Source organism: Polypterus senegalus, chromosome 10 (assembly GCF_016835505.1).
Source record: "Polypterus senegalus isolate Bchr_013 chromosome 10, ASM1683550v1, whole genome shotgun sequence".
NCBI lineage: Eukaryota > Metazoa > Chordata > Cladistia > Polypteriformes > Polypteridae > Polypterus > Polypterus senegalus.
Window position 1 is genome coordinate 7,237,197 of NC_053163.1, and position 72,089 is coordinate 7,309,285.

The 72,089-nt window shown below is 38.8% G+C and overlaps 2 protein-coding genes across 2 annotated transcripts; one reads left to right on the plus strand and one right to left on the minus strand.

Moving 5' to 3' along the window:
* Window positions 1-8,602: 8,602 nt before the first annotated feature.
* LOC120536645 (interferon-induced very large GTPase 1-like) lies at window positions 8,603-15,948 on the plus strand. Its single transcript, XM_039765072.1, has one exon. It carries the CDS (start codon window positions 8,646-8,648, stop codon window positions 14,379-14,381), a length of 5,736 nt encoding a protein of 1,911 aa, XP_039621006.1. The 5' UTR covers window positions 8,603-8,645; the 3' UTR covers window positions 14,382-15,948.
* A 29,425-nt stretch (window positions 15,949-45,373) lies between these two features.
* LOC120536646 (interferon-induced very large GTPase 1-like) lies at window positions 45,374-49,483 on the minus strand. The gene is made up of 2 exons (XM_039765073.1): window positions 45,628-49,483; window positions 45,374-45,512 (listed from the first exon to the last, which is right to left on the minus strand). Exon 1 carries the CDS (start codon window positions 49,465-49,467, stop codon window positions 46,204-46,206), a length of 3,264 nt encoding a protein of 1,087 aa, XP_039621007.1. The 5' UTR covers window positions 49,468-49,483; the 3' UTR covers window positions 45,374-45,512; window positions 45,628-46,203.
* Window positions 49,484-72,089: the final 22,606 nt, after the last annotated feature.

The following is a 72,089-nucleotide window of genomic DNA, read 5'->3' on the forward strand; positions in this document are numbered from 1 at the left end:
TCTGTCCAAACGCTACAGCAAATAGGGTGGCACGGTACTTAATGGCTTCTGATTTAAAACCAAACAGGCAACTTAAGACCAATAGAAGTCTGGTGCAACACAATGGTTTCACAGCTGCCACCAATACCATTTGTTAAGGTGAAGCTTGCCATCCAGGTAGTTGGCCTCCATGCGGTGGTTGATTGAGAGAGTCCTGCAAAAAATCACTTACCAAACTGGCTTTAGGCATTTCCACCAACCATTTTGTAAAATCACAAAGACTCACTTCTAAAAAGGGTTCTTAACTATCAAACCATTGCTTTTCTTATCAGTGATATAACACTAATATCTAAGTTACAAATAAAGACATACAAAACATTTATCAACTTATATACAAAATTTCACAGCACAACACTCCACCCCTGATAAATGTTTTGTACAATGTCTTTATAATATAATTAAACAGTCTTATTTGTTTGAGGAGTTTCTTATACGCATAGCTGGGAAAATCAATAGCAGTATTTAATACACACCTAGAGGAATTTATTTTATAATTTTAAATTCAGTTCAATCTTTCAGCTGCTCACATTAATATTCCGCTCTCATTCCTTATGTCAGCTCATGAACAAATAGTTGCCCTTACAAAACCTATTTGTTTGGCTTTATCTGAGATGTGTTGGGTGATTTCATGTTAGCAGTTTGTTTTTTTTTTTCTGCATCAGAAGACGGTTCTTTTTTCAATATCTGATGCAGTGGTGGAATTCAGTATAAGGGTTGGGGACTTTTTTTGTCTTTTTAAATTTTGTGACCATCATCATTTGCATGTTTCCATTTTTATTTAAAATCAATAAAAAAGTTAACAAAAAATATTTTTAGAATTCATTTCACTCCCCTTCCCCGATCACAGGAAGCCTAAGGCTTCCCTGAAACCCTCACCTATATAAGCAATGGGTGGCTAGACTTAAGATCATGTACCACCCTGCTGATACCTGTTAGCTTAGGAAAGCTGGAAGCTATTTCACCATTTTCTCTGTTGTCCTTCCACCAACCGACTACATTGTGCATCCTTGCCACTAGGGATCCTTTGTAACATTAATTACAATTAGTGTCCCATTCTGGGTGCAATAAGACATTTTAGAAACACAGCCCACTTTCACTGCATATTTGACGATACAAATAATCTCTTATGATCCACAAAAATATCAGAAGGGTAACAGTATTAATCAGCGATATCTCCAAAATATTTATGAAACGGGAACTGCATAGTTTGCATTTGTATGCAGTTTAATGGGACTGGCACCAAAATTCCTTTTGCTGGTGAGTTTACATTTGTGAAAGCAAAGATCAAAGAAAAATGTTTTTTGGGATTTTAAAGGTTTTTGGGTGGTTTTTGTTCTTTTCTGCAGCTACATAGTGTAAGCATTCAATACCATATAGATAGTATCAACTTTATTCATGCTGCTAGTTCATGTGACATACTTTATGTTTTCCCCATAAACACTGAAATACATCATTATGCATATTATTGCATTATGCATACAATAAAAAGGTCTCATTATGTAGGAAGTCATCCCCTTGTACTTATATAGGAACTGCCTTTTCTATTTCATATTGTGACTGAGAATGAGTCCATGGATTTTATTTTCACTAGAGATATTACTTAAATACTAAATGATAGACAGAAACATTTGATTATCAGCTACTACTGAACTGTTCAAAAAACACCAGCAATGCAGTCTTTTTTAAATGCATATGCATATAATGCGCAAAACTCTTATTGTGATAACTCATGTCTGTCTGTCCTCATGACACAACTCAGACTGGCCCAAGGTGAGAATGCAGCAAGTGCTATGCCTTCCACTAATATCAAGGACAGGTTAGGATTACAGTTTTCTGAATGCTGATTATAACATGAGCTGGTATATTCACACAAAAGACTGAGCATGCAATACTGTTGGTCCTGAAAAGATGATTTTGCTTCCATGTATCTTCACACTAGGACTGCAGTCTTTAAGATTACTGTCACTTTTTGTTTTTCCATCATACAATAAATTCTTTCTTTCCAAGTTCTTACTTATTAGTATAGTTGTAACATATTACATGTGTTTTAACTAATATTAATAACTAGAAGAATTTATTTCAGTACCTTTTCTCCTTTCATAGGTTAAAATTGATGCTAATATTATACTAATAGCAGTCATTTTTTATTAATAGACATTTTTCAGTTGCTAATTATTAGGCACTACTCTATTAGGCATACTTTCACAAATGATGTTTAAGAAATTGAACAAAAGATAGTCAAAGACCCTCCACCAGTAACACACATCAGTCAATGCCATTTCACATCACTTGAATTGCAGTCTCCTGTGCATGAATGCTATTGAGCCACTAAAAGTCTCAGTGAGCTCTGAATTTATGCGATCATAAAGTGCTGTTAAAAAGGACGTATTTAATGCTACAGTATCTACTAACACAAGGAACTGTATTCTATTATTGCAGTATATTTTTAATTATGACTCATTGTAACAAAAATATTTGCTAAACAAAAACATAAAAATTGACTGTCAATCCTTTAGCGTGTATCTGGACGAGGCTGCCCTCAGAGCCAGTATGCTACAGAAGGTGCTGATGAGCTTTGGAAATCCTGCACGATTTGTTTCCAGCTGGTCAGATCTTGTGCTATCGCCTTGGCCTCCGTTAGGCTGAGTCAGTGTTGTTTGTCAGCTATAAATTTGTACGATTTTTCCATCCATTATCCATCCATTGTCCAACCCACTATATCCTAACTACAGGGTCACGGGTGTCTACTGGAGCCAATCCCCACCAACACAGGGCACAAGGCAGGAAACAAACCCTTGGCAGGGTGCCAGCCATTCGCAGTGTAACAATTTTTATATTATAAATGTTTATTATCATTGTTTATAACATTGAGTCAGTTAAAACTTTCACATTAGTTAACCTTAGTCACCAAGCACAGCTGAAAGTCATGCCATGCATACATTTTTAAACTCAACCTATAGACCACTAGAAAGTTAAGTCGCACTCTTCTTATTATAAACACAGAAAAAAAGCTAATAAGATTCTAGCGTAACGAATACATAAAAAAAATTTTCACTTACACTTTAAATTAATTTTATTATACTTATAGAAACAAGTAATATACAGTATTTAGCCATCCATCCATTACCCAACCCGCTATATCCTAACACAGGGTCACGGGGTTTGCTGGAGCCAATCCCAGTCAACACAGGAAACAAACCCTGGGCAGGGTGCCAGCCCACACACGGGACCATTTAGAATCACCAATACACCTAACCTGCATGTCTTTGGGAGGAAACCCACGCAGACACGGGGAGAACATGCAAACTCCACACAGGGAGGACCCGGGAAGCGAACACGGGTCTCCTAACTGCAAGGCAGCAGCACTACCACTGCGTCACCATGCCGCCATACAGTATATAAGGACTACTAAAGATACTCTACACACCAGAAAGTAAAGAAATTGAGACTATAACTAGAGATTTGTTTTAACGTAAGTTCCACAGCCTCTGATAATAAGTACAGACAAGCTGGATAGACCTTTATGGTTCTAAAGGTCCTGGGTGCTGTTAGATTGATACAGAGTGGAAAATGCACATGAAATCAGTAGAAATTTAGAAAAAAAATATAAATAAAATAAAAAGCCCCTTGTAAAACTTGACTAATTAATGCTATCTGTGTTCATTGAAGCTAAACCAGCTTTGTACCTAAAATACTATGCCAGGCGTTAATTAATGTTCTCAAAAATAAAAACCTTTTCTAAAATGTGTTTCCCTCATGCAAATTTATTCTTGGAACAGCAATGTTAATATTTTGTCCAAAAACATCAGAAACATTCTTCCAGATTTAACTGGTCTGTTGTAACCAGGAGCATCAGCAAGCCCAAAATCCCAACGCAAACACACACAGAATCACGGGTTCAAATACAGGTGTGTATATTACACCACTATACTCAAAAGTAACACAAAGCACAGATCTCACCACTGCACTGCCCTTCTCCAGTGGAGTGTTGCTTCTCTATCTCCCAGCTCTGACTTGCCTGGATAAGGGAGTGCGGTTCCTTTAATTATGGACCTGGGAGTTCTTCTGTTGCCAGGGCAATTGCCCGATGGAAGTACTTCTGGGTCACATGGAAGCCCAATACAATAGTGAGCTTGTCTCCCTGTAGTGCTGTCAGGTGGCACCCAGTGACCCAATGCTGGGAGATGTAGTCCTGCTGGCTTCCCACTTGGGACCGAAATTCAGAGCTGCTGCCATCTAGCGTTCTGGGGGAGGGAAAAGCCCCCGTGACAACTTCAGTCTCAGTGGGCTGTTCATGTACCCCTTCTGGTCCTTCTTTCTGAGTTTCATCCACTTCTCCTCCTCAACAAGGATGCCTGTCTGCCTACTAGGAGCCTCCCGTCCTGTTAAGGAATTATCCCCTATTCTGGCCGGGGTGCCCATTCAGCCCATGTGGCATCTACACTGGATTTGCCTGACAATTAATGTAAAACCTTTTTTTTGCTCCTTTTGTTCTTGCCTTAATTTTTTCTGTGGATCTGTCTTTAATCATTGATTTTTTTTTAAATACAAATAATCTTTCTAGTGTTTGTCCTAATATTTTCCTCTCTTCCATTCCTGGACATCTTTGCATTTTGAGTTTTAAATTTCTTTGACCCATGTTGGAGCCTGTATGCCTTTTGGGTGTGGGTCTGGGGTGCTTGTAGTTGATGCCTATTAGGTGAATTCAGACCTTTGCAAAATGCTGGTCTAGTTTTTATGTATTTTTCTTGGAAGGTTCTTCTTTTTCTACTGTCAGCTGCTCCCATTAGGGGTCGCCACAGCGGATCATGTTCTTCCATATCTTTCTGTCCTTTGCATCTTGTTTTGTCACACCCATCCCCTGCATGTCCTCTCTCACCACATCCATAAACCTTCTCTTAGGCCTTCCTCTTTTCCTCTTCCCTGGCAGCTCCATCTTTAACATCCTTCTCCCAATATACTCAGCATCTCTCCTCTGCACATGTCCAAACCAACGCCATCTCGCCTCTCTGACTTTGAATCCCAACCGTCCAACTTGAGCTGACCCCCTAATGTCCTCATTTCTAATCCTGTCCATCCTCGTCACACCCAATACAAATCTTAGCATCTTTAACTCTGCCACCTCCAGCTCTGTCTCCTGTGCCACCGTCTCTAGCCCATATAACACAGCTGGTCTCACTACAATCCTGTAGTACTTCCCTGTCACTCTTGCTGATACCCGTCTGTCACAAATCACTCCTGACATTCTTCTCCATCCATTCCATCCTGCCTGCAATCTCTTCTTCACTTTTCTTCCACAATCCCCATTATTCTGTACTGTTGATCCCAAGTATTTAAACTCATCCACCTTCGCCAACTCTACTCCTTGCATCCTCACCATTCCACTGACCTCCCTCTCATTTACACACATCTATTCTGTCTTGGCGGTCCTACTGACCTTCATTCCTCTTCTTTCTGGAGCAGATCTCCATCTCTCCAGGGTCTCTTCAACCTGCTTCCTACTCTTACTAGAGATCATAATGTCATCAACAAACATCACAGTCCATGGGGACTCCTGTCTAATCTCATCTGTCAACCTGTCCATCACCATTGCAAATAAGAAAGGGGCTCAGAGCCGATCCCTGATGTAATTCCACCTCCACTTTGAATGTATCCGTCACTCCTACCGCAGACCTCACCACAGTAACACTTCCTTCGTACATATCCTGTACAACTCTTACGTACTTCTCTGCTACTCCTGACTTCCTCATACAATACCACAGCTCCTCTCCAGTCGCCCTGTCATTTGCATTCTCCACATCCACAAAGATGCAATGCAACTCCTTCTGGCCTTCTCTCTACTTCTTCATCAACATCCTCAGAGTAAGCATCACATCTGTGGTGCTCTTTCTTGGCATGAAACCATCCTGCTGCTCACTAATCATCACATCACTTCTTAACTGAGCTTATGCTTCTCTTTCCCATAATTTCATGCTGTGGCTCATCAATGTTATCCCCCTGTAGTTACTGCAGTCCTGCACATCCCCCTTATTCTTAAATATCGGCCCACCAGTCCACTTCTTCTCCACTCCTCATCCATCCTCTCACTTTCCAAGGTTCCATTAAAAAATCTGCTTAAAAACTCCACTGCCATCTCTCCTAAACACCTCCATGCTTCCACAGGTATGTCATCTGGACCAACAGCCTTTCCATTCTTCATCCTCTTCATAGCTGTCCTTACATCATTCATGCTAATCCATTGCACTTCCTGATTCACTATCTCCAAATCATCCAACCTCTTCTCTGTCTCATTCTCTTCATTCATCAGCAACTCAAAGTACTCTTTACATCTGCTCAACACTCTCTCCTTGCTTGTGAGTATGTTTTCATCTTTATCCTTTATCACCCTAACCTGCTGCTCATCTTTCCCAGCTCGGCCCCTCTGTGTAGCCCACTTGTCCTTTTCTCCCTCCTTAGTGTCCAACCTCTCATACAACTCATCATACACCTTTTCTTTAGCCTTTGCCACCTCTCTCTTCTCCTTGTGCCTTATCTCCTTGTACTCTTGCCTACTTTCTGCATCTCTCTGACTATCCCACTTCTTCTTTGCCTCCTCTTCCTCTTTATACTCTCCTGTACTTCCCCATTCCACCACTAGGTTTCCTTTTTCCTACTTCCTCTCTCCAGATGTCACACCAAGCACCCTTCTTGCTGTCACCCTTACTACTTCTGCTGTAGTTACCCAGCTGTCTCATAACTCTTCACTTCATGTCCACTGAAATCCACTCCAATCACCACTTTCTGACCGTTTGGTACACTGCTTCACCACTTCATCCAACTCACTCCAAAAATCTTCTTTCTCCTCCATTGCACACCGAATTTACGCCTCCAATTTCCAGCTTCATCATCATCACTCTGTCTGACACTCTTTTCACCCCTAAAACACTTTTGACATTCTGTTCCTCCACAATAACTCCTACCCCATTTCTCCTCCCTTCCACACCATGATAGAACAATTTGAATCCACCTCTGATCCACCTGGCCTTACTCCCCTTCCATTTAGTCTCATCACACACAATCTATCAACCTTCCTTCTCTCCATCATATCTGCTAACTCTCTCCCCTTACCAGTCATATTGCCAACATTCAAAGTTCCTACCCTCAGTTCCAGTCTCTTTACCTTCCTCCTCTCCCCCCTCTTCTTCTCCTCTTCTTCTTCAGCCAACAGTAGCCCAATTTCCGCCAGCACCCTGTTGGCGGTCATTGTTATCCCGGGGCTCGACCGATCGGGTTTGGAGATTTGTATTGTTGTCCGCATTTTGATTTGGCAAAATTTTACACCAGATGCCCTGCCTGATGTAACCCTCCCTATTTATTCAGGCTTGGGACCGGCAGGAAGAAACACACTGGTTTGTGCATTCCCTGTGGCTGGAAGCTTACATATTTCAGGTAATTTTTAGATTTTAATTTTAAATTAATAAATGAATGCATACATTTGTTAATGATACTAAAAAGCAATTTATTTTTTAGCCCACAGGCTTTAAGAAGAACCTACCATGTCATTCAAACCACAGAGCACACATCAGTTGGTGTCCATTTCCCAGTCTGGGGCCTACAGTGATTCTGAGGTAAAAAATGTATGTTATTGTGGACCTGCACTTTGTGGAATTCTCCTGTCAAATAATCCATCAGACCTGCAAATGAAGCGATCAGAAATGATATGTGATCATGGAATGTTCATACATCAAATTAACAAAACATGGGAAATTAAGAAAACATTTGAATCCTATAGTAAGGAACAAATATACAAGAGTATGGTGGAGACTATGAAGGCTACTTTAGATGACTGTGGTATATATGTGGATGAAGAGCTAGGACCTTATTCAGCTGGAAGAGATCTAAGAGAAGACAACAAGCCTTTCTTATGCTTGTGGAAGAGATATGAAGTAGCACTTGAAACATGCACCTTCACATGGAGAGATCTTCAACTTTCAGGTGCTCTAATATGTGAATTAAAGAAGTTGGAGTCACTTGGTACAGATGAGGAGGAGAAGAACAAACAGTGCAAGGCAATACTGGAAAAGTACGGCTCTCATATCAGCACAAGCAACACATTTGGAGGAATTTACTGGGTTCGAGTAGAAAGTTCAGACTTCACTGAAGGGCCCAAAGAAACAAGAGAGCAGCTGATAAGAAAAATCACTGAAGTCCAACATGATGTTCACCCATTCACAGACATATCAGAAATGAAAAGTCTGCTTCAGAGTGAGTATGGAGAAAGTCACTTAGAAAACACCTCAATCTCCATTCAGACAGTTGGAGGTCCAGCTGATTGTTACACATTTGAAAAATGGAGAAGAGGGCTGTTGGAGGCAAAAGACACATGGAAGGTTATTGATCGAGGAGCTTTACATCAGGTAGTACCATTGTGGAAGATAATGACATTAAACCATAAAGTAGATTTTCAAAGTTGTGCCTCAGTAGCAAAGGTGATCAAAAGCTACTGGGAAACTGAAACTGGTTTGCTGGATTCCAGCCATGAATTACAAAATTTACTGGAGGCTGAAGAAATCTTGCAGAGTTTATCCGAAAAAGAAGAAATTTGGAGTGAAACAGAATCCCTTACGATGATGACATGCATTAAATATGTCACAGAATGTACAAAAGTGCACTTTAAGGTTCTTGTAAGTCAAAGTGTCTCAGAATTTGTATGGGAAAAACTCTTCCTTTATAACAGAAACATTCAGACATGGCTGGTGAAGATGGCGAACTTTCTAAATTCTCCAGACACCTCACACCCAGTGGTCAGAGTTCTGCTGCAGCAAGTAACAGATTTCCTTGGTGAACATGAAATTCGGGAGTTGGAAGGTCTTAAATCTCTTAAAGGCTTTCTTCCCACCATTAAAAAACATGAAGAGATATTAAGTATTCAAAGTGTAAAAGACCACTTGTCTCAGATGAAAACTTATGCGACACTTGAGGACCCCCTAACAGACGCAGCACAAGAGATATTTAATTACAAAGTTCGCTGTTCACTCCTGAATCTTAAGGACATTGTAGCAAAAACTGGAGAACAATACCATCAGAGCCTGGTGACTCTCCTCTTCTACGAATACATTAGAAAAGGTGATGTTTGGCTGAAAATAACTGACTGGGAAGCGATTATAGATAAAGTTAATGAATTAGAGCGCCATATTAATAATCTGAAGAGCATGGACAAAGACGAAGGGGAGGCCTCTGTGTTCTTAATGGCTCTTAAAAAGGTAGATGGATTGCTAAATACTAAAGAACAAGAGGCCACAGAGCTTATAGACATTATTAAGGATGAAATGGGATCTGATTTATGTCCAGCACTTCAGGAAATTCTGAAACAAGGTGGAGAACCAAAGTTAAACCTACAGCAGATGAGAGACGAACTGAATTTAATCATAAACAAATGTGTTAAAGACAAAGAAATGCAGCAAAAAAATATTAATAAAATTAAACAATTAGCATGCAAAAGTCCCAACTCCACAGTGCAATTACAACAATTGGAGAGCCAGCCATTGAAAACAAATGAAATTATTGAATTACTTGGGCTTGATAAATTCTGCAAGGTGAAACAAAATGTAAGACAAATTAAGAAGGTCCACAATTTAGAAATACTTTATAGCAGTCCACCAGAACTTGTCAACATACCCGGGTACTTCATTGGAAGGCTGATGATGTTGCATTCAAACACCATGAACCTGAAGTGTTTAAAACCACAAACACATCCTGAGGTAACTAAAAAGGAATCGGTGACAGAGGATGAGAATGAAAACTGGTTTGGTGACGCGAATGACGACAAACTCAACATAAATCCTCTTGACGTAGTCGTGGCCGTGTTTATGTGCTCAGATCTCTTTGTTCAACAAGAACTTGTGGTGAAAATGTCTCTGTGCCAGTTTGCAATCCCATTACTGTTGCCAACCACAAATAAAACTAGTACCTTCCTCCTTTGGACATTGAGTGCTGTAAAGAAGAAATGGAAAAGAAAGTCCACAGAGAATGAAAGTTGTGTTACTGACAAGAGGCTTGCTACATATCCAATGGCCCATGTCACATTTATCCGACTGGGAGATCTTCAGCGTTCAAAATCGGCCTTCTTTAATGGTCTTCTTGGTGCCTCTGAATTCCAGAGCAATTTTTTCATCCACTCAGACATGGAGTGTAGAGATGTTCGACGGAAAATTTCCAATGGCCTCATTGAGCTCACTTGGCACTTGCCACATGAGAAGGAACATCTTGATGTTTTCAGTACACCATGTTGTATATTAAATCTGCGGGGAGATGCAAAGTTATTCTCCAAACATGTTGCATTTCTTGCTGAAGTTTCTTCAGTAATTTGTCTTTTTGTAGACAACATCGGTGATGAAGAGGAGAAACTGATCTGTGCTCTTCAAAAATCAAAAGGAAAAGTGTTCCTACTGGTAAATCCAACAAACAGCAATCTGCTGGAAAATAGCAGAAGACTGAGCCACTTGAAATCCACCCTGAATATTACAAAGGATCAGGTTTTGATTCGTACCAAGAAAAATGATAGTGAATTCATATCAGTGGTCCGCTCAGCGATATCTAATGTCCTGACTTCAGAACCGCATACAATGTCTTTGGAAAAAATGGCAGAGGATGCTAAAAGGTGTGGATTTAACATCGATGAAGACTATGCACCATGCCAGACTGGAAAGGATAAAGCAAATGTTGTTCTTAGAAACCTAAAACAGAAAACCTGTGATGAATCCCAACAGAAAAAGAGCCCAATTGAAGGTGAGAAAGCAGAAGATAACACTTGTGAATTTAACCAAGAAGGAATTCCTAAATTTAAAAAGAAAACATTTCCATTCCAAGGTGAATCCTGGCGTGAGTATTCTGAAACAGACAAAGAGAGTTGGCGGTTAAAGAACATTGGTCAGAAAACGTTGTGTGAATACACAAAGGAGTTAAATCAGAAAAAGATGAAAATACGGCAGAAGCAAATGGAAAAGGACATTTCAGTTCCTGTTGAGAAATTTATCGAGGCGCTTATGATGAGCACCAGTGAAGAAAGGCTCTTCTTCTTGCATTGGATGAAGCTGTATTTGGATTCTCTTTCTGCAGATGTGTTACCTGAGATTCAAACACAGCTGGTGAAATGTAAAGATGAAAACAAAAAGAAGGCACTGCTAGAGAAGTTCTCCAACAGCTCAGTGGGGCTGGAGCACTTTCTGCGTGAAATTGGCCAGATGTATGAGGCTGTAATCATGTGTGACTCCACCTTGAAAGCAGACTTGTCCAGTTTACCCAGAGTGGCTGCAGAGATTCTGCTGGATGGTGTCCCAATTGAGCTCATTGATGGCAATGTCTCAAATATTCCACTGAGGTGGGTGTCAGACATTTTAGCTGAAGTTCAGAACAAAACACACCCAGACACTCACATATATGTGCTGTCAGTACTGGGGGTGCAAAGCTCTGGGAAATCCACCCTCCTCAACACCCTGTTTGGGCTTCAGTTTGCAGTCGGCGCCGGAAGGTGCACACGGGGGGCCTTCATGCAGCTCATCCACTTGGATGACAACGTTAAAGAAGAACTGGGATGTGATTACATTTTGGTGATGGACACGGAGGGGCTGAGGGCCCCAGAGTTACTAAACTCAAGAGACATCTATGAGCATGACAACGAGATGGCGACACTCATCACTGGATTAAGTGACATCACACTGGTGACACTGAGCTCTGAGAACATTGCAGAGATGCAGGACATTCTGCAGATAGTCATCCATGCGATGATAAGAATGAGGGAAACTGGAAAGAAGCCCAACATTTATTTTATTCACAACAATGTCTCTGATGTCTCTGCAGGTGTCCAGAACATGTTTGGCAATAGAAAGCTTCTGGAGCAACTTGACATTGTCACAAGAGCCGCTGCAAAACAGGAAAATAAAGAAAAAACCTACTCAAGATTTAGTGACGTGATTCAGTACGATCCGAGTAAAATAAGTATATACATACCTGGACTATGGCGTGGCGTCCCACCAATGGCAGCTGTCAGTAATGGCTACAGTGAGAAACTCTATGAGTTGAAAGCTGTACTTCTAGAGTGTATGAAGGAGAAGAAGGTAGCCTACAGTCCAATGAGTATAACAAACTACATCAAGTCCATGGAAGATGTGTCCTATGCTGTCAAGTCAGAAGACTTCATATTCAGTTTTCAGAACAGCCTGGCAGCAGAAGCATTTGCTAAACTCTCTAACCAGTACAACGACTGGAAATGGGAAATCCAGAAGAGCTTCATGGAGTGGAGAGAAGGAGCAGAGATGAGAATTAAAAGCTGTGAAGAGCCGGACTCTCTAGAGCCACAATTATCAAAAGAGGCTGGAGACCTGGCCAAGGCGAAGGAGGAACTGTACCTTCAAAAACTGACTTATTATTATAAACGTGATGTGGAAAACAAACAATACATAGAAAGAGACAAACAATACTTTGAGGTAAATATCAAGGGTCTCTGTAAGCAGTATATGAACACTGCACTTATGGGGTGCAAAACTTTAATGAAAACCTGCAAGAGAGTCAATATGATAATGAGAAGATATAAAGAACAGATCAAGGAAAGAGTTAACAATCTCGTGAAGGAATGCAAAGAAGGGAAAAGCAAAGTTTTGGAGGCAGAACTTCATAAAGAATTTGAGAAGATGTGGAAGGAAACTTTGGGGTCATTGGAGAGACTTGTGATTGAAGTGGACATCAGACATGACATGGAAGAGAGCCTCCTGCAGTCAGACCCTACCAGGAGCAAAGACATCAAAGAAAAGCTGCGGCGCAGAGGACTTCATGAGTGGGGAAACAAAGAGTTTATAGCTCATGATAAACCTCCAAAAGATGAAAATGATTTTAAATGTCAAGTGAATTTATTTAAGCCAATGAAAGGAATAACAAGAATGGCTGGAGGCTTCATAGAGTACACCAAATCAGTATTTAAAAGAGGAGCTCATGAAAACGAAACTCAAAGGACAGCAGATATGGTAATAAGCACATGTGTAAAGTATATTAATAAACTTGTGAGCAGAGATGCAGATTATGATCCAAGCTTATGCATGGGAGTAATCAAAGAAATAGAAAGACAGATGAAGACACTGGGGGATGAGAAAAGGGAGATTATTGATCATCTGCAAGTGGACATCAAACTTCACGTCTGCGGCTCAGCAGTCCAAAGATTCCAGGAAATGCATGACAGATTTATCAGTAAAATTGATCCACGGAGTAGACTGGAGGAGAGGAAGCAAACTTACTGGGAGATGTTCAGTGACCTGTACCACGAAAGAGATAAGAGCCAAAGGGCAGCAAAGAGGTTTTGTGACTTGTGTTTAAAAGTGTCACTCATTAGAGGAATTGAGAGCCAATTATCAAAGAGAATCGTCAGTGACATGAGAGAGACGTGGGCCCCTGTGAAGCTGACAAACATCCCCTACTTCCAGTTAGCTCTGCTCATCAGTTTACATGAGTCGGGGAACTTTGAAGACTACAAGGAGTACATCAGAAATTATGATGGCTATGCACAGAGATGGCTCTTAAAACAGGTGCTGGAATATTGTAAAACTGAGGTGGACGGCAAAATGAGATTACATTCAATGGAGGAGGAAATTATGTGCAACATGATGGGAAAAGTGAAGGTAACATTAAAAGATGTAAAAGAAAGTGAGAACAAAACAGCTAAAGATTTTCTAACACATTTTATGAAAGCAATTGAAACGAGGCAGGTATGGATTATTAAAGAAAACTTGGATGTGATTAATTTAAAAAATATTAAGCAGTTTGAAGTGGAGCTATCAGAGGCAATTAATGAATTAGAAAAAGAGCTAAAAAATCAAATCACACGTTTTGATGTTGAATGTAAATTGAAGAATCTGTCCAGTCCACCTCATGAGCAGCTGTTTGAATTGCTAAAAGGCTGTGGAGAGAAATGTCCATATTGTGGGACTCCTTGTGAGCTCGATGGGGAAAATCACCAGCACTACTCGAGATACCACAGGGCATTCGGCGTCAGCAATGCTTCACCAAATCAGCTGAAATCTAAATCAGTAATTAGAAACATATTGTGGTGGAGTTTTGACCTGAGAAGAATGAACTGTGTGTGCCAAAATTATCAAGCCAGACAACACAACACAGAAATAAACTACTGGGGTGAACTTTACCAAGATGACACCTCACTTTACTGGCAGTTTGTTCTCAATAAGTATAAGGAGGATTTTGCAACATTTTACAAGACCACCCCTGTTCGATTCAGAAGAACATTTAATCTGAACTGGGAAGATGTGAAGAGTGACCTAGAAAACAAATACAGAATCAGTCTTGAAGATCTGAGGTAATGTGTGAAGAACAGAATGGAATTATTGTTCTAAATGCAGAGCAGATTGATCAAGGTAGTAACATCAGTCAAAGTACATTTACAAGATAAAAGGAAATAGTTCACCAAATACCACCAGTTTACGTATTCTCTAAATATCACATTCAGAAAGGCAAGGAAATCTGGGAATTCAGCTTCAGACATGTGAGAAAGCCATTTAGTACAAAATAAAATAATGTGAAGTCATATAAAAAGGTTGACTCTTAACACATCACTTGTCCTCTTTTTATTATTTATGTAACTTCTATTTTCTGTAATGTTGCACATTTTGGAGTGAATGTTCCTGGTCCAGAGTTTTATAGATGCTGTTCTGTGCTCAATGCTGGCAGTATGTCAAAACTTACAAGGAAACATCTGCTGTTCAGATGACAACGACAAGGACCAATGTCAAGTGTCCCACGTCTTCATGTCAGCCTTTACTAACTCCTGGGTTTAAACTTCACTGCTAAAAAGAGATCAAACCTAGAACTTGTTGCAGGCCTCCCTGAATTTACCATATGTGATTTATGGTAGTTCCTTAGATCAGATGTAACTGACTTTATAAAGTTTATCTGAAAATGCAGAAAGGTGAAATCAAACAGAATCCTTTACCACCAGGAAATGCATTACATGAATGACTGAATGCAGTAAACGAGTGTACTTGAAGATCGTTGTAAGTGAAAGTGTCTCAGACATTGAATAGTAAAAAGACTTCCTCTGTCACAGAAACATTCAACTGAACTTTCCAAACTAACAAGACACCTCACATGTAGCAGACACAGTTCTGTCACAGCATGTATTTGTGTTTCCCTGGAAAATATGGAATTTGAGAAATGGAAGGTTCGATGTCTCTCTGGGCTGTGAGGTCCGAATAGGATACGCCGGAGAGGTGTCAGCTTTAAAAGAAGGTGTTGAGAATTTTGATCAAGGATCAATGTGCCTCATTATTAGTTTTAGTATCTCAGCTATGAAAAGCCCAGGCCTGAAAGAGCTTTAAAAGGACACCATTTATTACTTGCCTGCCTTTCACTTGCTTTGTTTTGAACTTCTGTGAGTCAAGGTCGCTGTGTTCTCTGAAGAAGCAAGCAGGCAGGTTTTGTTTTGGGAATGCAAGTGCTGAGCTTCTCACTAACAGAAGACGAAACAAACTTCATTCAGGGCCTTTGCCCGTGTGAGTAAAGGGCGAGATCTCAAGATAATGCATAAAATATAAAAGAACTCAAATGGCATTTAGAAGTATTAGGGCTCTTCAATACCTTAGGCAATAAAGTTACAATAAAATGCATTACAATATCAAGTTAGTCTGAGCTATATAGGAGCTTAAGAGTTGATTACTGAAGGTTAGGGATCCTTCCCTGCACATAGATGTCCGTGAAGTAAGCAGCAGCTTGGCCCTGTCAGACAAGTGTGCTGCTGCGTGTTACGAGATATCTGCACTGCTATCTGCATTTGTGGGCTTTTATATTACCACACATATATGTTTTAGGGTGGCACGATGGCGCAGTGGTAGCGATGCTGTCTCGCAGCATGGAGACCTGGGTTTGATTCCCAGGTCCTCCCTGTGTGGAGTTTGCATGTTCTCCCTGTGTCTGCGTGGGTTTCCTCCCACAGTCCACAGACATGCAGGTTAGGTGGATTGGCGATCCTAAATTGTCCCACGTGCATGCTTGGTGTATGTGTGCCCTTCAGTGGGCTGGCGCCCTGCCCAGAGTTTGTTCCTGCCTTGCACCCCGTGTTTGCTGGGATTGGCTCCAGCAGACTCCCGTGACCCTGTGTTCTGTTTCAGCGGGTTGGAAAATGGATGGATACATTTTTTTGATTTGCATTTAAGTTTATATGCCAATGCTTCTTTGTATATCCTAATGATAATAAATAAAGCTACAGTACAACACATTAATTAGCTAAAAGAGTCAGTTGTTAAAGGTTTGTCTTTTTTTCTTCTTTCAAGTATGAAGCACCGTGTCAGGTCTGTCTGCAGCTTGGCCCTTAACAGTGAAGCTGCATGCTGCTGCTTACTGGCAGAGTTGTCTATTATTTTAACCTTGATGTTAGTGCAACAAGTAACCATTGTGGTAAGGTGAGGTCCACGGCTCATTGCCTTTTAAAATTTATAATCGCCGCACTAGTGGCTCAAGGACGAGGCGTCATAGTGTTGCTGGAACAGTTCGCGGGTGCAATGCGGTGCAGGCATTTCCGCACTTATGTGCACAGGTGAGGAATCGTTCGTGTCTGCAACTGATGCCCGGAGCCGTTAATCGACACACCTGCCATGTCCCTGTGTATAAATGCAGAAGCGCAAGTGCGAAAAAGGAAAAAAAATAAGGAGAGAAATGATGGAAGGAGGTTAAAAAAAGAGTATGAAGAGCAGTCTCATTGAGGACGATTCGGCCACTTAGAGGGGAAAGGCAGCACGAACAGGGGCCCTGCGAAGAAGCGTAGGTTGTGGCACTCTAGGGGCTGGTTCACCCCACTGGACAATGACATGGAGTGGGGTGAGCATGGCGGATGATTCATTTTAATTTAAAACCAGCTTCATATTTTCTTCTGATAGATCGCTCCATCGTAGATAAGGGATGGTCTTACGATAAGGGTGTATGAGGGTGTGAGATACAAATAACACAAATCAGTGCAAACGTCACTTCAGAACAGTTTGGGTATTACTGTGTGGTCATGTAGGCACAATACATATAAAAAAAAAGGCAGTGTGCCCCATGGTTACTCTCTCAGGTGGGCATTAGCATAGCGTAATCTCTTGGACTAATAGAGTGAGTTTTCCGCATTCAACTTATACGACCGACATTATAAAATACCTGAAATTATACAATAAAATCAAGTCCTGACTTATCTGCGGGAGAACTTATCCGCGAATATATACAGTATTTTATGTTTTGCAATGCACTACGACTGATAGCAAAACACATTAATATTAAACAGAGGTAAGAGCATACACTATATTGGAATATGTTGTAATGTGCTCACTTCAGTAAAATTCTTACAGTTTTGAGAATATGAATATGAATATGTCCACATCCTCACAACAACACACCTGCTTCCCGCACTTGTTCATGTTCAGATCTCAGCAATACAACACAAGCTAAACAGCATTGACATTTGTGGCAAACAGCATCATTGCTCACTAGGCTTATGTGGCATTGAGTTTTCTTTGTCACTGATTTGTCTTTAGAAGAAAAATAGAGGAATTAAAAAAACATAGAAAAACAAACAAAAAGAGCATTACAGCCACCTAGTGGTGCAGCCAGGGGTCATCACACAACAGGTTTATTTGACTTGAACAGATTTCCATGGCTTTTAATCTGACAGGTTTATTGATCACAATCATAATTTGAATAAACTTTTAATTCACTTTTTACTTTGCTGAAACAAAACAAAAACTTCAATAGGCCAGTGTAACTTAAATAACATACTTCAAAAAGTAAAAGAAAAGAAAAGCATTAATAAGGCTGAATCAAATAGTTGGCTGTCATATTAAATAAACAGCCTTGTTTTGGCTTAATACACAACCATCTCTCTACGAAACTAGCCTTGCTGAAGCCAGATGTATAATAAATACATGTAGAGATAACCATGAGTGAATTGTGCTTAAAACTGGGTGGGAAAATTTGGGTGGCTCACTGAGTGTCACATTTCTAAACCAATCCAATGCCTCACGAAGGCAGTCCTCAAAGTAGGGGTGATTTCAAACCCCAAAGATTAGCAGTGCTTTAATTATTCTGGTCAGACAAAGATTAAGCTTCTGATTACAACAAACAATGTGCAGTCGAAAAGTCTCCTAAAAATCCTATCAGACATGCTGTATAAACATGTGTCACATGTGCAGTGGGCACAGTGCACTTTTAAAAAAGGGAAAACCTTTCTGTAGTATCAGATGATATATTGGCATTCAAAGATATTAATGGATAAATGGTAAATGTGAATGATATCTTGCTGCAGGAGCTGTGTGTGCTCCCTGTTGTTCAGTTACAACAATTGTGTAGGAGACAATGTAAGCTTGAAATAATAGGCAGCTACAGTGGTGTGAAAAACTATTTGCCCCCTTCCTGATTTCTTATTCTTTTGCATGTTTGTCACACAAAATGTTTCTGATCATCAAACACATTTAACCATTAGTCAAATATAACACAAGTAAACACAAAATGCAGTTTTTAAATGATGGTTTTTATTATTTAGGGAGAAAAAAAAATCCAAACCTACATGGCCCTGTGTGAAAAGTAATTGCCCCCTGAACCTAATAACTGGTTGGGCCACCCTTAGCAGCAATAACTGCAGTCAAGCGTTTGCGATAACTTGCAATGAGTCTTTTACAGCGCTCTGGAGGAATTTTGGCCCACTCATCTTTGCAGAATTGTTGTAATTCAGCTTTATTTGAGGGTTTTCTAGCATGAACTGCCTTTTTAAGGTCATGCCATAGCATCTCAATTGGATTCAGGTCAGGACTTTGACTAGGCCACTCCAAAGTCTTCATTTTGTTTTTCTTCAGCCATTCAGAGGTGGATTTGCTGGTGTGTTTTGGGTCATTGTCCTGTTGCAGCACCCAAGATCGCTTCAGCTTGAGTTGACGAACAGATGGCCGGACATTCTACTTCAGGATTTTTTGGTAGACAGTAGAATTCATGGTTCCATCTATCACAGCAAGCCTTCCAGGTCCTGAAGCAGCAAAACAACCCCAGACCATCACACTACCACCACCATATTTTACTGTTGGTATGATGTTCTATTTCTGAAATGCTGTGTTCCTTTTACGCCAGATGTAACGGACATTTGCCTTCCAAAAGTTCAACTTTTGTCTCATCAGTCCACAAGGTATTTTCCCAAAAGTCTTGGCAATCATTGAGATGTTTCTTAGCAAAATTGAGATGAGCCCTAATGTTCTTTTGCTTAACAGTGGTTTGCGTCTTGGAAATCTGCCATGCAGGCCGTTTTTGCCCAGTCTCTTTCTTATGGTGGAGTCGTGAACACTGACCTTAATTGAGGCAAGTGAGGCCTGCAGTTCTTTAGACGTTGTCCTGGGGTCTTTTGTGACCTCTTGGATGAGTCGTCTCTGTGCTCTTGGGGTAATTTTGGTCGGCCGGCCACTCCTGGGAAGGTTCACCACTGTTCCATGTTTTTGCCATTTGTGGATAATGGCTCTCACTGTGGTTCGCTGGAGTCCCAAAGCTTTAGAAATGGCTTTATAACCTTTACCAGACTGATAGATCTCAATTACTTCTGTTCTCATTTGTTCCTGAATTTCTTGGGATCTTGGCATGATGTCTAGCTTTTGAGGTGCTTTTGGTCTACTTCTCTGTGTCAGGCAGCTCCTATTGAAGTGATTTCTTGATTGAAACAGGTGTGGCAGTAATCAGGCCTGGGGGTGGCTACGGAAATTGAACTCAGGTGTGATACACCACAGTTAGGTGATTTTTAACAAGGGGCAATTACTTTTTCACACAGGGCCATGTAGGTTTGGATTTTTTTTCTCACTAAATAATAAAAACCATCATTTAAAAACTGCATTTTGTGTTTACTTGTGTTATATTTGACTAATGGTTAAATGTGTTTGATGATCAGAAACATTTTGTGTGACAAACATGCAAAAGAATAAGAAATCGGGAAGGGGGCAAATAGTTTTTCACACCACTGTATATTTGTGAAAGTGTGAACTGCAAAATATGTGTTTGAAGTAAACGGTGTGTCACACTCCATTAAAAGGACTGCCATTAAAAGAGCTGCAAAAACAGAACCACAGGAGATGAAGATTTCAGTGCTCAAAACACCTGAATCACCAAATCTATTTAAAGACACCGGTAGGCTGCACAACACCTGCCTTTTGACTGCATGGCTAAATGAGTAACTAAAGGAAGTTAACATTACCGTCCAATTGGAAATGCAGACATGCCACATTAACCACTGTGTTTTAACATGTTGTATATCCATAGAGCACAATTCTTATTTAAACTCGATTTGCTGTTGCTATGTCACATAGTGAAGCAATAATGACAGAAAGATATCGTAGTGGAAAGAGGGACTTCTCAAATGTGTGGGGCTAAGCAGCTGCTGTGTGTGTCTGTCGGTCTCCACTATCACAGCGTTCTTTACAACATGTACATTAAATATTAAGCTTCAGTTATCTTGTGCTGCTGAGCTCCAGAAAAGATAACAGCAAGTTTAGTTTTTTTTTATTTTCACTGAGCATCACGTTTTTTGTTCAGTATGTTTTGTTTTCTCTATGATACCCTGGCAGTGGTTGTAAAACACATGGACTGGAGGAACTGTGGTGTGTGTGTGTGTATTTTAGGAAGAAGCCCTGTGGTGGAGTCTTTGCAGCATAGGATTTTGCTCGATATTCACGACACACTTTTTAATGGGTTGTCTGCAGATGCGTATTTTCGTTTGAGAATCACGTCTGGCCCCGCGTGACTACTATGCAGCAAACATGTAAGATGTAAGAAAATTCTGGCACTACCTAACATTCAGATGATTTTATTGACTTGGTTAGCTGGTTTGAAAGTTGGAACATTTTAAAATTTTCTAGTCACTTAATCGAAGAGTTTGTTAGCAAAATTGTGTTTATTACATAGTTTTGTAATCACATTTAGAGAAAATAACAGTAATAAAAGAATGTATTTACATGTATTAGTAGTGCACTTAAACATGTTTTTAATACCATTTTAGAATATCAGGCTACTGACATTTCTTTCATAGACAGTAGACTCCATCTCAGGTGATGTAAAGATTCATATGCTGATGTTAGTTTGTAGCAGGGCTACATAACAATAAGTATTTATTTTTTTTTGTCTGTGCTGAGTGTGTTTTGTTTTCATCGTCCCTTTTGCAATGCTATATGTGTGAATCAGTAAATGTTGACCTCATAAGTCAAAAGGGGAAGGATGATGAAGGGAGACTGCAACCCCAAAGCAGAAATTACCTGTTGAAACCACCAGTTACATCCGGGACATTCTGTATTTAAACAAGAGGAGTGAAAGGCAAAAAAGAGAGGCGATTTACACATCCATATTTCAACTCATTTCCAATCATTGTACCAGTTCATTACTTGCTTCTTCAGGATCCGTATCATTATCATGACAGCCAGCACCGGGAAACCCCGGGGTTTGGATTCTTATCAACCACAGCTGAGGACACTTACAGTGAGGTCATTGTTTGTATTGTCGGGAGGAAGCAAAATATCACTCCAGCCAATATTCAACTATTGTCAAACTTTATTAGCTTTTGGTCTTATTTATCACTTTCATTTCAACCGCAGTTTATCATTCATCTGTGTTTGTGTTTATTCGTTTATTGTTTAGGGGCAAGGGAGGGTTTTTGTAAATATTGTGTATTTGTGTTTTCATATTATTAATAATTATTCACTGGTGTCATTGGGATAGTGGTAGTTTGTGTGCACATATATATATTGAATATTCGTCTGTCCTCGTGTGTATTTATCACTTGCAATATAACCGAGTTTGATTTTACATATCTGTCTACTGTTTGCTTGTTATTTTGTTGTATTGGGAGAAACAGGACAATCTGTAAGGAGTACGGCTTGTTATTGTCTCGAGAGTCTTCAGACTAGTCCAAGGAAATAGTCGTGGTAGTGTAGTGGCCAGTCTGGGTAAGGGATCAGCCGTTACAAGCTTTTGGATGTGGAGGGTCCAAGTTTAATTGTAGTTCAAATTTCTTAAACATATTTTTTTAAAAAAGGACCTGATGGAGGTTTAAGATCTGTGTTTAAGTCTCAAACTAAAATTGTTGGCTGCATCTGAATATGGTAGCTAGCACATCACTTTCACACTTTGCTGTTAAATTAATCTGTCAGGGAAATATCAAATATTATAATCTTTATATGAAGAAGCCGTGAGATCATCTTCAGTGTAATGGAAATACTGAGTACACATTTAGTCACGGTAGCATAAAGTGCCACCAAGCCATCTTTCCTGCATTTCTACATTAGTTAATTTGCTTTAATTTTTCAGTTTTGCACTCATGAGTATTTTATCATGTACCTGCTTTGATTTGAAGGAGAAGTGAGCCGTTGTGACTGAGATTCACACAATATGCCACTCAGCACCAGAGATTAGTTAACAATGGCATAGACGCAGAAGCAGACTGTCAGCATATAATGAGACCTACCACTGCATTCTGAGACAGTATTGAACAAATAAAAATATCATTACTCTCATTGTATATATAAGGAAGATCATTGTCAGCGAATTGAATAAATACATAAAAATTGGATAATGGAAGACTAGGATCATGAATAATAAACTATTGCTGCCATCTGCTGGACAAAAATAAACATCAACCTTTATAATACTGGAGAAGAATCCAGCTGAAGCCAGAACAGTTTTAGTCTCAAGCACATCTCCACATCTCACGCACAATGAGGTCAGCAAATGGCAGTTCCCTTCTGGATGTCGATTCTCGCATGACAAGCCCGTCACAGTCATTTCAGGCCTGTTTAGCTGCACCTTCACATTAATGGACTCAGGAGCTTAGAGATGGAAAGAATCAAAGCTCAGAGGCTGGGTGCAGCAGATTCTGAACTAAGCAGATCCTGAACCATTCCCAACATCGCGCTCAGTCGCACAGTGCCCAAAATAAAAAACAACAACAACAACATTTATTTATATAGCACATTTTCATACAAAAAGTAACTCAAAGTGCTTTACATAATGAAAAAAAGAAAAATAAAAGACAAAATAAGAAATTAAAATAAGACAACATTAGTTAACATAGAAAAGGTCCGATGGCCAGGGTGGACAGAAAAAACAAAACAAAAAAACTCCAGACGGATGGAGAAAAAAATAAAATAAAAAAATAAAAAAAGAAGTTGTCAGATATCAAAGTTGCCGTAAAAAAGACGAGTCGTAGCCCACCATCTGAGTGTCATGCGAAAGCTTATTAGGGTACAGAGAAAAGAAAAAAATAGGCACACAGTGGGAAAAAAGCATTAAATGTCAAATTTAATCTCGAAATTTCCACTTTAATCACGTAGTTTGTTTTGTCATTAAAGTAGAACATCATAAACTTCATCTTAAAATCATTTAATTAACCAGTTTCTCAAATCACATCGTAATTAAAGTAGCACGTTAAATGCTTTGTTTTGTATGTGATCTTCTATGTGCTCTATGTGTGTGAATCACTACGTGCTTCTTAAACTGGCTCTCTTCCTCCAACTGGACACAGAATCCATTACATTCGTGATATTACAGCTCTCTGAATAATTAAAATAACCAATCACCACACAATCAGCTCTGTACCAGACGTTAAGCCATCTGTAAGCTTAGAACGCCGATTCTTCAAAACTTTTAAGGAACATTGAAATATCTTTGTCGTACATGTTTGTTATAATCAGTTTGTTATACAATTAAGTTTAATGTCACTGTCTCTGTGCACACTGTTATGGATTCATTCATACAGGCAGACCAAGTATGGTACACAGAGGCTAGGCTGCATTTAGAAACCATTAGCCTAACAGTTTGGAGAATGAGACAAACTGCAGTGTGAGCATTGTGCTCTTCTTGTTGGAGGTGGGGTTTGAGCTTTTACTGTCCTTGTTTGGAAACCAGAGAAGACCAGCATGTGGAGAAACCAGCATATAAGACATGAACTTCTGCCAAACCCTTTGAAGCCTATGGATGGATGATGTCATCTGTCCGGATAAACCTTTCAGCGTAGTGACGAAAAATGGCAGACTCTATAGATCAAGATCATACCTTGATATTGTCTTGCTATGGCTTCCTTTTGTCTGTTATACTGCGTAAATCGTCATTAAAGAAAGCTAAGTATAATTCTCTCATGTGATTCTTTTTGTACCGCCGTAATCACTATGGGAGGGATATCGCCTTTTAAAATCATATCTCTTGTGGCATGCGGCTGGGGGTGGAGCCCAGCCGGGACGCCCAGGAAGACCGCAGGAGGGCTTGTGCCTCCTCCAGACCACTAGGGGGCGACCACCCTGGTTGTGTTGGGGGCTACGGGTACAGGGCATGGAAGCCCAACCCTGTAGGAGCCCATGGCCACCGCCAGGCGGCGCCCCAGTGCCTGAAGAACCCTGGACCTCAGCACTTCCGCCACACCAGGAAGTGCTGGGGGGAAGAGGAGCAGGGACATCCGGAGGGCTTCCGCGTGTGCAGCCGGCACTTCCGCCACACGGGGGGTGTGTCCGCAGAAGATTGCCGGGAAGCAGCTGGAGCCCATCCGGGTTGCTATATAAGGGGCCGCCTCCCTTCATTCAGTAGCAAGAGTCGGGTGGAAGAGGACGGAGCTTGGAGAGAGGAGTGGAGGTGGCCAGTAAGGCATTTTGTGACTGTGAGGCCTGGACTTTGGGGGATCGGTGCTGGAGGCACCGGGTTCGTGTACTGACTTAATTGTAAATATTGTAAATAAAATGAGTGTGTTGGGTGTGAAACCGTTGTCCGCCTGTCTGTGTCCGGGGCTAGTTCCACACTCTATATTTTCAGTTACTTAAAATGCCACAATTTAAAATAACTTATTCCAACAAGGGAGCTTTTGCCTCTAAAGGAAACAAAATGGCGTAGTCGGCAGGATTGCGGCTAAATTAATAACCGTATCATATTTAGAATATTATATATATATATATATATATATATATATATATATATATATATATATATATATATATATATGCTTCTAATGACGACATGGAGGGTCTCGGTCAAAATATTAAATATATATTGGGTTTTGGTTGCACGCACAGTCATGAACGCCCGTTACCGAGTAAAACTGCCTTAAAATGCCTGGCCTGACTTGAAGGGGATATTAATTAATCCTGTGAAAGCACAAGAGGCAGTCTTGTAATATGCGCCACAGTGCATGAGGCAAGAATAACAATAGACAGCTGCCAGCTACTCGTGGTGCCGTCTGCTAATTACATTATGCAGGTTGGAATTAAAAGTCCAAAGCATAATTATAAATGTGGTAAATAAAAGATGAAACTAAGTCAGACATGATAAATCGTAAAACAACAGTTTTAAACTTATAGCATGAGACTGGTTGTCCAGTACAATGAAACGGCACCCATGTGGGCAGCACAGATTAATCAGCTACCGTACGAAGTCCAAAATCTACCTGAAAAAGTAAATGCCGTGTTGGGGAACACTGTTATTTAATAAATTACATCGCTAGCCATTAGAAAACAATATGTTGTAAAAGCTATAAAGAACTGCGCATTATTTTCAAAGTTGAGGCAGGCAGGCAGACATACAGGCAATGCACTCGCCTTGCCGTTTGACGAATAATCCAGCGGGACTGAAAAACTTGTTAAAGATGAAAATAAAGGCTCGATCACGCTGGGTAAAATAAATTGTACAAATCTTTAATGGCATAATAGCAGCCTACGTAATAAAAAAAAATACACGGTGCGTCCATCTGTTAAAAAGCAGTCTGAAAGCTGCTCAGTTGTTCCTATCATTCTGCCCAAAAGGTTAAAGGTTAAAGGTTTTGGCAACCCCCCCCATATGGTACTATTAAAGTATTTGCCGTGTGCTAAAACACACAGAATTTTTGAAATCGTTTTATAAATATAGCTTAAATTATGGACCTATGTTATAAGCAAGTGTTTTAAAAAGAAACTGTAAAACGGTGTACACATATAGCACAAAAATGTAAAAGAGCTCTAACTTAAAAAATGGAAAAAGAATAAATACATTTAGTTTTTAACTTTGCAATGGAATAATGTGGATTTAAAAAAGAGACAATCTCTCACATGACAAAGAAAGATAATTATCGATATGCTTAATTGGTTTAAAGCAAATAAAAAAAATGTCTCCACTGTTGTTTAAAGCTTGTAAACGGGCAAAAAAAACATTTTTCCTTTTAAACCCTGATCAAGTTTAAAGGAAAAATGCTCTTTTTTTATAATATTGAATGAGAAGGGAGACAAGTTTTTTTTGCGAGAATGTGCATGAATGGGAGGTTGTGTATTTTGGGAACTATAAAGGTAAAGAGTATGGTGGCGCAGTGGTTAGCACACTTGCCCGATAAAGGTTCAAGCATGTATATTTTCCTTATTGAGTCAGGATATTCTTTGTGACCGCGTAACTTTTTCTGGGAATACTTTCTTGTTGTGGAATTGTGCTGCATGATTTCCCGATGAGTGGATTTTCCTCGCTGTCACCAAACTAAGGATCGCCACAGAAAATATTTTTCCTCGCTGTCGCTGAATCCGGGTTCGCCACAGAATTTTTATGATATGGAGACTAGCGCGTATGAAACTGAGAGGTAAGATGTACTCCTAATTTAATTAACGTAGTACCAGCTTGCGGCCTGAGAAGTTGCTTGATTGTAATAATAAGCATGAAGGAAAAGACGCGTTTAAGTGCATTGCACGATGAAACCTTATAAATAAACAAAAAAGCACAACCTCGAGTGAGTTTATAGCACGTGTGATAGAGAACTTTATTCTGTGAATGAAATGCAATTGTAACAGAGAACGTGAGTATGAGAATATGTGAAGATATTTGAAAGAATGAAGCAATTGCTAAGTGTGTAGAAATGACTGCAAAGAGTGAAGACTGTTTGTTTGTGAACAGTTGCTTTCTCTAGTGTGCTGAATGTTGTTTAAAGAACCTCTGCCTTAGCTAAATAATTTGCTTGGGCATGAAGAGGGATACAATCTAGCAAAGAAAAATAAAAGAAGATTACTTATTACTTATTCAGAGTCCGGGGTGGCAGATGCGTTTATATGTCACTAGTAAAATACCCTCGCTTTGCAGCGGAGAAGTAGTGTGCTAAAGAAGTAATGAAAAAGAAAAGGAAACATTTTGAAAATAACGTAACATCTGATTGGTTGAAGCAACAGGTTAATCGACATTCATTCTGTGTTAGAGTGCCTCCACAACAGATTGTGAAAGCCTCTCTGCCTGGCAACAAATGATGGCTGAAATGTGATTGGTTAAATGCTTTAATACGAAACTCCGCCTCCCATGGCTATCGAGCTGCATTCTATTACAGTATTTGGACAAAAATACGTTCCAGTTATGACCATTACGCATAGAATTTCTAAATGAAACCTGCCCAACTTTTGTAAGTAAGCTGTAAGGAATGAGCCTGCCAAATTTCAGCCTTCTACCTACACGGGAAGTTGGAGAATTAGTGATGAGTGAGTGAGTGAGTCAGTCAGTCAGTGAGTCAGTCAGTCAGTGAGGGCTTTGCCTTTTATTAGTATACGAGCTAACAGCATGTGCTTCTGTGTCTGTCAGCTGACTAATCAAAACTGTGAACCAAAAACTCTAGAAAATGGGAGACATCCCATATAATAATATAATAACATAAGAACATAATTGTTATAGTAATAGGGGATCATATCCAAATTTAATTGTATTAGATATACATGTGAATATCTGCAAGTAAAGTCAAAAGTGATCATGACTAGTGATTGATAATGCACACTGTGCTTAGTTTAGTGAAGCCTGCAAACAGATGCAGAGTTTAAATAAAGCCATGACTTATTGACCTAGATGAATCTTAGAATAGTCTGTAGCATGGTCAGTTAAAGAGTTAAGAATTTTAAAATCTGCATTTCCAGAAAAGTATTATAAGCATAAAAGTATAATTTAAATCTATAGATGTTCTTTTTCTCCAGATTCAGCAAATCCGGTGACCAACGGATGAAAAACACAAACTATTTTTCTAAACAAAGCTGCAACAAATAGCTTATCAATCATAAATTAATGAACAGCAGCTATTGGAATTATTTTCTTGCATGCTGATTATTGCAAGTGTAAAGGTATAATATCCTGTGTAGTAAAAATGTTTAAATGAAAAATGCAAAAAAAGTTAAATGTTGCCATATTAAACCAGACTGATTTCTTTTTCTAGTCTTCATATGAAATACAGTATAGAGGGTTTACAGATATTGATGTATGTCAAATGATTATTATTATCACTTCAGTAATTACAAAATGTATTAGAATTGAAATACATGTATGCATTGGTATTTGTTAAGTGATTCATTTTATGAAGATTTGTTATTACATCAATGTATTAAGGTTAATGCTTAGTGATAATGCACATAGCTAAATGGATTGTTCAGTTATACATTAAAACCATTAGTCTATATAAACTGTTGTAATATCTTAGACATTTAAAAGATTTGTCTCTTAATAAGATGAGCTACAGTTTGTTATATGGTATAGATGTTATAAGATTTTTGTTTTAGACAAAAAATGAAAACGCTCAAATTCAAATATGTAACATCTTGTTATAATTTAAGACACTTGTGATAGATAACTGATGCAATGTGTTAATTTTGTGTAATGTATTATCCTACTGAAGAAACATTTTCACTAGCCTGATTTAAATGTATTCATTTATTTCTAACTGTTTTAATGAGACTAATCATTTAATGAGACTGAGAGTCTAGGATGGTCATTAATAATGCTGCATTGTATTATACATATGATTGGTAAAGAATTGTTTTATGTTATGTATTTGCATTACCCTTCACCTTTCTTTATGTAACCTAGCAAGTATTTTAGTTTGGCCACTCAATTTAGTGGTTCTTAAGGCCTCTCCATTCAGTGGTAAAGTTTTATCAATGAAGAAAAGGTGGTGTACACAAATGAACATTTAAAGAGACTTTTCTGCACTAATGACTTTTGATCTGCTGCACATACCTGAGAATAGCTGGTGAAGAAACAACTTGCTTTTCCAGAAGTGGAAGGAGTGCAGAACCAAAGAAAGACTGTAAGTCCAGCTACTCAAATTTGATGCCATGATATGTGCAGACATTTTTGCTGCAGACACAGTTTTTATGAACTCTAACAGAAACAGGCTGTGAACATGCCACTGAGGTGATATGACAGCGGTTGAAGGCTCCCATGAATGACTACTGAATATAGTGCAAGCCTAGAAGGTAGTGTGCCAGTCACCATGTGTACATCTCATGAGCTCCCTAATAGCAAAAGGACTGTTTAATTATCTGTTCCAGTAATAACAAAAACTTTAGTGTCCTGAAGCAGTCACATGTTTGTTCAGAAGGATCTGCAAAGCCACCAAGTAAAAGAGTTTGTCAGCAAACCACTGGGTTGAATAAGGCATGTATATAGAAAGTTTAGGAATATCCTTGAAACTGTTATAAGAAGGGCTCAAAGGTATGAGGATATGCATGATTTACCAATGATGTTAAATTGTAAATTGAAAGGGAATAGAACATCTGATAATAATAATAATATTATTATTATTATTATTATTATTATTATTATTATTATTATTATTATTATTATTATTATTATTAATATTAATACAATTTAAATTTAAAACCCAAATAAAACATCAGATAAAACACCAATAACAGTTACAATGAATAAGCAATTTTGAACAAATACGTTTTGAGATTAGCCTGGAATTGGTGAAGGGTAGTCATGTTCCTAAGGTAAGCAGGTAATGAGTTCCATAAGGAAGGTGCCGATCTGCTAAATGCTCGGCATCCCACCATGACAAGACATGCAGGTGGATTATTTAAGTTGATGGAAGAAGAGGATCTGAGCATGCGAGAGGATTTAGTGACTTGTAGGAGCTCAGAGAGATATGTGGGAGCAAGATTATGAATGGCCTTATATGTAAGGACTAAAATTTTGTAGTTGACCCTAAACTTTATTGGCAGCCAATGAAGCTGCTGAATAACGGGTGTGATGTGATCAGAGTAGGGTGTTTTAGTAATTATACGAGCAGCCGAATTTTGAACGAGTTGAAGTTTATGTAGTAACTTTTGGGGCAAACCAAAGAGAAGTGAGTTGCAATAGTCCAAGCGGGAGGTGACCAAACTGTTGACTAAAATGGCAGTAGAGTGATTTGACAGAAATGGACGCAGGCAATTAATGTTTCGCAGGTGGAAGTAAGCTGCTCGAGTAACAGAACTGATGTGAGACTGGAAAGACAACGTGCTGTCCAGAATTACACCAAGGCTTTTTATCTGATCAGTACAGGTAACAGATGTGTTGTCTATTAATACTGAGATCTTTGATGCCTTCGCTATTGCAGATTTATTTATTTTCTTTTTGATAGTGAAGTTGGGGAGGATAAAAGATAGTGAACGAACAATTATGCAATAATAATACTAGTTAAGAACAAGTAATAATCATAGCAATAGATCTAGAATAGCATCTGAGTTATGTTACAACTATTATAACTCATAAAAGGGATCAGACACCAAAGGGTGGGACACATATAGCAAAATACTGAAATGTTAGGAGTGCCAAAGAATAGTGTAATCCATCAAGATGCCATATAGGATTATAATATACAGTAATCTGATGCTATGACACCCACTGCATGAATTCAGTAATATTGAGATACAACACTGACTATGTAAGACATAACAGGGAAAACATTTCCACTAACGCCACTGATGAGATGATCATTACTTGGTAACACCATGTTAAATGTAACTGTTTGTCCAAATGTACTGTAACTTATCATTGTTAATGTTTACGCTGGTATGGTACAGAAGTATAGTGGTACTACATCTCACATTTCCACAAATGATCTTGAAATGTCTACCCTGTGAAGGGGGGTCGAGTACCTTTTGCTTTGTGGATATGACTTTCAAGTATTGTTTTTTGTCACAGATCCATTGACAAAGGGTGGTTTGTTATAATCAGTTTGTTATAATATTAAGTTTAATGTCACTGTCTCTGTGCACACTGTTATGGATTCATTCATACAGGCAGACCAAGTATGATACACAGGGGCTAGGCTGCATTTAGAAACCATTAGCCTAGCAGTTGGAGAATAAGACAAACTCCAGTGTGAGCATTGTGCTATTCTTGTTGGAGGTGGGGTTTGAGCTTTTACTGTCCTTGTTTGGAGACCAGAGAAGACCAGCATGTGGAGAAACCAGTATATAAGGCCTGAACTGCTGCCAAACCCTTTGAAGCTGACGGCCGGCTGATATCGTCATCCATCCCGAAAATCCTTTCAGCATAGTGACGAAAAATATACATATATACACATACATCAAGATCCGACCTGGTGTTGTCTGCTATAAGCTTCCTTCGTCTGTTATACAGCGTAAAATCGTCATTAAAGAAAGCTAAGTATAATTCTCTCATGTGATTCTTTGTTTGTACCGTCGTAATCACTATGGGAGGGATATCACCTTTTAATAGCATATCTCTATATTTTCAGTTACTTAAAATGCCGCAATTTAAAAGAACTTATTCCAACAAGACAGCTTTTGCTTTTGCAAACACTGTTTTGATGTGTGTATGTATGTGAATTTTAGGGCACCCAGTATACAAATGTGGTGGAAGTAAAACATTGTTTGGTTGCTGAATGGAATATAACCAAAAAAAGTTTTGTGACTTTGTGTGTGACACAAGGACACCCGCATGTTTGTTAGTGCTGGTGGCAGTGAGTCCCTAATTGGAGAACAGTGGTGATGATAGGTGGTGTAAGCATCACCCACATGTACTTGAATGTATGGAATCTTAATGAATCCTATGTGAAGTACTAATGAATGACTGGCAAAGTAGGCATCATTCATAGTAACTGTTTGTGTGGATAGGAACAGTGTGTGTGTGTGTGTGTTAGTGTTTGCTTACAGGGGCAAAAGTAGGCAAAACCATAACGAATTTGGCAAATTGAAATGCCTAAATTCATATTAAAGCCAGCTATCTTCCAAAGGAATGGCATAGGCAAGTAGGCTAAAGGAAGGAAATGGAAACGTGTAGTGAAGGTACATAAAGCAGAAGCTGAGCTAAATGTGCTACAAAATCATTTAGGAAAAATTTCTGATCTTTTGCTATAATATTACTTCTATTTTGAATTTTTACAGACTTTGGGATGGTGCAGGTAATAAAAAGTGAAGACAATTGGCAGAATAAAGTCCATTCAGGAGACCCGGTTACAACTAAAATATTAGAGCCGAGTGGTATTAGAGGCCAAGCTATTTCAATGAATGCCTGGAAGCAAAGTTTGAGTGTTGGTACCAAGTTGACAACCAAAAATATGAGATGGACAGAAACTGCTTTATCGCCTTTCATTTTGCAGATCTGCCCACACAGCAGAATAAAGGAAAAGGAAAAGGCCAAAGAGAAAGACGTGAAGAAGAACTGAAGAGACAGCAAGAAAATGACACTTACTGGGGTTTAAGTGAGTAACAAGTCCACAAGTCATGCAATAATAGGACTAGTCACAATAGCTATAGTTTAAAAGGAAAGGTTTGTTCATTACTGCAGCAAATTTAAATTCCAAGGGGTGGAAACTGAGAAAACCATCTAGGAATGTCAAAAATAAGGACATTCATTTTGGGCTTTATGAGCGTGTAGTGTAGATTCTGGGTATTAATTCATTAATTGGGATAATTAATATAATTAATACTATTATTAAAGAAAAGGTATACTGAGCAAATTGGTGAAATTTTTCAAAACAGCAAATACAGCTGGTACAGTCTCAAGTCATATGGGTTCTGAAGTCCTGCTGCGATTATCAGCTGTAGTACAGGCACAGGACCAGTGGGCCAATTCTGAACCGAGGTGTTTAGCACAGTGGGTATGCATATAGTGAGCAAACAACTCTAAGGGTGGCCTACAGGAGGAATGATGAGGGTTGCATAGCTATAATGTCTCATTGTGGTGATGCCAGCCTATACTGGTAAAGGCTGATGGCACTCACAGGCTACACCATGGCTAAAAAAGCACAGAAGGCAACTAAGTCAACACCAAATATATCAAGAGGGTCCACAAATGTTGGCTTGTGAACAGTTTATGCAGAGGCACATGTGCTCTTACTTGGGCAGAGGTGGTTGGCACTGGCACTTGTGCTATGTTACCTTTCAGATTCTGAAGTTAATAGTACAGCTGCATATGCTTTTATGAGTAGTTTGGGGCAGGGGTCTAACTAACATTTAGACACAGGATTGATACAGTCTAGGTGAACACAAATAACTCATAGAATAGACTAAAATGGCAGTGGGCTAGTTTGGTGGAAGGTGTGGACTTGTCTCATTTTCAACCACCAGATCTGATGAAATATGAAGACTACAGAAAGCCAAAGAAACAGATGAAGCAAGCTGGGAAAGATACAAGTCATCAGGAGCGCATTCACGTTCTTCAGATTGTCTTTGAAATAACGCAGATATGTAATGAACAAATGGTCACACACAACTGTTAACACTGGAAAAGCAATCACTTGCAACACAAAACACAAGTTGCTCAACAAACTCCTCAAACAATGAAGACTGTTTAATTATATTATGAAGACATTGCACAAAAGATTTATCAGGGTGGAGTGTTGTGGTGTGAAATTCTACATACAAATTGATAAATATTTTGTATGTCTTTATTTGTAATTTAAACAAAGCAAGGTCATATTAGTGTTTCATTAGTGAGAAGCATTGATGTTCCCCAGGCACTAAGTCAGGATGGTGATTTTTATGACAAGGTTGGGCGAAGTGGCAAAAAAAAAAGTTTGACAAGTGATTCTCTGCAGCACCCTTTTAATCAACCCCCACAGGAAAGCCAATTTACTTAGCTGGCAAGCGCCACCGTAACAAATGGTATTGGGAGCAGGTGTGAAACCATCATGCCACACCTTAAATCTATTGGTCTTAAGTTGCCTATTTGGTTTTAAATCAGAAGTTTTTAAGTACCACACCACCATATTGGCTGTAGGGCTTGGACAGAGAGTCTATAACTTTGCTTGCTTTACCCCTCCCTCTTTCTCTTGCACCATCTCCATGTAGAAGCATCTCTCTGTCATATCATTGCCATGAGGAGCACAACTCGACAGCCATATTGAGACAGGCATGTGGCTTGTTCTGAAGAAAGCTGACCACAAATGACCTAGAGACATTTAAAGTAACTACAAGTCTGTGTGCCGCCTGAAACTACACATCACCATTTATCAGGTTTTATGGTGGCCAATATTCACTTGTACTTTGCTTATTGTTATTATCTTATGAATATTACCAATAATACATTATTTAAAGTGTAACTTAACTCCTGTTAGTCTTTTACTACACTTATTTGCCTGAGGTTATAGATGTAGAAGGTAAGGTAGGGAGAAGTTATAAAGTACAAACCTTAGAAAGAGTGGTAAGTCTGTGAGATTTGAGGCATTCTGACAAAGGCTACACAATAAAGAATACAAAAGGAGAAAGTAGAGTCATATATTACTCTACCAAGACAAAACACATATAATGTACTTTTATATACTTTTAGAGAGAAATATATTTTTGTAACAAATAACATGTTGTCACAGATGGCTGGGGGGGCGACCCAGCTGGGACGCCCAGGAAGACCGGAGGAGGGCTTATGCCTCCCCCAGACCATATAGGGGCGACTGCCCTGGTGCCTATGGGGACCATGGGTACAGAGCTTTAAAGTTCAACCCTGTAGGGACCTGTGGTCACCGCCAGGGGCGCCCCAATGCCTTGGGAGCCCTGGACCTCAGTATTTCTACCACACCTGGAAGTGCTGGGAGGAAGAGGATCGAGGACACCCGGAGTGTTTCCGGGGATGCAGCCGGCACTTCCGCCACACTGGGGAGTGACGGTGGAAGATTGCTGGGAAGCACCTGGAGCACATCCGGGTGTGTATAAAAGGGGCCGCCTCCCTTCATACGATGAATAGAGTTGGGTGGAAGTAGGACGACGTCGTGGAGGAGGCAAGGAGGCGGCCTGAAGAGGAAGAAGGCATTGATTTGGTGGCCTGGACTTTTGAGGACTTTGGGGTTGTGTGGCACTATTGTAAATATGGACTTGTGTATTAAACGTGTGCTGGGTGACATTGACATGTCTGCCTGTCTGTGTCCGGGCGGGCTGCCACAATGTGAATTAATAGTTACACATAAGTTATGTGCCTCTCATTAACTGAAACTGCTGTTAACATTCTGCTATTTAAATTAATTCAATACCAGGGTTTCACCTCTCGAACTTGAATGTATAGAAGCTCAGCTTCTGTCTCACTTACTCACTCACACTGCCGCTAATGAAACACAAGCCAAGGTGCCAGCTTTTACCTGTCTTGCCACCCCGTTTCTAATTGCTACCTTTAAACATACTCAGCATATTTGTAAAACCCACTGAACCTATTTATATTTAATTAAGTAGAAACTCGAAGTTGGCCAGAAGCCGCCATTAATTCACCCATTAGGTAGAACTGCACATTAGTCTGCACGATATTCCTAAAGGCATAGGCTCACTTATTATACAAGTTCATACACAAGGACATCACCTTTAAGACACTAATATGGTAACAGTAATCACATTTCACATTTTGTTGTTCATCCAAAGATTTGAACATTTTGTGTTAAACATGTTTTATGTACAAATGTGTTGACACGTTTTCCTCTAATTTTTAACATACCGTGAAAATATTTTTTTGTAAGTCCTGTGGCCTGCAGGGGACTCTCAGCTCCCCAAAACCTGACATAGACAGGTGCAGACACAAGTTCAGAAGCACAACACAGGCATTTTTTTGAGCCGTGAGAAACTCTTCCCAATCATTTCCCACCAACCAATACAGTTACAAAGCACAATTACATGTGATGCTGAAAGTGGTTTCTTTTTTCTGCCAGATACATTTTGACGTGGCGCTCCATGTTCCTGAACGTATTTGCAAGCGTCTCGGTGGGCTGAACAGCAGTAATTTTACGTTGGATGTTTCCTTCAAATCTTCCACAGTCCGAGGTTTGTTCCGTTTGACTTTTCCTTTGAGCATATCCAAAGGAAGAAGTCTGGTGGTGTCAGATCCGGCGACCGTGGTGGCCAAAGCCCCTTTGAAATTACCCTGTTACCGAAGAAGGACACAATTTCTGCCGTGCTCTTTGCCAATGTGTGACACATTGCTTCATCTTGCTGGAAGTAACCTTCAATTAACTCACGATCATCCAGTTGATTCTGACATTGCTTAAATGAATTGGTGAACCAGTAGGGAAGACGCGCTGCTCAATACTGTACACCACCATCCTGATGAGAAGCTGAGTGACTGAGTGAAGGAGTATGGGCGGTATGCACCAAGAAGTTGCAAATGGCTGCCTGGCGCCTACCTCATCACTCCGACGCAGGGGCATCCTGGCTTTTTTGAAGCTCCATATACTGAGGCGCATTTGCATGTTGTTTCATTCAGATTGTTTTGTTCTAGTGAGAGTTATTACAGAATATTCAATGCCTCTTTCGAATGAATCTCTCTGTAAATGCAGCACACAGCACTTTCTTTCTCTTCTTCTTTTTTCTCTCCGTCTCTCACTCTCTCCTTCTGCCTCCACTCCTCCTCCAGTAAGCTTTGTCCCTCTTCCTTGCGACTCTGGCTCCTGGAGCAGTGGCAATTGGCTTATTTTATCAAGCACCCTGGAGTTCATCTGGTAGCCCATTAGCATTGTCTCGAAGTACTTCCAGGTGAGGCAGAAGCCCGCATAAACATTGCTCTAAATCTGTGCATTTCTGCAGATTCTGTAAAAACTGCTTTCTAAAAAAGACTCATTTCAATGAATCATTTTAGTGGGAGTTCCACTTGTATATGCCTCAGCACTTAATTAATTAATCACAATGGTCAACAATGATATTGTCATAAAACACCTTGAGGGTGTTTGAAAAGTACTCTGTCATGCTGAGGACCAGGGCTCACAAACTGTGTCCTCCCTTCACAGAGTTTGGGTGCTCCAGTTTTCTCCCACAGTCTTAAGACATGCAAGTTAGGTGGAGTGGTGATGTGTTTGGCCTGCGATGGACTGGTTCCCTGTCTGGGGTTTCTTCCTGCCTTGTGCTGTGTGCTAGCTGGGATGGACTCCAGCCACAGTGACCCTGATCTGGATTAAGTGGATTGGAAAATGACAAGATGTGCCAAGTGTCATACTGACTTCAGGGATGTATTCAGAATTTTTCTATCACCTACAGTTACAGAGAAGGAAATTTTGTAGGATCTCAAATTAGGAACTTTAATGACCAATTGAACCAAGTAGAAAAGGCTTCATGGCCTTCTTTCAAGAGTGTTTGTAGAAACGTCTTGGAAAATCATAAGGTAGACAACTACCAACAAAGAGAGGATGATCTTCGGAAATTGTACAAAGCCAGGGGATAACATGTGTCTTTAAAAATGAATCTCAGATTCTTAGCTGGACTTCTTTCATGTCAATGTCGGAGCAGTCATCAATAAGCATGGCAGTTTCATCAGGACATTTCTGAAAAGGACAAGCGACACCAAAACAAGTGAAGTCCCACTATGCTGGCTGACAACTGCTGGACCCCCAAGAGGTCAATGGCAGCAGGAAATGTCGGACTTCTGCCTGTCAGGTGAGACACTCTCAGCAAGTGTATACTATATAGTGCCCCATTATTGTAGAAGTTAATCATAGGTCACTTAAAATCTTTGCGTGATTAAGTTTATATATTTTAAATATTTTCTGTGATAAAGATTAAATATTTGAATTCAGCTTGAAAAATAAATAAGATTCACCAGCATTGATTCAAGTGACAAAAAAAGTTAAATTTTGCTAATTCCGTGTTAAATTGACCAATGCAAAGTGTTTGCTAGCACAGCGTGGAATTGAAAGAGAAGGGAAGAGAAGGAAAAGTAGTCCAGCATTCATAAGTGCTCTGGGAGTCAAGCGTAATATCACGTTTTTAAAATTTGACATCAACCTTTTGGAAATTGGTAACAAGTTTCTGAATTTTGATATAAACCTTTTCAAAATGTGACATTACCAGTTTCATTATTTGATGTCATGTACTGAAGAAATTGCATTCAGGGATTCATGTTTGATACCTAACTTCATGATAGCATTTGAAATGTGATATCTTTGAGTCTTTAAAATTAATCATCACTTAGAAAACCGATATCAAGAAATAACGAAAAGCAAACCCTTTTAACAGCATTTGAGGTGCAAACTTCAGTATCTATGTTTTTAATTTCAACACCGAGATTCTGAAATTTGATATCAGTTTTCAAAAACGTGACATCAAATTTACAAGAACTGATATGTTTTAAAACATAACATTGATATCCTGAAGTTAAAATCAAAAGTAATACATTTGATAACATTTTTAATTGTTTGCCATTGGGGAAAACATTTTTAATATCAAACTTCATAAACATTAAACAAATTATCAGCTCCAATTATTTTCCTTGATGTCAAATTTTCTTCAATGTGACATTAAATTTTAAAAGTTATATATACTTAAACTGCTGAATTACTGTATACTGAAATTCTTTCCCTAAACCTTTAAAAGAAAAACAAAATCAATGATCTTTTTACATATTTGGTTAAAAGTGTGTGTCTGTCATTCTAACTGAAAAGGCTGTACACAATATAAAATTATTCATATTAAAATTTAAAATGATCATTTTAAATTTGAAGAACTTGATATAAATTTTATATGAACTTTTAAAACACTCATATCTTGTGATTATCAAATTATAAAAATATCTGTGTTTTGATATCAAGCAAGGTGATTAAATGCTGGCCTGCAGTGGTGCAGGAATCAGGAGGTCCTTTGTCTGCTGAGCTCCCTCTGTTTCTACCTGCCACACACACACACACACACACACACAAACACACACTCACACACACACACACTCACACACACACACACACACGCACTCACACACACACACACACACACACACACTCACCCCGCTGTGTAAGGTAGTGAATAACAGCCAGACGCAGTCCTCTTGTGTTCTCACCTGTCTCACTCTGTGTGGCACACACAATTGCTTGGCCTCACTTGTTGTTTGTATCTTCTCATGCCCAGTTATGTCACAATCTGTCACTTTCAAAAACTAACGAGGTGTTAGGGAAAAAAAAAAAAAAAAGTTTGTAAATTTGAATGAATTTGTACCTCATTTGAACAAATTATGTAATTCATTTGAACCGTAAAGAACAGAACTCTTTTCAAGCTACTGCTTCTGTGAAGCGACTAATAAAGATCAATAACATACATATTATTGGGTGCAAGTTAAACCAATGTAGCTGCTTGTAGAGGCGATATCAGCAGTTACCTAAGGAAGTTTCACTGTATGCAGATTTTTTTTGCGTGTAATGGTTATAAACCTAACCCACATAAAGTGAGGCTCTGCTACATGTGCTGTTATTGAAGGTTATTAACCATATACTGTACATTACACATACTCTGTATATTCAATATTCAATGCATGTTTTTATTATTAAGTGAAACAAAAAAGACAAAACATGTTTATATCAATCACAATAAACACTAAATGCTGTAAGTTTCAGTCAGGCTGTCCCAATGCTGATAATCTTCTTTGTGTTCCCCTAATGGAGTGTCCAATATTCATTTCAGACAGACGCCTTGTGATCTTCTTCTAGGCCTCAGTGTGACCTCTCCATGTCCTACAAATTGTGAGAATGATTCTTTTTCGCTTCTCTTCTTCTTTATTTTCTCTGGAAAAGTGTAACTATGAAAGTGGCCATCAACAGTTACATCAAGTCTAGCAGGAAGCAAAAGGCTGCGACTGATGTCAGCCGTGAGGAAGTGATGTTTGATGCTGTCCTGTTTGCAGACAAATCTGGAACTACTCGGCCTCAATGGATTCTAAGATTTTTTACCCACTGTTTGTGGTCGGCTTTCTCCAGTGACTCTGGGGTCATCCAAAGACCCTCCATTTAGGAGGCAAAACTGGCCCATGTGGTGGACTGTGCTGTCCCATCTGGGATTCAGGCCTGCCTCATATTTAGTACTGCTAGAAGAATTCTAGAATCTTCTGACACTGCATGGAAGAAATGCTAAATAAAATCAAGATAGATAGAACTTGACATATGATTATTTGAACATGTGTTATTGTTCAGATTTAAAAATAGCTTGAAAAATTACTTAAATGATCCACTAACCCATTTAACATGTGGTGGAAACGATAATAAAAGAAGTTGAAACTTATAAAGAGTAAAGACTAACAAAAGCTATGGAAATAATATTTGTGATATCTTTATGAAATGATTACACAAAATTGGAGGATGTAGATGGGGGTTGAGAGGCAATCAGGGGCTGCGAACACAAATGGTCCTCTCGAGTGTTCAGTAAGCTTAGTCAGACAGCTGCGTTGTCCCAGGGGTTCACTTTCAAATCTTATTTTTTTTTTTATTAAGCTGTATTACTCACAAATCAATGCACTATGCAAGATGTTTTTATAATATAACAGTAAAACATAATTTTTAGCATAACAAGATTACCAGATTTAAATTGTTTATTTTTTTTTTATTCAGAAATACAACTAGGAAGAATTAAACAGAAACCCCCACCCTATCCACAATAGAGAGCATGCAATAAAGAAAGAGATCCACTGTGTTATATACTGTAATATCTTATTAATTAAAACAATAGGAGTATTGTAAAGGAGGGCAGCACGGTGGGGCAGTGGGTAGCACTGCTGCCTTGCAGGTAGGAGACCCAGGTGCGCTTCCCAAGTTCTCCCTGCGTGGAGTTTGCATGTTCTCCCCATGTCTGTGTGGGTTTTCTCTGGGTGCTCTGGTTTCCTCCCACAGTCCAAAAACATGCAAGTAAGGTGCATTGGCGATCCTAAATTGTCCCGTGTGTGTGTGTGCCCTGCCTAGGGTTTGTTTCCCTATCTTACACCCTGAGTTGGCTGAGATTGGCTCCAGCAGACCCCTGTGACCCTGTAGTTAGGATATAGCGGGTTGGATAATAGATGAATGGAGTATTATAAAGGCACAGACAGGAGCTCAGCAGACTTATTTTAAAATAAGATTATCGTACAAATTGTAAAAAAAAAAAAAAACTCAGAGGTGCGTTTCCCAAAAGCTTCGTTGCACTAAGAACAACGTTAATTTGTATTTAAGTACATGCGTAATGAGAAAAGGCTTTTCCCAAAACTGTTTGGAACTAAAGTTGTACTTAAGCTTGTTCGCTAGCTGCGTCTGACCCGACTCATATGTTAGTCCTAAAGCACGACGTTACCAGGCTGCCTCCTGCGGTACAAACAGAGACAGACAGAAACAGACAGTGGCCGCCAAAGGGAGAGTCAGAAGGTAATTGTGTAACAAAACGCTGGAAATGCTACAGGCTGTAGAAAAAAAGAACAAAGACATGAAATTAAAAAGAACTACTAATAAATGTCACGTTTGACCAAAGTCATTTATGTACATGAAATATTGTGGTAATGCATCTCTGAGAACAAATCATTGGACTGTAGCCGTGGAAAAGACTTCACCTAAGTGATGGTGCAATATTGGAAATACACAGGGAGCCAAGAACTGAAATAATGGCACTACTGCCCTATGGCGCTGCCTGGAAGACCCTCTGTGGCACTTTTAAGAGTGTAGACAGTTTTCGGCAGTTAATTTGCAAATAATATGCAGTCACCACCGGCCACATCTTACACAACAGGCTGCCCACCAGGTCGGTGTAAAAGCAAGGCAGGCTCACTTCAGAAGAATATTTTGCGCAGTTTATCTTTGATTTTATAAGAGGCTGATGTGTTATTATTCATATTTTTTATGTGGACATTAATGCACAGTATTTTTTACTACTTCTTTTACTGCTAAATTATGCACATCATTGTATATTTGGATAAACAAAAAAACAAACCAGTAAAAGTGAAAGACAATATTTGAATTATTGCAGACCTAAAAATATTGTTGCCTTATTCTTTTACAGTAAAATTCTGGTGACCTCAGCTGCCAGTTTTTTACAATAAATTTAACAGGTTTTTGTTTTTTACTGTGTATGTGTTGTCAAGGATTGTCTCTTTCCTGAGCTTGTGATGGTTGTTTCTCTGTAACGAGAGTACAGCTATGAACAGCGACATCACTTAGCGGATTGCAGTCAAGGCATCTGCAGGCTTAGGTGCTCATGGAGGGTTTTGCTTATTTAATGTGACGGTGTTTTTAGTTCGCCTTTCATTTGGCACTGTTATTTTATCTTATCATAGGACTAATGATGGTACTTTGCATTGAAAATGAACTAAATCAACTACTTTCAATCTACTTATAAGGTTTGTTGCAAGGCAAGGTTAGCAATGTTGTTCTTTATTATTGTTCTTAGGATTCCCTTCTTAAAAAGCCTTTCGGGAAGCCAACGTAAAAGTTGCTGATTTATAACCTATGTACTTCTTTAAGTTGTTTATTACTTGCTGTTTTATCTTGGTACAGTAATATATTGCTCTACTTTCCCCTATTGTAATATGAATTTTTAGCCTTAGAATGCCTAATCTCGCAAACTTGCTACTGTTTATAAGGTATTATTCTATAAAATTTATCCCCACCTTCCCCTCTATATCTATAACCTCAGGCAATTAGATGTAGTAAAAAGACAAGCAGGAGTTAAGTTACATATAAAATAATGTATTACTGATAATATTCATAAATAATAACAAAATGCAAAGTACATTTGAATATTGGCAACCATACAACCTGATAAAATGGTGATGTGTAATTCAGGTGGCACACAGACTTGCAGTTACTTAAAATGTCTGTAGTTAAGGCATCATTGGTGCTCAGCTTTCAGCCACATGTTTGTTCAATACGGTTGAAGCTGTGCTCTTCATTGTGTTGTCTTCAGTTCATGGTGTGATGGTCTTCTTCATCAGATCAGTAAGAGAGAGAGAATGTGGTTTATCAAGCAAATTTATGGGTTTTCTGTCCAACCTCTACAGCCAATAGGACATCATGGTACTTAAATGCCTATGACACAAGCCAATTCCAAAAAGCCATACCTCAGACCAATGGGGGAATAGAACATCTTAACACCTGCCACCCCCCAAGCCATATGTTAAGGTAACCTGGCTTTGTGTGGGAGATGAGAGAAAGAAACATTCGGCAAACTGGTTTAAGGCACATCCTCTTTTACAACTCTGTTGTAAAATTAAAAGAGATTCAGTCGTAAATTGGGGAAATGGGGGCGGTAAACACTAAATTACAAATAAAGACATACAAAATATTTATCAAGTTATATGTAAAATCTCACATCACAACACTTGCGAACACAAACGTTTTTTGTAAAACACTCCCCTGCTCAATTTCAAGCAAACAAAATTATATATTTTTTTCCAGTTTTGAAAAATATAATAAATATCAATTTCAGTTATGGAGAGTGCATTAGAATTATTCCAAATGAGCAGAATTAGTTGATACACAAACATTGAGGTTCAGAAAATAATGGTCAGTGTGTTACCAGATAGTCTACGCTCATCTGAAATAATTCCACAAACACTGGCGTAAAAGGGTCTGAAATGGTCATCCATCTTGCACTGTCTGACAGATAAGGAACACATTTCTACAAAAGAGCTATAATTTTGAACAATATCCCAAAACGTAAGTCAAAGGGAGGCCAGAGCTGACTGGCACAGTTCACAATTAGGGTCCATTCTCTGATGTCTTTAAGGTTGTTTGTCTGGTGTACAATTTTCTGCTACATTAAAGTGTGTTCTGCACCAATAAAAGAAGATTGAATGTTGCAAATGATCAAATTCCACTCGTTCCTTGAGTCTTGATAGAGAAGACTCTTTTCTAGTGGTGAACACTGTCATAATATTTGATAAAGTCTGCCTATAGTGTTCTCCTTACTAATTCTAATATTTTCTAGTGAGCACTGCTGGCAGAGTAGGGAAGTTTGGCAAATTCCTTTTTTACAAAATAGAAAAAGAAGTGTGCTAAAGAAATTTGTTATTTACAACAGAGATGATCAGAAGGTGCAAACATATTATCAATATAAAGATCTCTGAAGGTTAAGATGCCAGGTGTCTTCCAACACTTAAATATTCCATAGCTGACGGAAGGCTTGAAGACAAAATTATGCTGAAATGGAGCAGCAGACAGTGAGGTGTTTTCCTTAAATATATTTCTAGATTGGCTCCATATTTTGAGAGAGTGAAGCAGGACAGATGTGTACAGTTTAACATCTGTTGAAATCTTGTTTAATGCTTTCCATCAGACTGCCACAATTATGTCTAAAAAGATCTCTAAGTTTCCTTTTAACTGTAACTCGCAGACATATGAACTCTTCTTAATGAGTCAGGGGATAACCTTTTAATATGCTGTTATGAGTTGATTTGGTTAGGGTGCAGGGTTAGGGTTAGATAACAATTTAAATCCAAATGAGATTGGCAACGTTACATTTGGGTAAAAAATAGAATTATATGATCTACATAGAGAGTATTAGTGTCAGAGTGGATAGACTGGTATCCTAATAGAGATTGAGGTTAATTCCCTACCCGACTGGGAGGCCATAAAAGAACGATGTGGATGAACAAGTATCCCACTTGGGTTGTTTCCTGATACCTTTCCTGGCATGGAAGGTCTTACAGGAAGGACAGAGGGAATCTGCATCCTGGGGCCATGTATTCTTCCAGCACATAGGGTAGCAGCATCCCTCTGGTGTACACCTGCAAGGCATATGGAGAGCTGTAGTCCTTAGAAGTGGCCCTGTTTGGATACTGGATGCCACCAGGGGGAGCTGAAAGGAAATGCTATCCCTACTTTGGGTGACATCTGCCTGGCCCGTAAGTGCTTCCGACGTGCAATGCTTTGGCCCCAGAAATACTCACTGGACCATAAAAGACTACACCTCATCTGCATCAGGGAGTCCGAATTGGGAGGAGGTGGATGACACTTGTGGAGGAATGGTAGAAGGTGAAGGAAGGTGACCAAATGTGTGTCATTATTGTGCTGGACTAATGTAACTTTGTAAACTTGTAAGTGAATTACAGCACATTAAATGTAATTTTGTTTTACCTTAATTGTATATGGCACAGTTGTATTTGGTTTATGCAGCACTGGGGCACCCAATGGTTACCATAAGAGATATTTTTGTACTATCCCTTCTCTTATAATTCCCTTTACTTCTGAGTTTTGTAAAAGACAGATAGCCAGCCATTGAGTAGCAATTGAAAATAGCATTGTAGACAGTGGACTATCTCCAGCTGTCAAAATAAAATGACATATGTGTTTATGGATTTACATAAGTATCTCCATATAATCCATGTCTTGAAGGTCTTTAAAACAATGGCTTCAAATTAACATTGACTTACGCAGTGATGAGATGTTGATCTTTATTGGAGTTAAGGGAACCACAAGAAAGTAGATCCAAGAGGACAAAAAACCACCAATGTGTGTCCATAGCTGATTTCTTTTGTGTAATATGATGAAAGGCTGTTAATCATGTTGAGTTAGGACACTGCAATAGGACAGAAGAGGAAGGTTAATATACCTCACATTTTCTTCTTATTTGAAGTCAAATTGCAGCTGTTGTCTAAAATGACTTTACAAAATTTCCATATTTTGGGGGCTACCTTGATTTCTTTCCATTTGCTTATTACTCTTGAGATTGTTTTTTTTGATTCATGAATTTTGAGATCATCAAGGTGTACTTGATAGACTTTTTCCAGGTGGGTTTTCACATCATCCCATGTTATATTTACTCTTATCGTGAGAGGCTCATGCTTGTGCCATTCTGCAAACTCTTCATAATATTTTTTGTAAACAAATTGCCAGTAAATGGAAGTGTAGCCTTTGTAAAGTTGACCCCAATTATTATTTAGCAGGCTTTGCACGTCACATCCTTTCATGTGATCGTCGCAAGACATGCAGTTGATTGTCTTTTGATATTCATTTTTCCAAAATGCAAAGTAAAATGTTTGAAATAAGGTTCTGCATGGAAGCTGATGATGTTGTGCCTTGTTTTCAATGGCCAGTACTCGATGGCATCTTGAATAATGTTGGTGGTCATTCACATCCAGCTCACATGGTGTCCCACAAAATGGGCATTTCTCCCCACAGCCCTTCACAAAGCTCATCAGTTTCCTTGTGTGGAGGATTGGGTAGACTTCTTACTTTAGAGCTGGGATCCCATTTGTTTGCTTCTTCCATCACTTCCTTTTGTAAAACTTGTATTGCTTCACGCAGATTTGCAATGAGATGTGATGCATCGCCCATGTTTTAAACATATTATTGCCTAGGTTTTCTTTCTTTAGGACCATTATCTTTTCCATTTCTTTCATTAGCATATGCAGTAGTTCTTTACCTGTCTTTACTTCCTTTACATCCAAAATTTTCATCAGTTCCTCAAAAAGGTTGCTTATTATCCCCTCTAACAATAAAGAAAATTGTGTTTTGCCGTTCAGCTCACTTCTGCAGAATTCCTCTGCCTGTACTGCCAGCCACTCCTCAGCAAACCATTCATAGTCTGTGATGTACACCTTGTAGGCCTCAAAGTCCTCTCCATCATACAGGCTGACCAGGAGGGACAACTGAAAATTGGTGATGTTTCTAAGAACAACTGGTGCCCACGTCTCTCTCATTTGATTTACAATGTGCCTTGAGAGCTGTCTTTGGATCTCGTCTATGAGGGACGGCTTGAGACACAAATTGCAGAACTGATTTCTTACTTTTTTACTCAGATCTCGTTCATGATACATCTCACTAAATGTTTCCCAGTAAGCATCTTTTCTTTCTTGAAGTTTATCCAGTACATTATGTTCTCTCATAAACTTGTCATGCATTTCCTGAAAATAATATACTGCTGTTCCGCAGATGTGCAGCTTGATGTCCACATGAAACTGGCTGTTAACCAATTTATTGCCGTCCCCCAATTTCTCAGTTTGCTTGTCTATTTCTTTTATGACACCTGTGCAGTAACTCTGATCGTAATCTGTGGTCTTATTAATCAAGTCGTCCAGGTACTTGTTACACTTACTTATTAGAGTGTCAGCAATCTTCTGAACCTTCATGACATGAGTATTAGAGTTCCAGGATTTATTCACACTATGACCACCTTTACTGGCTGTTTTCTGGATGTCCTTTTCTTGGAGACCACCTTCAAACCTCATTGAGCCAATTTCTTTATCTGCATGACTGCCTACCATCTCAGTTGTATTTTTATACCACCATGAATGCGCCTTTCCTTTAATACCTGACGCAATTTGCTTAGCCCAATCCCATGAATAATAAAGGTAAGAAGACGTGGTGTTCACATGTTTATCTGTGGCAATGAAATCTTTATTTTCCATTTGTGAGAGATGAGATTCCCTCAGTTTTTCCTTTATGTCTTTCCTTTTTGATTCATCGGTCATTAGAGTGTTCTCCATTTCAGCTCTGATGTTGACATGATCTTCTGGAATTTCAAAGGACTTCATGTTTTTTTCCCACATCTTCTCAAATTCCTCTTTAAGTTGAGTTTCAGTAAGTTCATTTTCCTCCAGTTTACATTTTTGCACCAGCTCATTAACTTTCAGTTCAATCTCTTTTCCATATTTATGAATTAGCTTTTGAAATTTAATAAGACTTTGATGAAGTTTGATGAATTCTTCACATTTCCTCACAGCATTTCCTTTACATTCCGCACAAAGAGTCTTAATGTTCCCCTCAAAGAGATGCTTGTAGCTTTCAATTAATTGTCTGTTATTAACGCCACTGGTGAAATAGGCCTTAAGTTTCCCAAGTGTTTCCTGTTTCTGCTTCCTTGCTAACTCATCGACCTCACTTTTTAATGCAGGCACTAAATTATCGATCTCTTCACAGTTTTTAATTCTCCGCTCTGCATTTTCCTTCCACTCTATGAAGCTTTTCTGAATTTCCCACTTCCAGTCACTGTACTCAGATGACAGTTTTGAATATGCGACAGCCGCCAGACTGTTCTGAAAACTGAATAGGAAATCCTCTGATTTGACTGCATTGCTGAAGTCTTCCATTGAGATGATGAAGTCTGAGATCGTTAATGGTAATCGTTTCTTTCTTTCTTGTTTAATGTGCTCCACCAGCTCCTGTTTCAGTTCAAACACCTTCTCACTGTACCCGCTACTGACAGATGCCATCGGCGGCCAACTGTGCCACAGCCCTGGTATGTATTTTATTGTCTTCTTGATGTTGTAATGAATCACATCAGAAAATTTAGTATAAGTTTCTTCTTTGTTTTCCTGTATTGCTGCCATTTGTGTGAGAATATCAAGTTGTTTCAAAAGCTGTGTGACTCCTGACAAATTGAGGAGACTGGCGGAGAGGTCAGAGACATTGTGGTGAATGAAGTAAATGCTTCGTTTAATCCCAACTTCCTTCATCCTTATTAAGGCGTGGACAATGATCTGGAGAATATCCTGCATTTCTGATTTAGATTCTGATGACAGGTTTACTAAGATAATGTCACTTAGTCCAGTTATCAGTGTCGCCAACTCATTGTCATGTTCATAATTGTTTGTTATACTCAATAATTCCTCTGCTCTCAGCCCCTCTGTGTCGATCACCATAATGTAATCACATCCAAGCTCAGCTTTCATATCTTGGTCCACACTGATGAGCTGCATGAAAGCCCCCCGTGTGCACCGTCCAGCACTCACTGCAAACTGCAGGCCAAACAAGGTGTTGAGAAGTGTGGACTTACCAGTGCTTTGTAAACCGAGAGCTGACAAGACAAAAATTCGAGTGTCAGGATGTGTTTTTATCTGGACTTGTTTTAAAACATCTGACACCCATCTTATGGGAATATTGGAGACGTCTCCATCGATGAGTTCAACCGGAAATCCAGAAAGCAACATGTCAGCCGCAGCACTTGGTAATTTAGTTAAGTGTTTCTTCAAGTCAGGATCACTACAATAAAACGAGGCCTCATAAATCTGTCCGATTTCACGCAGGAAGTGCTCTAATCCCAGGGAGCTCCTGCTCAGTCTGTTAAGTAATTCTTCTTTCTCATTTGTTTCTCTAATTTGAGTCACCAGCTTTTCCTGTAACTCAGGTAGGATTGATGAGGAAATGGAGTCCAGTTTGAACTTCATCCAGTGCAGAAAGAAGAGTCGCTCATCATCGGTGCTCCCCAGGAGAGCTTCAATAAACATCTTAATAGCAGGTGAAAGCTCATTTTCTAACTGCTTCTGACGAAGCTCCTTCTTTTTCTGTTCTAATTCCTTAGCATATTCCAAAGGTGTTTTTTTGTCAGTATCTTTTAATCTTTGATATTCCTTGTCAATTCTAGAGAATTCCTGCCAATGCAGTCCTTGGAAAGGAAAATGTTTTTCTTTAAACTTTACAATCTTATTAGGGTTGAGATCAGAAAGAACTTTCTCAGCATTTGCTCTTCCAGTCTTGCATGGCTGGTAATCTTCGTCAATGTCAAAGCCCATTTTTCGGCAAGCAGCAGACATTCCTTCTAAGGTTACGTATCTTCTCTCTGCTTTACATATGGCTGACCAAACAGCAGACACTAATTCAGCATCATTTTTCTTTCCAAGTTCTAAAACATTATCTTTTGTGATATTACACAAAGACTTCAGGTGTCTGAGTCTTCCTTTTGCCGCTTCTGGTTTATTTTTAATATTCAATAACAAAAAGAAATTTGATTTGGATTTTGAAAGAGTAGCAATCACTTTCTCCTCTTCTTTCCCCAAAGTTATCCACAAAAATAAAGATCACTGAGGAAACCTCAGAAAGAAAGCCCACCTGAGTGGACAGCGACTTTGCGTCTCCTCTGAGGTTCATCACCACCATTGGCTCCAATAACCGCCCTTCATTTTCCTTTTCCTGTGGTAAATACCAGCTGAGCTCAACAAGCCCGTTGGAAATTTTCCGTGGAACATCTCCACCTTCCATTTCAGAATGAATAAAGAAATTGTGATGGTCCTGAGAGCCACTGAGGAGACGGTTGAGGAAGGCCGACTTTGAACGCTGGAGATCCCCCAATCTGATGAATGTAACTGCGAGCATTGGGTGTGTTACGATGTCCTTCTCAATAATGGAGGTCTCATTCCCTTCTAATGTTTGATGCCATTTTTTCCTAATAGTACGCAGTGCCCATTGAAGAATGTAACAACTGCCATTATAATTTGGTAACAAGAAGGGCACTGCAATCTGGCACATTGACATTTTCTGCACCAACTCCTGTTGAACAAAGTGATCAGAACACATAAAAACAGCGACTATGACGTCAAGTGGATTTAAGACAAGTGCATCCTCTGTGTCATCAGAAAGCCAGTCATCTACGTTTTCTTCATCTTCTAACTGTCCTTTATGTTTTTTAGCACATTCACTTTCTATACACTTCAGCTTCAATGCACCTGAATGTACCATCATGAGTCTTTGAATGAAACACCACGGGACCTCTTGAAGTTCTGATGGTTTGTTGGATTGTATTGTTTGTGAGCTGATCTTCTTAATGTGTCTCATGCTGAGTTTCTCATTGCAGCCAAGTCTTTCCAAAATATCACTGTTGTCTACCCAGTGCCCCTTGTGCTCTGGCTGTTAAGGGACACATCTTGACATAACAGCTTTCCGATCTCATACAAAGTACTTTTCATTAATTCTGTCTGAGTGACGCGTTGTTTTCTGATTAAGTTTAACTCGTCTTTTAATTCAGCAGGATTTCCAGCGTGTTTCTCAATGAGCTGTATAAGAGAAGCACACAGATCAGAGCCCATGTCTCCCTTAAGGGTTTGGATCACTGATTCTGCTCCTTTTTTACTGTTGTTCGAATCTTCTATCTCTTCCAGTGCTATTATGAACACCGATGCTTGTCCTTCTTCTTTGCTAATTCCCCGTAGCTCTTTTATATGGTGCTCTAGTTTGAGGATTTTATCAGTCATTGTTTTCCATTTTCTTTCAGACAAATCAGTCTTTAATGGAACTTCTCTTTTTAAATTCTCATAGAAGATGGCTGTGATCAGATACTGCAGATGTCCTTCATCTGTCTTGGCCAAAATCTGCTTCAGTCTGATGAGAGCTACAAGAACATTATAGAGGAGCATTTCTGTGATGAGTTCATTTGTGGAAGTGATGAATAAGACCTGCTGTTTGATTTGGGAAATCAGTCGATCTTCATCATCATAAGTGGAGACCTCTTTTACTTCTTCAATGGTGACGTACTTTCTTGTAACTGATAATATCTTCTCTAAACTTAAAGTAGGATTTGAAAAAATATACTTTTCAACAAAGGTTTGTATTTGCTCAAATAAAGCTACTTTTATAATAGATGGTAAATCTTTTGAGTCCAAACAGCTGACCAGCCTCAAGAGGAATTCCTGAATGGTGTTGTGACAAATAACATTTTGACACCAGTAGAGATCAATTTCATCAGGCTGATTCATCCATATCTGAAAGTGCACTTTAGTGAATTCAGTGAGAAACTCGACACACTTCTCAGTGAATTGGTCTTTCTGACAGTCTGCTCCATATTTCTGCATTTTCAATAAGACTTTGTGTCAAATCTTCACACATTATAAATCTCTCAAGGTCTTTGCTAGTATCCTGCACTCCAGTCTGTTTTTCCCAATATTTTTTATCATATCTGATACAGCTTCATAATGAAGAAAATCATTTTTATGGTTCAAACTTATGATCCTCCACACTGGCACATACTGATCAAAAGGTCCTCGGTCAATAACTTTCCATGTGCTGCTGGTAGACTGAAGGCCATTTCTCCAGTCCTCCAAGGTAAGAAAGTGATCTGGGCCTCCAAAGATTTGTAAAGATAATGTGGAGTTTGTTTGAAGTACTTCATTGTGTACTCGACTGAGCTGTTCCTGAAATTCTGACATTGCTGTTGAGAAGTCAAGTTTATTTACAATCTCCTTTAACATTTGTCTTCTTGTTTCTCTTAACTCTTTACTAAACTTTGTGCTTTCCACTTTCACTCCATATATTCCTCCAAATGTGTTGAATTTACTGACATGAGAGCCGTACTTTTCCAGGAAATCCTTGCATAGCGTATCCTTCTCTTGCTGACATTCTGTGTTTTCCAGTTTTTTCAATTCAGCTATCACTAATGGATTGAGAAGAAGATCAGTCCAGCTGAATGTGCAGGTCGCTACTGGAGTGAAATATTTCTTCCACTCACATGCATAAGTCTTGTCTAATTCTTCTACGGCTCCATCAGAGACATCATCATCTTTCTTATCTACTCCTAGAGAAGAGTTCTTGTCTAAGATGCCAATTAATTCCTGGTATGCGCTGTATCTTCCATTCTCCAGGAGGACTCTGGCTGATTGCTCTTGTGAACGAGAGTTAAAACTTGCATTGATTTCCAATGGCTTTATCTTAACTGGCGACCACTTGCATTTCTTTGGAATTTCTATCATTGCTGATCGTTTTCTTTATCTGATCCTCAGGATTAATGGAAAGCAGAATCCCCTGCAGCACCAGTCCATCAGAAGATGTTTCCAGAATTTTACTTTCAGAAAATAATCCTAAATTCTCCATTGGATGGATGAATCGATTGTCTGAGCCTTGAGAGAACATGACAGATTTTCAGATGGCTACATTTGATGAAGAATGGACAGAAATATCTAAATTGGAAAGACGTTTAGTGTCACAATGCTGATGTTTTCAGATGTATCCTAAAAGCAATAATCAAACAGAAAAATTAAACATACTATTACCTTTGATATAATAAATTCAGATCCAAATTATTAAAATGCAACATTTAAAAACTCTTTGCATCATATACATTAAATTGTAAAATTACGGTGAAGGATGCATTTCAAATTCTAAAAGTACATCAAAGGAACACAAAGTATGCTTTGTTGAATGTAACATATTTCTGTAGCTTAATAGCTAAGTGTTTCAGCAAATGATTTTTAAAAGTAGAAGCTGAAGAGCAATTTAACTGTAAGGTAAACTGTTATTTGGCATATTTTACACTTAAATAAACAAAAAAAAAATATATAAAAACAAAACAAAAATACTTCCGGGCTTGACTTCTTCATCATCTGCATAATCTTACAAAATGTATGCTTAAAATAATCTTTTAAATACATTTCATACATTTTGCTGACATTAGGTTTACTGTGTTTTATTAATTTAGCTTATTTGCAGCAGGATGTTTATATTGCATTATTTAGTTTTGTCAAGGTATACTGATACGAGCTCCTGGAGTTCAGTGGCTGAGAATGGAAACTTTCAGCAGTCGCAGTGCAGTGAACGAGCGCCAGTTTTCTTAAGTGGCACAGGTCTTGAGTGAAGCTCAGGGCTGAAGGAAATCATTTGGTCAGCTTATTCTTAACTAAAAAGTCTTTATCCTTGAGGCAGCTATTCACGTCTGGATAAAATCTTACACGTGATGGGTTATAAAGCAACTATACTAAAATACAGAGGAATTCCATGTTAATGCACTTGGCATAGTTGGCAGGATTTTGGAATAACCATGGCGTATAGTTACTCTAAAGCAAAATACATAATCTGTACATAGGAGAAAAAAACATCTGTAGAAGAAAAGAATGTCAGCATTTGAGGCTGCCTATTAAAACCGGCACCCCAGAGTAAATTCAAGCAGATCAAAGCTCTGTTTTTATTGAACTGGAAGCTCAGTTCAGGGGTGGGACAAGGAAAGGGGAATGAAATGAGTCTTGCACATGCCTTATCATCCAGCAGCTACAAGGCTAGTAGAACAAATGAACGGTTTGCTGAAACAGGAGTTAAAAACTGTCAGGAGAAGCCACATGAAAAAGAGGGTTAAAACAGTTACAGCCAGTACTGTCTGAATAACCACATTTTTGCTAACAACACTCAGATGGGAAGGCTAGAGTGCATGAGCCCACTTTAAACTTTAAGCTGCAGAAAACATGTTAGAGTAAAATGGAGTGCATACAAACAAACTGCAAAGTGTCACAGCCACAGAGTGGAGCTTGTAAAGGGGCTCCACAGGCAGATAAGACCCCTCAGAAATAGTAGTGCCGAATGGCAGTTTGCATGAATGACTCTTTTTTAAATGAACTAATGTCAATGGAGGGAGTTGCCACTATCGCCTAGCCCTAAAAAAACTTAAATTAAAAATGACTGTTTTTTTAGACAATATCTCATAAAAAAGTATGGATCAGCAGCCCAGAGACAGAGCCTAAGATTACTTTTCTTTATTCATCATTTTCAAAAATTTTCAAAATTTTCATCATTTTGGCTCTGTATGTCACCACAAAGGATTTGAAATGAAGCAATCAAAATGTGATTGAATTGTAGACTTTCAGTTTTAATTCAAGGGGTTTAACAAAAACATTGTATGAGCCATTTAGAAAGGACAGACATTTTATATATTTTCAGGGCTTAAAAGTATTTGGACTTTTGACTGAGAAGCTGGTCCATAGCCAGGTTTGAGGAGGTCTTTCATTATTTCATGAGCAAAATGCATTGCTTAAAGTCATGGATTATATGGGAACATGCAAACACTCCATACTGAAATATTCCAGCATAGAGTGTGCTTTGTTAATTATAAAGTGGTTACCATACAGGGCATAACAAAGAATAGCTCAGCATAGATAAACTGTAGATGGTTCTCATACAAATTGTTTAATGTCAGAGAGAGCATCTCAGTAGCATATGGTTCTTTCAGCTGGTCACCTCAGTGCTCATTTCACACCCATTACCATGCACTGTGGTACCAGAAGTGACCCTCTGAGCAATGGTGTGAAGTATGTGGAGGCCAGTCTGAGCTCAGCCCACCCTTAATGAGACACAAGCTCACCGAAAAAATATTATTTGTGGAAGGCTTCTATTATAATTAAATAAATCAATTTCAATATCTGAATTTCAAGTTCCAGTTTATTGTCATGTAATTTTAAAAATTTTGGTATTCAAAGAAAGATGATCAGGGGTAATCAAAACTAAACTAATGTCTCCATAAAAATGAATTTCTTATGACTATTTCTAATCAAAAATTGTGATAAATGTATAATTCTTAGTTTTTATTAAAAGTCTTAGTAAACTTTATAGACAGTTGCAGATTTTGTTCCATATTTTGCCATTGTCTCAGCTACAGTATATCATCGGGTGTGCTTTTGACTTGAATTAATTTAGTTTGAGAACTTTCTTGGTCATTCAGCCGGACCAAAAAATGACACCATGTTACGGTACACAGAAAAAGCACAAAGTCACCCATCAGATAGATTTTTGTTTTTTTTTCTCTGGGTTTTTCAGAAAGAAAGCATAAAGTTTGGCCTGATCATTTTAGCTTTGCAAAATGATCCAAACACAGCAGCAGGTTTGGTATTACTAACTTCACATTCACAAATGCTATTTTAGTGCTTGTATTGGGGACAACAAGGGAATTTCTTTCAGTTTATTAAATAAGAGTCATAATATTTAAACTTATGTGTTTTATTTTAGAAATATTTAGAAAAGATCTAGCTTTTAAGTGAATAAACTGTGTGACCAAGACTATAAGTATATTAAAGAGCTGATAAGGAGAAACTAGCATTACTTGTGATTGTGTGAATTTAAACAGGAGTTTAGCAAAAAGGTTTGGAGAAAAGCTGAGGTGTGATAAGCGGGCAGCTAATGACATCATGAAGTTAGGAGACGGGGGTGATATACTGCATTTCCTGTATGACGCAGAAAGGATGGGCCAGCAAGCCCTAAGTCTTACAGGACATTGTGGGCTAAGGCTGAGACCACTTTAGAAGAGGAAGGAAAGGGTGCTCTTTGATCGGTTTTTCTTTTGAACCATTAGCTAAACAAATTGATGGGAATAACAATGCATTTGAACAGAATGAAGGAAACTGATAAGAATTCTGGGAAAAATATTCAAATATAAAACAAAACAAATGTTATTATCTATTAGAATGCATTAGTTTAAACTCCGATAAACTAACTGTGTTATCGTCTATTTACCCCTTACATGTGTCAAGTTCGTTATTGGATTGGTCTACTCCCGCACCCTAAATAATAACACACACATACATAGATACATACACACACACTCAGACCCTAACCACAACAGTGTCCTATGAATGACACATGCAGTTGGCTAACCTTTAGCACTTTAAACCACACAAATGCTATAAGAATAAAACAACTTGTCACTCTCTCGGCACATCAAGAGACTTATTTATTATCGGCACAAACAACATACAATGTTTTAAATAGATCTCAGACCTAAATATTACTTTTGGTCTCCAAGAAAATACTAAAACATACAAAGACTCAGCATCCTTGACTATAGGCCATTTATCAGCCAAGAATACCTTCTTCATGCACTGTCCCCTACTACTGAGTGGAGCTCGCACTCTTAGCCTTAAAACCTCGCAGCACAGAGGTAATGACAAATCTCCGGCTACACCAGGTGCTCAAAGAAATGTACCTTATTATTTCAATCACTCTAGACATTAAGACAAAGCATAGAAAGATGAAAACAAGTTACTATTTATTAAAGAACAATAATAAGCAACAGAAAATAAGATTGATAGTAAAGTCTGGATAAAATAGTCTTTAAAAAAAAGCTTACTGAAAGGAATCAGTGATATCAAGGATGAAAGTCCCAGGGTGGCATTTGTTTTGGCAATCTATATTCATGAAAATGCTGCTACCTGGCGATCGGATGAAAACTGATCACATGTGTCTTTGTTTTATTTTTCTGACATCGCTCTTCCATCATTGCTGTTTCTTTTCTTCTGATGTTGCTTTCAAATGAGGCATATTTATTGTAAAGTTTCATGCAGTGGTTTCACAACACATGAATGTTCCATGCACCTGATTGGCTGGCTGTCAATATGATGGATGAATTTTGCTCAAACTCTTTAATCTATCTTTTTCCAGATAACAAATTTCTTTGATATTGTCTCATGTCCTTTTTTCCCTGGCTGTAAACCAAATTGTTGTCCCAGATGTCCATCCATAAAGTAATCAATAGCCTGAGGTATCGGCAAGTCTTCCTTCCCCAGGCTGTAATGTCAATTTAGCACTATGCTGTGAACAACTGTTATAAAAGTGAGGTGTAAGGGAAGAGGATATGCCTTTTTATTATAATGCCTCCTACATCTGAATTCATCTTGTTGGGATTGAGCAAAATATAAAAATAAAAATCTAGAGAATAATTTGTAGATTTTATACACCATAACACTTACCAATGTGCATATGTTTGTAAGAAAACATGAATTAGGTGCTTTTTCGAACTTTGTTAATGTACATCTCATAATTATATTTAAAAATTTTACCAACAAGTAGCAAGACCAAGAGAAATTTCCATGTCGTCCATTTTTTGGCTGACATAACTTACTTCAAATAGCCATCAAGCCACCTTATAAGACAAGGCACCTATACTGGACTGACACAAGGTGCCATACAGCTTTGAGAGAGAGGCAGATGACATATGACTTTAAGATAGAGAGATGATAAGCAGATTTTAATATAAGACATGTGAAACACAGCATTTGGCATGACAAAGGGAGAGAGTGAAGGCAGTTCTGAAAATGGACTGAAACATCAAGCTGTCGGAAGATGAAAGTACAATGTCACCTACAAATTGAAGAGAGAGGAGGAGAAAGGCTACTTTTGAAGAACCCTACAGTAGGATTAAGAAGAATAGATTCTTTAATTTATACAGACATTGTTCTGCCCTGGTTATGCTGAAGCAAAACTTACTTTTGTGAACAGTGATTTGAATCATTCTGGTTGTTATGTTTTCTTCTACTTTTGACTTCTAGTATTTGATACCCAGTTTCTTTGCAAATAAACATAAGTAATTATTACATTAAAGTTTGAATATTATCACACTAAAATTGCCTTGTTTATTGATATCATCTGCTCCAAATGATGACTGTAATAACTGTGAGTTGTGCTTTTAAGTGACTTCTTATTTGTGTAGCTCTTTCAGAGACAGTGTTCGGGGTGCTGATAAATATTTGGCATCTTGGCATCTCTGTTACATTATTTATGAAACAGTTCAAAAGTAACTACCTGGGAGTGCACATCCTGGCAGGAATGCTGCTATTAAAGCAGCTCTTGGCCTCTGCTAAGGTAGTTTGATGTGTAGTCATTTCAGGGGTAACAATTCAGGTGCTGAGGGATATAGACATCCTGGCAGTCTGGCTTCTGGTAAGGTGTTGAAGCTGGGGTAGCCAGCCTTGGACATTGTTAATGTGTTGCAGACCTCTGTGAGGGTAACATGCCATCGACTGGAGCTGCAGTAGCCAGCGTTGGCCATTTGTTGCCTTTGGTGAGAATTAAAGACTAGTGAATGTTAATGAGTTTGTAAATAATCAACTTATAAAAAGGTATGATCCCTACATTTCATCACCCGTAAGGGAAGTGGATGATGTTAGAAAGATGTGCTAACATTAAAATATTCAGTCCTAGACTCTTTTCCCCCTTCCAGCTCCCACCACCACTTTAAAAAAAATAAAACCAGAAGATAGGTGCAATTGATTAAATCTGAAGGTGTATTGTGATCAAGAAAACAGTATTTACACATGCACCTAAAAAGGTGACAAGGTGCATGTATTATCGTTGTATATCCCTTTACCTGTTTTTATCAACGGTAAATGTACTCATCAAGTTCAATACTGGGTTGGTCTACTGTTGCACTTTAAGATTACCACACACATACAATTGCTATACGCATACACACAGAAACTCAACAGTGGCCAATGAATGACAAACACACAGCTGGTAAACCTCTAGCACTCTAAACCACACAAGTGCCTTAGGATTAATACAGTCCGTCACTATCTCAGCACTTCAAGAGACATACTTATTATCAGCATCAACAACATACAATGTTTTAATGATATCTCAGACCTAAATGTTACTTTTGGTCTACAAGAATACATTTAAACATACAAAGGCTCAGCACTCTTGGCTATAGCTCATTTATCAGCCAAGAATGCCTTATTTTACGTACCGTTCCCTACTTTTGGGTGGAGCTCTCACCCTCAGCCTTAATAAACCTCGCAGCACAAAGAAATCTACCTTATTACTTCAATCACTCTAGACATTAAGACAAAGCATATGAAGTTAAATGCAGCATGGTATTTATTACAGGAATAATAATAATACCAATGGAACAAAGAATAATAGAAAATAGGACTGAGAGTAAAGTCTGCATATATATTGTCTTTAGAAAAAGCTTACAAAAAGTTAAAGATGACAAGGATGAATGTCACAGGCGGCTTGTAATCAAGCACTCATAGTTGTTCATGATTCTTTTCTGATGATCAGATGGAAATGGCTGCACATAGACATCGCTCTGTTCTCTTCTCACCTTTTTCTTCCTCCCTCCTATGTCGCTCTTCAGATGAGGAATATTCATTATAAAACTCTACCCTTTTTGCAAGATGTGATTATTAGATATTCTGATTGGCTGGCTGTCAATATGATGAATTAATTCAGTGTTCGTTTTCCCAAACAATAACATTTTTTGATGTTGTCTGAGGTATCGGCATGTCTTCCTTTCCAAGGCTGCAAAATAATTGGATGTCTATTCTCTCTCAGGTTATAAAGTAATTGATAGCCTGATACATTACCATGTCTTCCTCTTTTGCTTGAACAGCTGTTTTAAAAGTGAGATATACAGTAACTGGGTAGAAGACATGCTTTGATTTGTCCTGAATGTAGTTCATCTGTTGTCTTGAGCAAAGTAAAATGAAAATATACACCAAAATGTACAGATTTTGCACTCCACAATAGTGCATTTCCTAAGGCTGCCTCTCCTCCAACTAAACACCTTAACCCTTCCCTCCCTGATACAAAATACAAACACCAAGAGATACAGGTATTCACAATAGCACAAAAGGGAATGATTAAATACAGTTAAGTTAGTATGAAATGCTGATGAATATCCTATCTTAAAGTTTAAAGATGCAAGAAAATAGTCAACAGATGGATATGGCTGATTTCACACTATCTTGTGGAAAACAGAGCGAGTCTGATTCACCAACAGAATCAACCAGCCCTGAAAATGGAAGGCACTGGAGTGTTGGGTCCATACTGTTGGCTGGGTACTAAACCGCAACGAGTAGGAGGGGGAAAGGAAGCAACAAAGCAAACAGCTTGGGTATTTAAGCCAAGGAAAACGGCGACCTTCAGTTAGGAATGTCCACCCAGAAAAAAGAAATGGCGAAGTGAATACCCAAGAAGATGTGGGGGTTTGGTATACGGCTCAATGGTTCTCTGGTTGATCTTGTTGGTGAGTCAGACTCACTCTATTCTTTGGGATAATACTGCACAATGTACATGTAAATCAAAGCTAACAATTAGGCGTTTCCAGCATTAACTTGTCTATTAATATTAAAAAGATCCTTAGAGGTTAGAGCACCTTCTTTGAACACAAGTTCACAATAAAACAGCACTCCATATTATTGGAGCTAATGGAATGCCTGCCAAGTATATCTACTGATTGTAGTAAGGAACAGGCTGATACTTTAATTTATTTATGCATATATTTGCAATGAAAAAAGGAATAAAAGGAGCGCAACTCAAGGCTGTTCTGGATCCAAATGTTTGTCTACTCTCTAAAAATGAGAGTCAATTTAAACAAGGAGTAGGTTAATGCAGAAATAATTATTATTAGGAAAATACAGCAGAAATATAAGGACTGCATTAGAATATCATGCAAAAATCTGCCATTGCAGTGAGGAAACAGAAACACTTTCTCCTGAATTAACGTTAGTTTACTTAAAGAAACCAAACTTTCTTTCAGATGTGCCCAAGACCTGCCCAGGTTTTTTTTATTTTTGTCTTCTTTTTTTGTAATCCATTCTCCACCCTGCATATTACACTCTCACAATGTTTTGAAGTGAGCTCCCCAAATATTACAGCATAATTCAAAACTTTAGTACCTTACGTGTGAAAAGCAGCGCTCAGTCCATTACAAATCTTCTGCTTTCTTCCTCTTTCTTGCTTCCCTGTTTTCAGTCTTCAGTGTAATTTCACACAAGATGAACAAGAAAAGCGATTCCTTCAGAGACAAATCCTTCTTGATGTTCAGAAGAACTGCTGACGTTTTGTAATGTAGGGGAGTTAAGGCGTTAACCTGTAACAAGCGTAAATCAGTCACATTACCGTCTGACAATTAAAGAGATCAGATTTCAAAATATTTCTTTGTGTCAGGCAGACGTGCCTTCTTATTTTTTGTCTTCACATAAATGTTTAAAAGTGAAAGGGCATAGAATGGCGAGAAGATGATTAACATGAAGGAATAGACTCTAGAGGAAGCTGTTACAAGACGCTCACAGGGATACAAGGAGCACGGACTGAACCAGATGTGATAAGATCATGAGTAGCTCCTCACTATTGTTGTGTGCCAGGTTTGTACAGCTGGTCCAAACAAAGCTGCATCAACATCTTAAATTCATAGGTTATGTTTTCTAAAAATTGTTTTTATTTATGCATCACACTTCCATTGTGCTGGGTTCAAATCATACCTAGGTTACTGTCTGCCATTGACAAAAAAAACTAACCTCTGTAGAATCCAAATGTAAAGTGCTTTGTGGTAAATAACCTGCGTTGGAAGACAGATATAGGAGAACAACATCACAATCTTAGATCTTCCTGAAAACCATGAAAGCCCAAACACAGTGAACTTCTTAGCTGAATTATTTCTAAGTTCAAATGCCTCAAAACTGAGAAGCCTGGCAGTCCGAAGCTAAGGATCAAAGAAAATTTGATGTTGATTCTCAGACAGAAAAAGGAGATTATATTTGAAAACAACTGCATTCGTATTTTCCAAGACTTCTCCCCTTCAAATGCTGGTAAACAAGCGCCTGTGCAAAAGCTGAAATCTGGTATAGCCTCTTGTTTCCAGCCAAATTGAAAGTGTTTGCTGATGGCCAATTCTACACTTTTAATTCTCATGAAGAAGTGGAAAAAGAGCTTCGTCTGGAATGTGAACACGAGTTGTGTTGTGTCCTGGTAATGCAAAGAAGATTCTGTTTTGCTATGTGGTTTGAAATGCAACATTTGTGGTACACTTTCTATTACCTGTTTGATCACTTTTTTTTTTTTTACAGTTGAAATATTGACATTTATTCTATTAAATATATGTATATTTTGGTAACGAATTAAGAATTTTTTCCATCTATCCATCCATCATCCAACCCGCTATGTCCTAACACAGGGTCACGGGGGCACAGGGCGCAAGGCAGGAGCAAACTCCAGGCAGGGGCAGGGGTTTTGTTTTGGACATGTTCTGTCTTTCCCAGAGGACTGCGACTTTGTGAAGTGTGGTCTAAGCTCACTCGGGAAGGAAACTGGGAGAAGCCTGGAAACAGAACAAGTTAATTCTTATATAGCCTTTTCACCCAAACAATTGAATATGCCAACAAAACAATAGGCTCCAATAGCCATAAACCTTGGTAATAATAGGACATCAAAGTTAAAGCCATTATATGATACAACATACTAACTTTACTTAAGATTACAACATGTCCTCAGTACTTCACAGTGAACTTTGTATGCTGGAATGTCAAAGGTCTCAATCACAATCTAAAGAGAAAAACAGTATTTGCTACAACAACAACAACAACAACAACATTTATTTATATAGCACATTTTCATACAAACAGTAGCTCAAAGTGCTTTACATAATAAAGAATAGAAAAATAAAAGACACAATAAGAAAACAAAATAAATCAACATTAATTAACATAGAATAAGAGTAAGGTTCAATGGCCAGGGGGGACAGAAAAAACAAAAAACTCCAGACGGCTGGACAAAAAATAAAATCTGCAGGGATTCCAGACCATGAGACCGCCCAGTCCCCTCTGGGCATTCTACCTAACATAAATGAAACAGTCCTCTTTGGATTTAGGGTTTTCACGGAAGGACTTGATGATGATGATGGTCACGTAGACTTCTACCTTTTAATCCGTCCATCATTGTTGGAGCATCATGAAGCTTTGAGTAGGTGGAGGTGGCGCAGGCCACCACCACAAAGAAACCGGAAAAAAAAACAGAAAAGAGAGTAGGGGTCAGTACGGATTTTAGAGTCACCATGAATAGTAATTATGATAAATTGAACATATAGAGTATCAGAATTAAGTTAAATTACGATTAAAATGAAGTTATAAAAAGGCCATGTTAAAGTAATGTGTTTTCAGCAGTGTTTTAAATTGTTCTACTGTATCAGCCTGGCGAATTCCTATTGGCAGGCTATTCCAGATTTTAGGTGCATAGCAGCAGAAGGCCGCCTCACCACTTCTTTTAAGTTTTGTTCTTGGAATTATAAGGAGACACTCATTTGATGATCTAAGGTTACGATTTGGAATATAAGGTGTCAGACATTCCGATATATAAGATGGGGCGAGATTATTTAAGGCTTTATAAACCATAAGCAGAATTTTAAAGTCAATCCTGAATGACACAGGTAACCAGTGCAGTGACATCAAAACTGGAGAAATGTGTTCGGATTTTCTTTTTCTAGTTAGGATTCTAGCAGCTGCATTCTGCACTCGTTGCAAATGATTTATGTCTTTTTTGGGTAGTCCTGAGAGGAGTGCGTTACATTAATCTAGTCGACTGAAAACAAACGCGTGAACTAATTTCTCAGCATCTTTCAGTGATATAAGCGGTCTAACTTTACTTATGTTTCTTAAGTGAAAAAATGCTGTCCTACTGATCTGATTAATATGCGATTTAAAATTCAGATTACAGTCAACAATCACCCCTAAACTTTTTACCTCCATCTTGACTTTTAATCCTAATGTATCCAGTTTATTTCTAATAGCCTCATTGTATCCATTATTGCTGATCACTAAGATTTCAGTTTTCTCTTTATTTAACTTGAGAAAGTTACTATTCATCCATTCTGAGATACAAGTCAGACATTGTGTTAGTGAATCAATAGAATCAGGGTCATCAGGAGCTATTGATAAGTACAGCTGTGTGTCATCAGCATAGCTGTGGTAGCTCACATTGTGCCCTGAGATAATCTGACCTAACGGAAGCATGTAGATTGAGAATAAGAGCGGACCCAGGATAGAGCCTTGTGGAACACCATATTGGATATCATGTGTCTTTGAGATTTGATTACCACAACTAACAAAAAATTTTCTCCCTGTCAGGTAGGATTCAAACCAATTTAAGACCCTGCCAGAGAGGCCCACCCATTGACTAAGGCAATTTCTAAGAATATTGTGATCAATGGTGTCAAATGCAGCACTCAGATCTAAGAGGATGAGAACAGATAAATGGCCTCTGTCTGCATTCACTCGCAAGTCATTTACTACTTTACTGCTCACCTAACAGGCCTAAATGGCAAGATTCACGTAACAAATAATGACTAGTTTCAGTTGCAAACAGACTGGACTGGCCAAATCCTTCACTCCAGCTGTACAAATAAAACTAGAAGTGTATAAATCTTAATACATAAAATAATCCCATTTGAAGCATTAGCCATATCTGATCCTGCAGGGAGAAATGTCATGGTGATGGGTAATTTCTTTAAATCTAAAGTAATTTTGATAAATATCTATGCACCTAAAGTGGATGAAAGATATTTTATCCAAGATACATTTGCATCTTTTTCTAATATGAATACTCTTAAAATTATAATGGCTGAAGATATTGTATTTTAAATCCAAACCTGAATAGGCCTTCAAGTAAAATGAAGCTTTCTTTTCAAAGATCTCAGGGTATGGCGGAGAAAGAATCTTTTACTTAACATCTCAGAAAAGGAGTGGAAGGTATAGAATACACTCTTGCTCCATATGTACAAAGTATTCAATCAACCAACTTTAAATTTTTCATTAATCACATTTATCTCGTTTAAAATTGTCCAGAATGTATCCTGGCCAAGACCCAACCTGTGAATATTCTAGTTGAGTGCTAACCTTACTAGACCGCATGTTTTGGGTGTGGACCAAATGAACACTGTTTTGGATAAAAATCTTTGAAAGCTCATCAGACAGCCTTGGTGTCACAATTACTCCTTATCCTTTCACAGCTGTGTTTGGTGGGCTCTCAGATGTGCTTAAAGTGGAGAAGGACAAATTAATCTCAATTGCCGACATCCCACTATGAGCATGTAGACTTATCTTACACAACAAAAGAATCCCAGCTCACCTGTTGTAAGTCAGTGGGTAACAGATTATACTATTTGAAATTAGAAAAAAAACAAAACAAATTCTCATTTCTTAACAACACTTAAACAACAGTATTTTACACAAACTTCTCAGAAAGACAGGAAATTCCATAAAAACAAAAACGGCACAGTCTTCTGTTTTCATATCATTTCATCACTGGACTGGATTTTCCAGCCAAGGACACTTTGTCTTTTCCACCTCCTCTGACTACAAATTCATGATCATGGAAAGTGTTAAAGGCAAGGGAAGGTATGAAATGGAATCTTCAATGAAACTAGATGGTTAGTAAGGAGTTAAGACATTAACAAATGTGTGATCTGAATTTGAGAAAGAGCTTCTTATCTGTTTTTATTGAAAAAAAGTGTCTTTGCGTGCCCTCAAAGTACAATTCATAAGGGTTGAAGAGGAACAGAAACGTGACTCTCGGGTGGGAAAGTAAAGCTAATACAAAACTAGAATGAACCTGTTCATCAAAATGTATTTTAAGGTGTTTTTTTGTTTTTATATTTCCTTAGAGATACCAGAAAGGTGACGTGTCCGCATTTTGACAGACAGCTGATCACTCCCTTTGTACCTTTATGACCTACTTTGTTTAATTGTCATGCATGCAAATGTCAAGCAGTTGATTTTTTGCTTGGCTGTACTTATTACATGTAAAGTTGCTGAGGAATCTGATAACAAGTTTACTGATACATTTTGAAACTGAAACAATCTCCAAGTTTTAATCAACAAGCCTAGCTTTACTGTAAGCCAGTGAAATTTTAGGGGTCACTTGGATGTTACCAAATAAAACTTGAATTAGTTGTTTCATCACGGTAAGGTCCTTGGGTGTCCTTGTTTTCCCTTTCAGACTTTTTATTACATACACCTGAACAGAGAGTCCTAAACACCCACCATAGCCCTCGTGTTTCTGTTTTTACCAGCCTGTCACAAAGATACAACTGCAATCTGCATCTCCTTTCATGATTAAAGTCAGGGTTGGCTTCTATTTTGGCTAAATATGTCCTCTTTTACATCAGTGACTCCCAGGTGACGAGACAGAGCAGACCAAAACAAGCAGGAGAAAACGTGTGCACTTTTATTCATGCATATGTTAACTTAAGATTCCAGATTTAATATGTGTGTGACAAAAATACAACGTGGATGGACAGCAGCTCATCTTGCTAGCGGTCTAAGCATCAACTCTGCTTAGACTACCCAATTGGCTCTTTGTCTTAGTAAACTGATTGGTCACTGAATAATTGGATGAGAGAGACAAAGACTCCAGCTCTCTGACCAGGCATGACCTTTGGATGAATGCAATAACAGAGAGACACTAGATTTTCTATAGGCTGTGGACTTATGATGGTCTTGTGCTTCCTTGATGCATAGTACCTCCTGGGCTTATGGGACATTGCAGTGTAGGACCAATTCCTTCTCTTTGACCAGCCCTGTTCAGGTGTGACTCAGCTTTTCACAGGTTAGGTCAGACTTGGTCTTTGCCCTTGCATGTAAAGGTCCCTAGTTCTTAGTTTATTCTGGTCCTGATCTGGGGCCTCATGTATAATGCCGTGCGTAGAACTTACACAATAACATGGCGTAAGCACAAAAGCGGAAATGTTTGTACACACAAAAAAATCCAGATCCATAAATCTGTGCGAACAGCTTCAACGTTCTTCTGCTACATGAATCCTGGTCAGCGTGAAAAGTATCCCAGAATTACGCCTCTTTGAATATGCAAATCAACATAAAATGCCCTTAAGCTCAGTGTTCTGTGAAAAGACAATGGTAAAAGCACGGGGGAAAATAAAAGAATTTTAGCAAATACTAAGTGGAGGCAAAGAAAAAAACATACTATTTGTTGGTTTAAACAGTGGTATAAACAACAAAAGGAAGTTGATCGAGTGACATAGCGTGTCGGAGAAACTTAAAAGCTCAAGTTGACAAAGTCGCACAGTGCCTGAAATAAAAAAAGAAGTGGTCAGATATCAAAGTCGCCGTGAAAAGGTGAGTCGTAACCCACCGTCTGAGTGTCATATGAAAGTTTATTAGGGTACAGAGAAAAGAAAAATAGGCACACAGTAGGGAAAAAAGCACTAAATGTCAACTTTAATCACATAGTTTATTTGTCATTAAAGTAGAACATCATAAACTTCATCTTAAAATATTTTAATTTACTAGTTTCTCAAATCTCATCAAAACTAAAGTAGCACATTAAATGCTTTGTTATGTATTTGATCTTCTATGTGCTCTATGTCTGTGAATCACTACTACGTGCTTCCGGGCTTTCTCTTCCTCCGACAGGACACAGAGTCCATTACATTCGTAATATTACAGCTCTCTGAATAATTAAAATACTGAGATGAATACCTGATATTATTTTCATGATGATAGGAGTTAAAGTATGTTATTAAACATGGGAACACGGTGGCGCAGTGATTGTTCATGTCTCACGCAAGATACATGATGCGTCATGCGCAACATTGGATGAAATACTTTATTGCAGCAGTACTGTCTCTTTCAAACGTACTAACGTGCAATTCCTGTCCTTAATTTTCTTTCTCCAAATACCCAATTGCCACACAATCAGCTCTGTAACAGACGTTAAGCCATCTGTAAGTTTAGAACGCCGATTCTTCAAAACCTTTAAGGTTTATATTGTTACTGGTTAATTACAATCAGATGCATTAAACTAATAAACAATATGCGGTTAATTTCAGTGTATTTACAAAGCCGCGTCAGGGATGCGGATCTAAAAAAAAGAAAGGGAAACCACACTGGAACAGTAACACTGCTTTGATGCTGGGTGCTGCCAGTCTGCAAAACCAAGGGGAAAACTTGTGTACGACAGGGTATGAGGTACCGTGGAAATGTGTGTGGCTTTACGGCAAGTTTAGGTTTTATACATCACGATTTGAACGTGGAAACGTTCGTACGCAACATTTCTATGCATACGCACCGTTTAATCATGAAGCTCCAGAAATGTCCATCCATCCATCCATCCTCTTCCGCTTATCCGAAGTCGGGTCGTTGGGGCAGCAGCTTGAGCAAAGAGGCCCAGATTCCCTCTCCCCGGCCACTTCTTCTAGCACTTCCAGGAGAATCCCAAGGCATTCCCAGGACAGCCGGGAGACATAGTCCCTCCAGCATGTCCCGGGTCTTCCCCGCGGCTTTCCCCCGGTTGGACGTGCCCGGAACACCTCACCAGGGAGGCGTCCAGGAGGCAACCTGATTAGATGCCCGAGCCACCTCATCTGACTCCTCTCGATGCGGAGGAATAGCAGCTTACTTATACTACCATATTACTCTCACTTCACCACTCGGAGTATTTATGTCACTGTATCTGAGTGTAAATCACAGGAGTACAGCAGCTGATCGGAAAGAGAATTATCGGTATACGGCATCAAGCACACGCTGCCTCAGCCACGGCAAAACGCTTCAGAGACTTTCCTGTACGGACCTCGCGGTTCATAAACAGTTTAATCCTAAGAACTTTAAACACAGTCAATCAGTCCATCAAGTGCTCCTTGAAGAACTGTTTGTACTTCTAAGTACAATTACCTCACTGTAAACTTGCACTACAGTTATACTATTGCACAACTTGCAACACTTTATAAAGCGCGTATTTACTGTACATATGATGATGAACCATTTTTAAGATGAAAAGCAGCAAAATATGTTGATTATATTATACAGATAAAACTTTAACTTCATTTAAATAATCTGTATTGTTAATAACTAAACATGTGAGGACACGGTGCCGCAGTGCTAGCTAGTTCATGGATTGATCCTGCTTTGTGCTGTATTCTTCATGGGCTGGTGTGACCCTAGATGGATAGAATAATTAAACACGTACTACGAAGATATTTCAATGTTCCTTAAAAGTTCAGGAGAATCTTCATTGTAAGCTTACAGATAGCTTAATGTCTATTACAGAGCTGAATGTGTGGCGATTGGGTATTTGGAGGAAGAAAAGTAAGGACAGGAAATGGAGGTTAGTACGTTTGAAAGAGACAGCACTGTTACAAAAATTTCATCGAAGGTCGCGCACAATCACTGCGCCACCGTGTTCCCCTGTTTAATAACGTGCTTTAATTCCTATCATCATGAAAAAGATATCACGTATACATCTCAGTATTTAAATTATTCAGAGAGCTGTAATATTACGAATTTAATGGATTTTGTGTCCTGTCGGAGAAAGAGAAAGCGGAAGCACGTAGTGATTCACACACATAGAGCACATAAAAGATCAAATACAAAACAAAGCATTTAACGTGCTACTTTAGTTACAATGGGATTTGTGAAACTAGTAAATTAAACGATTTTAAGATGAAGTTTATGATGTTCTGCTTTAATGACAAAATAAACTATGTGATTAAAGTGGAAATTTCGAGATTAAAGGTGACATTTCGTGCTTTTTTCCCCACTGTGTTCCCGTTTTTCTTTTCTCTGTACCCTAATAAGCTTTCATATAACACTCAGACGGTGGGCTACGACTCGCCTTTTCACGCCGACTTTGATATCTGACAACTTCTTTTTTATTTTGGCACTTTGCGACTTTGTGAATTTAAACTTGAGTTTCTCCGACACTCTGTCACTCAACTTCCTTTTGTTGATTATACTACTGATTAAACCAACAAAAAAAAAAGTTTTTCTTTGCCTCCACTTGGTATTTGCTGAAATTCTTATATTTCTCCCCTGTGCTTTTCCCATTGTCTTTACACAGAAGGCTAAGCTTAAGGGCAATTTATATTGATATGAATATTCAAAGAGGCGTAATTCTGGGAGGAGTTGTGGGCGGGACAGCAGGCGCGTGCACGAGCGTTACTTTTCACGCTGATCGGGATTTATGTAGCGGAACAACGTGGAAGTTTGTGTACGCACAGATTCCTGCATCTGGATTTTTCTGTGCGCATGCACACTCCTGCTTTTGTGCTTACGCCATGTTACAGTGCGAGTTCTACATACAGTGTTATGCATGAGGCCCCTGATGACTAGAGATGGACTGGATGCCATTTTAAGATAACTGGAAATGCAATCAAGTTAACTGAAAAATGCATCCCAGACATCCTCATACTGACTCACATTTGAGGTACTGTATTTTAAATTGATTTTCACATATCTCTAATTAATTTCAAGATATCTGAAATATAATTAAGAAAATGTGTTTTCCATCTTTTCAAAGTAGCTTCCTGTCCATTTTCAAATAATTTAAAATGTATTCCAAGATACCCCAAAATAACTTCTTGTACGTTGTCAGGGATGCCAGGGGCCATGACCCGGCCGGGACGCCATGAGGGACCGGATGTGGGTCTGTGCCCACCCGGGATGACGTGGGGGTCGTGGGTACAGGGCATGGAAGCTCCACCCTGTAGGGGCCTGTGGTCACCGCCAGGAGGCGCCCCAATGCCTTGGGGACCTGGTGTAGTGGAAGTGCTGGGAGGAAGAATTAGGACGGCACCCGGAGAGCTGCCGGGGACAGCGGCACTTCTGCCACGCTGGGGCGTGGCCAGAAGAGGAATGCCGGGAACACATGGGGCTCATCCGGGGACTGTATAAAAGGGGCCGTCTCCCTTCATTCGAGGCTGGAGTCGGGAGGAGGAAGGACGAAGCTCAGGAGAGCTGTGGAGGTGGCCCGAAGACAAGGCATTGTGGCCAGGACTGTGATTGGGGTATTTGTGCACGTGACTGGGGTCTGAGTGACCAATGAACTGGGGTCTTTGTGACCAATTGTTGTAAATATTGTAGAATAAACGTGTGGTGGTGTTTTAACGACATGTCCGCCTGTCTGTGGGTCTGTGGGTCTGGGTTCACAACGTTTTGAGATATTTCAGATGCATTTGCAGATATCTTAAAATAATTAGGAAGTTTCTAATCCGATTAAAAAAGTTTTAAAAGTGGTTTTTGAGAGCTCTCAGAATAAATTTAAAATGCTTGCCAGATCAATTTGAAATTTGAATTTTAAATATTTTGAAAAGAACAGCAAGATCATTTAAAATGCCTGAAAATTACTTTCAGGTAGTTTCTAAAGCATTTGAGATATCTGAATGTATATTTGAGAGATCTGAAAATGTAAAGGAGCTTATTTTGAGATATTTTAAAATGACTTTCAAATATCTGAAAGGTGAAATACATTGCAAGATTTCTGAAATGAACACCTCTGAATATTAATTTGCCTTGCCATGCATGAAGCATATTTGTGCACCGATTATTAAAAATTATTAACTAAACAACTCCATAAAACTTACATAAAGCACATGTCTAAGACGAGCAACCATAAAACTGCTTAAGTTTCATGCTGGATGTTTTGAAGACGTTGATTGCGTGGCAGGATTTATATTTGTTGCTATTAAGATGGAAGTGTCATTTTTTACTTTTAAATGAAAGTGAACATCTTAATATCCATCCATTCTCTTCTGCTTATCCGAGGTCGGGTCTCGGGGGCAGCAGCAGCTTGAGCAGAGAGGCCCAGACTTCCCTCTCCCCGGCCACTTCTTCTGGCTCTTCCGGGAGAATCCCAAGGCGTTCCCAGGCCAGCCGGGAGACATAGTCCCTGCAGCGTGTCCTGGATCTTCCCCGGAGCCTCTTTAATATGCAAACCAATATTATTTGTTAAGTTTGTCTAAACTGTAATTTCATTACACATGGGGCTTTAGATTGATGATCTTTCTACATCAGTGATGCTAAAATACTAAAAATTCAAATATGGCATTTAACTGTTGTGACCAAAGTTGGAAAAAGGTCAGTACAAACTAAATATAGCGATATGATCAGGAGATAAAAGGGCCAGGAATAAAATTAAAAAAAGCTTAAATAACTTGAATAACAAATGAGGGCCTGTGTGAAAAAATGTCAGATGAAGCGCAGAAATAAAACTCCAAAAATCAGAGGTCAAAAAAGCCAAAGACAAAATGTCTTATATGTAACTAATTTCCACTTCCTGCTATTCTAAAACTAAACGTAGATTTATTGCTGTTTTAAATTAATCAAAAAGCTTAGCTGCAGGTCCGTGC

Bases quoted from the DNA above. Each gene is read 5' to 3' on its own strand.
- LOC120536645 (XM_039765072.1), top strand. From the start codon at position 8,646: ATGATGACATGCATTAAATATGTCACAGAATGTACAAAAGTGCACTTT.
- LOC120536646 (XM_039765073.1), bottom strand. From the start codon at position 49,467: ATGTCTGCTGCTTGCCGAAAAATGGGCTTTGACATTGACGAAGATTAC.